Raw genomic sequence first — 72089 nt, forward strand, 5'->3', positions numbered from 1 at the left:
ATTTATCGAATACAAGGTGCTGTCGAATACGAAGCTATCTTAGCGTGTTGCTGCCTTAAGGCCTGGAACCAACATGCCAACTCGTTCGGGATTGGGCGGGCTGGCGGCAGTCACTCTGTCCGCCGTATATATATATATATATATATATATATATATATATATATATATATATATATATATATATATATATATATATATATATATATATTTGAGGCGGTTTTTTGTATTCCTAGAGCTGGTCAGATGATTTGCTTCCCATAGTGTTTGTTTTATATCAAGGAAAAATCTGCACAAACGGATTGTGCAGGCTGGGCCGCCCTATACCGCGACAACACAGCAGTGTTTCATAATATTTTGGAAATATTACTGTGTAGTTTAAAAAGTACACCCAAATTTAACGTGATCATCTCAGCATTCCATCAGCAAACATCCCAGTCTTAGCTTGGCGTTGTAGATACGATGAGTATGAACAACCTGCTATGACTCTAATACATTAAATTCTCACTTAATAAACAAAACATGTGACTGACAAAGCAAGGTACTTCGCAGAAGTCTTCAAGATAAGCCGAGTGCCAATTCCTTTACTGTTAGAGCCCTCTAATATAAAGTATTTCTTAAGAAGAAGACCATGTTCAGTTGCTTAATACTTAAGCAAACCACACTGAGCAGGCTGTGTATAGTTATCAGATTATAAATGACTACGAATTTATATACTAGGTGTCGTTCCTTGTCCTGCTTTTCCCAGCTTGGGTGAGGGGTGGACGGAAACGCGGTGAGTGGTCCTTTACTCCTGCCCTCCGGTTCCTCCAAGTAAATAACCAGCGTAACACTGTGTAAGCTCAAATTTTCCTTCAAAAAATGTGAGCGATTTTAACGTTAAACCGCATTGTTTCCTTCTGCATAGGTCACTGGCTGTTAATGATCGGTCGAAATTTTCTGGGTCATGCTCACAGTAGCTGCTCGTAAAACGACGCAGCAAATGACGCGTAAGTGATCCACCGCGTAATTACCGCGTACCCATTACTGTGTAAAAAATAATATTAATGAACTATTTTGAATGCGGCGTATTGTTTGTCATTCATTGATTCTTCGCTATTCGTCAAAAATTTTCAATGTGCCATAAGATCGCCTCCAATTATAACGCGACGTCACAAGTCTGTGAAAACTCGCGGCGTTAAAATGAAGTGTGCACAATAAGCAGCACATTACTGTGCTGAACAATAACTTATTTTTTCGGAATAGCCAGACAGTGTCTCTTTCTGAAGGTAATTTAAGAAGGCTGCCCGCCAATCACATTGGCAGCGGCTGCTTATAGCAGCGGGCGTGATGGATTCATATGTGTATGATAGATACTTTCAGTTGTCGTATAACGATGCTGAGCTGTTGTTGCGCGTGTACAACTCTTTGAACTCATCGTTGCTGACAAAGAAGTAGAGATAGAAATAAACATTATTAGGAACAGACACAATCATTTGCAGGCAGGCAGCCTTCTTAGTCCAGAAAACTGTGGACGCTGATCATCTCCCTGGTGAGGTAGGTCAAGTAACGGGGCAAACTTGAAAGCTGGGCTTCTCAATGTGCTCGAGTCCACTGCCTTGTTACAAGCCGCCACGATCGCTGCAGGCTACCACATGATAAGCCAAGTGAAGTAGTCTAATCGGAGGCTAAACTGGGAATTTATTTTAGCTGTCCTGGCTAGGCACAACGAAAATACAGGACACTTCTGCACACTCATCAACTCACAGCAGCTTGAATATGGAGCAGTGGTGATGCTATTCATTTTCAAAGAAACTGAATTTCCTGAAAAAGGAGAGTGTTTGATCGGGCTATAAAACGTTTACTGGTTCCCGCCCATATTTGCGTCGCGGATTACTTAAATTTCAGGCCAGGCGGGACAAAAGAAAATTATGACAGATTGCTGTAATGTTATAGAGCCCCTGCTGAGCGATAGCCTCCTCTGAAATGCTCCAGCGCAAGACGCACAAGCCTGGAATAGGCAGCCCGCACCGCAGGTAGCCTATTCCTCCGTGGTCATGACACACGGACAGTCCTCACAGCAGAATCGTAGGACAAATTTTATTACAAAATAACATATTGCTGCGTTCAAGTAAAACTTGCCTGACTTTTTAGTTTCCCAGTCTGCAGCCCACAATAACCACTGTCGAAAAGGGGGGGGGGGGGGCTCCGCCCTTCCCTATATTTTTCAGTGGGGGGCTAGGGCCCCCTTGCCCCCGGTATTTAGGCCTATGGCTTCTTGCCATCGTATCTACAGGAGGCAATCTTGTGGGTGCGAGAGCCCGCGCTCGAGCGCGGAAACATGAGAGCGAGGAAACATTCTGACACCAGCCACTGGACGTGCTTCCTGGGCAATCTTAATTAGAAGTACTCCGCTTTCTAGACTGTCCCGTTGTCATGTACAAGGAGTTGTGCTACATGTTCAAAGCTTCGATGATTTCAAGCGCGAGTGCAGGTTAATACTCAGGGTACTGAGTTCAAGCGAAGGACGCAGTAGGTAATGAAGGGAAAGAAATCCTTGAGGAGAACGTGAAGTTTACCAAAAAACATGAAATCCTGGAGCAATGAAAACATTTACAATTCATCGAATACATCGATTCCCCAAAACACTGCTGCAATTGATGAAAAACTCAGGCACCTCTAATACACACGACATACAGGGCAGGTCCTCGTCCCAATAAAACGACCATCTTGATTGTTAGTTACAAGTATTATCAAAATCAACGTAATAATTATTCAAGAAGAAAAAGAAGTTTTCATTCACATTTCCCACCGAATGCTCTCTTCACTCCATGGCAAATTCAAATGGGCCCATTGAACAAAGAGGAGCACATTTACAAGCTAGAAAAAGAATGTGGAAATGGACACCAGAATGCCCGGTGCAGTTTTTATCCTCGATTAATAGAAATGAGAATTTAACGAGACATAGAAAGCAGAAGTTTGGGGAAGAAGATTAAAGAACAATAAATTGTGTTGGAAATTTGTGTGACTCCCTGCAGGCGTGGCCTTTGCCAGCAAATACAAAAGTTTCCCAGGGCTCAGAAATTCCTTTTTGTGTGATGTATATTATGCCGAATTGCCAGGGTATTTAGCGTTTCACCTTCTCATTTTCTTTTCTTTTTCATTGGTGTTTATTTATTTGTTTTTTTTTCATCTGCACTCTGAGTAGTTCCTTGCAGCACTGTGGATGCTGCAGGGAATGGGGCGAAGTGTCTTTGGTAGGAAGACAATGAGCAACCCTGGTCACTCTTGCGCTAACGCCTTCATTAGAGCGCTGCGGTCAAGCGGTGTGCATAGTGCATGAAGTTTAAGGGAAAATCGACAGCGTAAGCTCTTTTGAGCTCACAACAGCCTATTTTGATGGCGTAGTTGTCCGCCGCCACCGCCGGCATCCGTCGCAGCTATCGCGCACATTGAGAGAACAATCAGGGTTCGTTGCGCATTCGAAACCAAGTTGTAGGAGCCAAGACAGCGTGGCAAGATAATGCTCTGCCATAGAGCCATTGTAGTGCTGTGTAGTGCAGTATAAAGCTTCCCATTCTTAAAATAGGACTCAGAAATATTTCTTCGTCATCCTCATCATCATCAACCACGTCAACAACAAAGTCATTCCATTTTGCTACTTGACAAAATGGAATGATTTATTGCGATTTGGCCCCCCGCAACTGTAGTCGCCGTAGGCGCCCTGAACGAGTTTACAGCGGGTTCTATGAAAGCAGCTCCGCCAGCTTATACCGCTGCTGTGCTACGCGTTCCGCGCAGGCCTGGCGTTTTTCTTGCACCTACAACAAGAACAACAACAAAAAAAACAAGGTTAACGTTAGCAAAAAAATAAATAAATTGTAGTGGGGAAGAGAGACAGCGAGACAGCATCGAGTAGGAGTGGAAGAAGACCAAGACGAAGAGCCGATTGAGAGCGCGCGTGACAGTTTTTCAGCCGCTGAACCCAGGCCTTTGGTTCTGTGAATAAACCCCCTTATAATTTGGTGGAGTCGCTGGGTAGTCTTCGAAGCTGGATCGACGAAGCCGCACCTTACCTCCAGTGTCAGCAATGCCGGAAGAATCCGCCAACCAAGGTACCTCCCAGATCCCAGCCACTGCATGTCCTGGCGTGTTGCCACTGCGTCACCCGCCGATCTTCAGCGGCACTGACGACCAAGACGTTGAGGAGTGGTTGGCTACATACCACAAGGTGAGCGCAGCGAACAAGTGGGACGATGCGGCTAAGCTGACTTATGTCAGCTTTTACTTGGCCGGCGTCGCTAGTCTCTGGTTGCGGAATCACGAAGCTGATATTACCAACTGGGCTTCGTTCAAGACAGCCTTTTGAGAAGTCTTCGACCGCCCCGCTGTACGAAAGCTCCGCGCAGAACAGCGACTTCGTGAGCGCGCTCAACAGCCAGGAGAGAACTTCACCAGCTACATCGAAGACGTTGTTGACTTGTGCAAGCGGGTGAACCCATCGATGCTCGAAGCAGACAAGATCAAGCAGATACTCAAGGGAATAGCCGATGACGCATTTCAGATGTTGTTAGCCAAGGACCCACAAACCGTAGCCGAACTGGTCAGTTTGTGCCAGAGTTTCGACCAGTTGCGCAAGCAACGCGCCCAGACACGACGCTCTCTGGAACAGCGTGACTCGATCGCAGTTTTGACTCTCGGAGACCAGAATTCCATGTTGGTTGAGATAAAACAGTTTGTGCGTGAGGAGGTCGCTCGGCAGCTCTCCATATTATCAAGTACTCCCGAACCAGCACAGACACATCATCTGACCCCAGCCATACGACAAGCTATCCAAGAGGAGGTAACTGACGCTTTGCCTTTCCCTCGTTCACCACCTCTGGAGGCTGCGCCCTTGACGTACGCACAGGTCGTCGCAGCCAGAGCGCATCGTCAGCCAACTCATTCACCCTCGCCGGTGCCTGTTCCGTCGTCACCAGTTCAGTTCGGCCGACCAGTCGCTACATTTCCTAACCCGTGGCGCACCGCAGACAACCGCCCTATCTGCTATTCTTGCGGCTATGCCGGACATGTGGCACGTTTCTGCCGCCGCCGCCCTCTCGTCCACACAGATAACATGCCACGATATTCGCACGACCCTCGACGGTTTAAAGGCACATCCAGGCCACAAGAATCTTCTTCACCCGACCGCCTCCCCTCAGTTAGCCGCCGATCTCCATCGCCCCGACGTCGCTCCTTGTCACCTATGCGCCGTCGACCCTACCCTTCAGACACGGAAAACTGCGTCGTCGTCGAAAGAATCAAGTCCTCGCATTTCTCCGGCAAACCTCATCGAAGTTTTTGTGGATGGCTTTCGTACCCTTGCGCTTGTGGACACTGGTGCTGCCGTTTCAGTGATAGGTTTAAAACTTTGCCGATTACTTCGGAAGGTCACCACGACGTCAGAGGGATTGTCGCTCCGTACCGCCAGTGCTCACCATATTCAGCCATCAGCCGCCTGCACCGCCCGCGTTCTAATCCAAGGTGTTTTGTATACTGTTGAATTTCTTGTGCTCCCTGCGTGTTCGCATGATGTGATCCTCGGCTGGGATTTTCTCTCTCGTAATCATGCGGTTATCGACTGTGCTCGCGCCGAAGTTGCCTTCTCTGCGTTGTGTTCCTCGTCGCCTGAAGCTGCGTTGAACAAGCTCTTTGTCGCCGACGATAACGACATACCACCGAATAGCGCAGCCTTTGTTCCCGTGTCCTGTGCCGATGTGTCTGAGTCTCCAGTTTTGTTTACTCCCTCCCAAACTTTCCAACGTCGCAGGAGCCTCGCGTTGCCATTCGCTATTCTCGACGTAGCCACCGGCGTTACGAACCTATTTGTCACGAATCCCTTGCCGTCTAATCAACCTTACTCCGCGGAGAATGCATTGGCACATATCAAGAGTTGGACGCTTCCTCCATCTTCGGCCTTGGCGGCGCAAGTGATTTGCTCCTTAATGCACTGACACCATCTACCTGTACGCCTGATCGCCCGACTATTAATGCGTTTGGACCCTCAGTTGATGGCGACCTTGAAGGGGAACACCGAGAGCAACTCCTCCAACTTCTGCACCAGTTTCGCGGCTCGTTTGACTGCCAGCAGACGTCGTTAGGTCTAACACACACCGTTGTCCATCACATTTACACCGGCTCACAAGCGCCTCTGCGACAGCGCCCCTACCGCGTGTCTCCTGCTGAGCGACGTGTGATCACCGACCAAGTAGACGACATGCTTCAACGCGGCGTTATTCGGCCGTCCAGCAGTCCCTGGTCGTCACCTGTTGTCCTCGTGAAGAAGAAAGACGGCTAGATTCGCTTCTGCGTCGATTACCGCCGTTTAAACAAAGTTACGCGCAAAGATGTGTACCCTTTGCCACGCATCGATGACGCCCTGGACTGCTTGCAAGGCGCCGAATTCTTCTCATCACTAGACTTACGGTCCGGCTATTGGCAGGTCCCCATGGCACCCTCAGATCGCCCGAAAACTGCTTTTGTGACACCTGATGGCCTATACGAATTCAATGTTATGCCCTTCGGCCTTTGTTGTGCGCCAGCAACATTCGAAAGGATGATGGATAGCGTCTTGCGTGGGTTAAAATGGAAGACATGCCTTTGTTACTTGGATGATGTCGTTGTCTTCTCCCCCGATTTCGACAGTCACCTGCGTCGTCTCAAAGAAGTCTTGAGCTGCCTCACGCGTGCAGGCCTTCAGCTCAACATCAAGAAGTGCGGCTTTGGAGCTCGCAAGCTTACAATACTGGGCCACGTTGTCTCAAAGGAGGGCGTCCTCCCTGACCCGGAGAAGCTTCGGGCAGTTGCTGAGTTCCCGAAGCCTACGAACGTGAAAGCGCTTCGCAGCTTCGTCGGTCTCTGCTCATACTTTCGCCGCTTTGTGAAGAACTTCGCTTCTGTCATCGCACCGCTCACAAAGCTGCTCACCTGTGATGGACACCTCTCTGATTGGTCGCCAGCATGCGATGAAGCTTTCGCAACATTACGCCATCTCCTGACTTCGCCACCCATTTTACGCCACTTCGACCCTACTGCTCCAACCGAAGTGCACACGGATGCCAGTGGCATAGGCCTTGGCGCTGTCCTTGCTCAACGCAAGCCAGGCTTCTCCGAGTATGTCGTTGCATATGCTAGTCGCGCCCTCACCAAGACAGAGTGCAAATACTCGGTTACCGAAAAGGAATGTTTGGCCATTGTTTGGGCATTACAAAAATTTCGCCCGTATGTGTACGGCCATCAGTTTGATGTCGTTACCGATCATCATTCCCTTTGTTGGCTTGCTTCATTGAAAGATCCTTCGGGCCGGCTTGGGCGTTGGGCGCTACGTTTACAGGAGTTTGATATTCGCGTCATTTACCGCTCAGGACGCAAGCATACCGACGCCGACGCACTTTCTCGTTCGCCCCTGCCTTCCGTTGCACCCGTTTCCATTGCCGACGCTACTATCGCCAGCACTGATCTCGCTGACATGCCTTCGGAACAGCGCAAAGACCCTTGGATAGCGTCGCTCATAGACGTTCTCTCCACGTCTTCGGCGACACCACGCCAACGGCTACCTCGTGCACTACGCCGACAAGCCCCTCATTATGCGATACGGGATGCCATGTTGTATCGCCGCAACTATCAGCCAGATGGTAGAAAGTGGCTTCTTGTTATACCTCGCCATTTGCGCTCCGACCTGTGCACGTACTTCCACGCAGACCCACAAAGCGCCCACGCTGGCGTTTTGAAAACTTACGACCGACTTCGCCAGCGATTCTTCTGGCGTGGAATGTACACATACGTTCGCAAGTACATACGTTCCTGCACTGAGTGTCAGCGGCGGAAGACAACTTGCCATGCGTCTGGCGAATTGCAACCTTTGCCGTGTCCAGCTCGCCCGTTTGATAGAATTGGCATAGACCTCTACGGCCCCCTTCCTTGCACACCTGCTGGCAATCGATGGATTATTGTGGCCGTTGACCACCTTACCCGTTATGCCGAAACCGCCGCTCTGCCAGCCGCTGCAGCTCGTGATGTTGCCTTGTTCATCTTGCGCAGCTTCGTCCTGCGCCATGGCGCGCCACGTGAGCTGCTTAGCGATCGAGGACGTGTCTGTCTTTCGCAAGTCGTCCAGGAGCTTCTCACTGAGTGCAATATTATTCATCGCTCCACTACGACCTATCACCCGCAGACGAACGGTTTGACGGAGCGCTTTAACCGCACTCTCGGTGATATGCTCTCCATGTACATATCATCCGACCATTCTAACTGGGACTTGGTGCTTCCGTTCGTGACGTACGCATATAACACGGCCACACAAGCCACTACTGGGTTTTCGCCCTTATTTCTACTATACGGACGTGAGCCCTCTTCGATGCTTGACACAATCCTCACATACCGGCCGGATGCTTCTGAATACCGCCCGGCCTCCGAACTCGTTCAATGTGCCGAAGAGTGCCGCCAATTAACACGGTCATTTACATCCGTCGCACAAGGTATTCAAAAAGAACGACTTGACCAGGACAAGCCTGCCCACACCTTCCCCGTCGGCTCGTTCGTGTGGCTTTCTATTCCGTTCCAGTCTCCTGGCCTCTCCCGAAAGTTCGCACCCAAGTACACTGGTCCGTACCGCATCGTTCAATGCACGTCGCCGGTCAACTACGTCGTCGAACCGGTGACACCTCCCACCGACAGACGATGTCGTGGTCGTGAAACAGTCCACGTCAGCCGCTTAAAGCCCTATTATGATCCGCTTGTGCTTGCTTCGCCTTGAGTCGCCAGGATGGCTCCTCTTCGACACCGGGGCAAGTGTAGTGGGGAAGAGAGACAGCGAGACAGCATCGAGTAGGAGTGGAAGAAGACCAAGACGAAGAGCCGATTGAGAGCGCGCGTGACAGTTTTTCAGCCACTGAACCCAGGCCTTTGGTTCTGTGAATAAACCCCCTTATAAAATAAATAAAAAGAGACGAAACGCCGGTAAAGTGAACATCACAAAAAAGCGGTGACTTGTCTGTGTTCCCACAATGAATCTCTCGATGTAATCACGCTTCAGGAATTTAAAATAGTCACACAACGCAATTCGAGGTAAAATAATATGCAACAAACAAGCGCCTTCACTGCGTCAGCAAGATGCTGCATAAGCCAGAAGAGTGGTCTCCCTGTTTTACTAAACACAAAGTACCGCTCTTACAAATGCTAACCCATTTTTTCAGATATTTCACTACACAACGGGGGTGCCAAAGTGCGGGAATGCAGCTAAAAAATCCCGCGATGTACATGTCTGATCTGACTAAGCCGCAGTTCTAATTATTTTTCGGGAACCAAAATGCATCCAAAAGCGAGCTTTCGAAAACACTGCGTCTACCATGGACACAGAAAGTTTTGTAGGGACGGCATGAAAAACCGCAGAGAGCCATTGGCGAGTTCCCCACGGACCCGCACGACTAGTGCAACAACTGCAACCGCATATCCCAGAGGCCTAGCGAAAATGACCCGCCGAAATCACCCACCGAAAATGACTCGAGGCTGCGGGAAAAGATCACGCTGTGTCATATCGGTGTGCTCTGGCGCCGCAGGCTATTATCGCAAAAAGTGCCACGTTTTCCGCTCCAGACGAAAGACTGCCCTATTCTGGAACACCATAGCTGCTTCGCAATTTGGAAGGGCGAAAATCTCTCAAGTTGAATTCATCCGCGCCGCGTCGTCTGCCCGGCATTTCCATGGCGTCTGTACGCAGGCGTTGGGCGATTAAAGGCACATGGTCAGTGTATTCTAGGCACTGTAGCAAAAGCGAGCAGACGGCAGAGCCGAAGAAAATAAGACATGGCGACACCGCTTGATGCGGGGATGAGGAAGCGGAGGGAATCACGCAGGCGACATTTCTCCTCTTCAAAACACGAGATTTTCGCCGTGAATCCATGACCTATGGACAAAAAAATTGGGGGACGCTTAAGCTTCGCCATTAAGAGTTGAACGCGATAGCGATATCCTGCTCCTAGTGCGCCCTTCGTACACTATGAGTGTTTAACAGAATGCGCGCACTGAGGTGTGTGCCTTATGTAATGGGTAGCATGCTTTAAACCAGGAGCAATTATGCGCGAGAAACTTTTTCGAAGTTGCGATGCGCCCACTACGTGGTCCCAAGGGAATACGCGCAGTAATGTGTGTGTGTTTTTTTTTTTTTGTAATGGGCGGCTGTCTTTAAGCCACCAAATCATTATGATATTGACATGATGTGACTCCTGATGGCAATGTACGCTTGCAGCACGCAATATTCCTGCGATAATACATCTCGTACTGTGACACCTGTATACAGGACGCGTATTACTGGAAAGCATGAAAGTTACTTTCAGTGCAGCTCCAAGCAGAGGCGTGGCTATGTGGTAGAACACCTACTTGGCACGCAGACGGCCTGGGTATACACATAGCGCGTTAAAATGCATGGCGCGCTATGTGTATACGTCTGGTTACGTCTCAGTGTAGAAAAAAATTAAAGTTTCGTGATTTTTGGAAGAAATATTTGAACAGAATTCTGCTGCAGGAGTAAGTGACAGCTGGCACTATAACAGCGGCGGGCACACACGGGTTCGATCCCGGCCACGGGGGTCGCATTTTGATAGAGGTGAAATTTACCTTGTACTGTGAGATGTCTGTGTACGTACAAAAAAATCCCAGGTGGTCGAACTAATCAGGAACCTTTCACTACGGCGCCTTTCATAGCCCTAGTCGCTTTGCGACAGCATAAACTAACCTAACAGCGGCAAGCAAGGTGGCTGCAGCGAAAACGCATTGGCGGGCTGTTTGGTAATACCCATGAAAAAGTTTGTAACCGCGACTTCACGAGGACGTAGAAAGAACCCAGATAGAGACACAAGGCCACTTTGGTAATTTCGGCTCATTTGGGCATCCATGGCCGAGATAGTTTTCTTACGTGCAAACTCTTCCATTGTGCATAAGGCACGTAGTAAAATGACCAGAGAAATGGTTCAGGGCTGCGAGATTGGCAGATTAAAAGAAATGGGCGGTAGCCAACCGTCACTGTCCCTATCCAAAAAAGAATGGCAATTTCTTCGCTTCTCGTCGTGGCCTTTTGCTCTATTTTTGCTCTATTATGAACTTGTCCAGGACACGTGATTGGTTCAGCGATATGCACCACTGAATGTTCATTTTTTGTCTCTGCTGTTTGCGCTCGATCAGTATATATTTATCGGATCGTGCAAAAACAAGGAAGGAAGGAAGAAACAAGTGGAAAGACAGGGGGGTTAGCCAGTTCTTAGACCGGCTGGCTACCCTGTGCTGGGTGAAGGGGTATTGCAAAAACAAAATTTCATTTGCTCGATTCCACGAAAGATCAAAAAAAGGTGTATACTTGATGTTTCCGATTTTCCGGATAATTTTGTGTGTTGTGCACATATGACTGCACAGCACGAAATCGCAGTTCGTTTTCAAATAAAATTTTTTTTCTACACAGGAAAATTCGACAAGTGTCGCCGGTTGACGTCGACCATTTTACTAAGAGTGCGTTTTCGTAAATTCGCAACCATGCTGGCAGCTACTGAAGCTATATATTACAAATACCTTTCTTTTTGGCGGAAGTAGAAGTTAAGAAGAAATAGCTCTTATTATTTCATGGAATTTTGAGCAAATTATGTATTTTTAAAAATTCACGGAAGACTCTGCGTTTTTGAAAATCAGTCAAATTTGGGACGCTATGGCTACTTCTGTGAACATCTTAGCTTGTTCATATTTGCAGTATGAATAGACCTCTATGTGAATAAGGAGCCTCTGCATTTGTATTTCTCTAATAATTTTCGAAGTAATAAGTTTTCATGCTCGAAACACCAAAAAGACAAAACTGTTCCTCGATTCAAAAATCTATAATAAAAAACCCAATCTCAATTTTGTTCAAAGTCCCCCAACATGTTCTCGAAGGATTGAAGAATATTATGAAAAAAACATGTTGCATCATTTTTATTTGAACAAAAGCAGAAAATGTCAGACATTGTGTATCCAGAGCGTGGTGGCTAGTGCGTAAAGGACACCTCTAGTAAGAAAAAAATACAAAAATTCTGCAGATCCCACGCACCGTGGGAATCGATGTAATGCGAAGCAGCCAGCAAAGAGCTGCATACATCGCCTTGTTTGTCTTTGAGCCAAATGAAATCATTCATGCCATGGCATCTAGTCCATCATATATCGCATGTTGGCCATGCACGCATGCATGGACAATCTAGTATACACCATGCCAATGAAACGCATATTCTGGTATATACAATGCATGACGTGTCGCTTATGTTCATCACGCACTCGAGGCGCGCCATACCAATTTCGGTATATATCTAGTTAACAAAACGGCCGGAAGCACACCAGGACAGTGGCATGTAAATCATACCGTACATGACATGCATAACATGATTCGCATGTTAAGATCTCTTATTTATGTTCGTCATACAGTCACATCGCGCAATATCAATTTTGGTGTATATCAAGCGAGCGAAATGGCCGCGAGTGCACCACGATATAGCATGTAAATCATGCCATACATGACTTGCATGTCATGATTTTCATGTTAACACCTTTCATTTACGTTCGTCATACAGTCGCTTCGCGCAATACCAATTTTGGTGTATATCAAGCAAGCGAAACGGCCGCGAATGAACCATGAGCGCGGTATGTAAATCATGACATACATGACATCATGTCACGGTTTTCATGTTACCACCTGTTATTCATGTTCGTCATACAGTCGCGTCGTGCAATACCAATTTTGGTACATATCAAGCTAGGAAAACGGCCGCGAATGTATCATGAGTGTGACTTGCAAATCATGTCGTACATGACCTGCATGTCATGCTTCCATTTTACCACCTCTCATTTACGTTCGTCATGCAGTCGCGTCGCGCAATACCAATTTTGGTGTATATCACGCAAGCGAAACGGCCACGAATGCGCCATGACCATGACATGTAAATCATGTCGTACATGTCATGCATGTCGTGATTTTCATGTTACCATGTCTCATTTACGTTCGTCGTACAGTCGCTGCGCGCAATACCAATTTTGGTGTACATCAAGCTAGCGAAGCGGCCGCGAATGCATCATGAGCGTGGCATATAAATCACGACATACATGACATGCATATCATGGTTTTCATCTTACCAACTGTTATTCATGTTCTTCATATAGTCACTTAGCGCAATACCAATTTTGGTGTATACCAATCTACTGAAACGGCCGCTAGCGCACCATGAGCGTGGCATGTAAATCAGCTTGTACATGACTTGCATGTCATGAGTTTCATATTACCACCTTTCATTTACGTCCGTCATACGGTCGTGTCACGCAATACCAATTTTGGTGCATATTATGCCAGCGAAACGGCCGCAAGTGCACCATGAGCGAGACATGTAAATCATGACGTACATGTCATATATGTCATGGTTTTCATGCCAGCACCTGTTATTCATGTTCTTCATACAGTCACACAGCACAACACCAATTTTGGTGGATATCAAGCAAGCGAAACGGCCACGAGTGCGCCATGAGCATGACATGTAAATCATGTCGTACATGTCATGCATGTCATGATTTTCGTGTTACCACGTCTCGTTTACGTTCGTCATACAGTCGCTGCGCGCAATACGAATTTTGGTGTACATCAAGCTAGCGAAGCGGCCACGAATGCATCATGAGCGTGGCATGTAAATCATGACATAAATGACATGCATGTCATGGCTTTCATCTTACCAACTGTTATTCATGTTCTTCAAACAGTCACTTCGCGCAATACCAATGTGGGATACGGAGTCGGTGAATGACGGATCCCAACATAAAACGAAACGATGTTTATTAACGTAGTAGCAGCAGCAGGGCCAGCATGCCGATGCTGCGCTTCGGATGGTTAGAGAAACAAACATGAAACCAAGCTTGGTAGCTTGGGTTATATAGCCAGCAGTGGTGACGTAAGCCTCCGACGAAACTGCGTGGCGCTGTCTTTTATCGGAAGCGTGTTGCAGCAAGTAGCTGTGTCACGCCGGGCTAATCAGTGACGAGACGGAGGCTGCGTAGGTCCGTGCGCAGTGGTCGCCGCACCAATTTTGGTGTATATCAATCTACTGAAACGGCCGCTAGCGCACCATGAGCGTGGCATGTAAATCAGATTGTACATGACTTGCACGTCATGATTTTCATGTTACCACCTCTCACTTACATTCCTCATACGGTCGTGTCGCGCAACACCAATTTTGGTGTATATCATGGAAGCGAAACGGCCGCAAATGCATCATGAGCGTGGCATGTAAATCATGACATACATGTCATGGATGCCATGGTTTTCATGCTACGACCTTTTATTCATGTTCTTCATACAGTCACATAGCACAATACCAATTTTGGTGTATATCAATCTAGCGAAACGATTCTCGAATAGGCAGCGCACAAAGGCAGCGAACACGTACACAAAAAAAGACGCAAACACAACGCTGTACTGCAACTGCTGATTTATTGTCGAAAGACCCGGCTTATGTATGTGAACACGCGCATGCGCTCTCACAGCAGTGGATACGATGATGACCGAAAAGCCCGAGGAAACCGCACAAATAAAGGCACAAAAAAAAAACAAAAAACAGAAAAAAACAACAACTAAAAACAAGAAACACGTGGTTCTGATAAAAAATTTTTTTTGTCACACAGTATATGGTTACATACCAAGGTACCGGCGCGCTTTTTCAGAGAACGCAACCGAGGGGCAAATGATACACTTATCTTTCCATTTGTCAATTTCTATGGCCTCGATTACCTCTCTGGTTTCCTTCTTACGTTCCTTGCGCAAAATCTCCGTAGCTGTTAAAGTGGGAGCACAGCCACAATCCCTACAAGGGAAGGCCAAATGCCCAGAATCTTTTGCTGCAAAGTGGCGGTTGTGTTCCGTTAGCCGTGTGTTTATGCACCTGCCCGTCTGACCAATGTACACCTTGTTACAGGTCAGAGGGATCTTGTAGATCACCTCTTCTGTGCATGCGACGTAGGGGTTGCGGTGCTTGATTTCACACGATTGCGTGTGCGTCTTAGCGCCATTCACCTTTTTGCACAGGCCCGACAATCGCACTGGTGCCGAGAACACAACGTCGACACCGGCTTTCCGGCCTATCTTTCGCAGATTGTGCGAAATGGTGTGCACATAAGGTATCACCACCGTACGCCGGTGGTTCCTGCTTGCGGCAGCACTTGTTTTCTTTTTTCGCAAGCCTTTTGCGACCGAAACCAAGAGGTGGCTCACCTGGTTGGTGTAGCTGGCGTCACCTTTGTGCGGACAGGATTTCTGGAGGGCGCCAAGGAAGCATGATCTGGCAATTGCTCTCTTTGCAAGCTTGGAGTGCGCGGATTGGTAAGGGAGGACGGGTTTGTTGCACCCTGGTTCATAAGCCCAACATATGTGATCAGGCGAAACGTATACACCAAGGTCTAAAAACCTAATATAGCCGCTAATGGGCAGCTCGTACGTTAGTAACAATGGTGCGAGGCACGAAGCAAATGTGGCCATAACGTTAGATACTGCGGAATCAAAATCCTTGTCATCACACTGTAAAACCACTAAAAAATCGTCGACGTATCTAAAAACTCTAGTCACCTGCTGACCTTGAAATGCGTGATCTAGTTTTCTGTCACGCGCCGCCAAATAAATGTCGGACAGCACCGGCGCTATGCAGGAGCCGATAGAAACTCCATTTTTTTGGATGTACACTTCTCCTTCCCATTCCGCAAATGTTGAATGCAAGTAAGTTGAGAGGAGTTCCATGAATTGGCTGCTGTGAATACTAGCGCTATTCTGAAATCTGGTGACACCGTGCTCGTCAATGCATTCGCCCACACTTGTCATTAGGTCGTTGTGCGGGATACTGTAATATAAATCTTTTATGTCAGCAGAAAAAAGCCGAAAGCCGTCACTTGACTGGGTCGTGTTCTTAAAAAAGTCTATTACCTGACCGGAGTTTCGAATCAGGTAAGGGTCATCGATAGTTAAATGTTTTAGCTTTTCTTGCAAAAAATTGGCAAGACGTGTGTACGTGTTCGTTGCCTTTGTGCTCTGCCTATTCGAGAATCATGGCTCACCAACTAGCCCATCAGTACATTTTAAGCGAAACGACCGCGAGGGCGCCATGAGCGTGGCATGTAAATCATGTCATACATGACATGCATATCATGATTTTCATGTTACCACGAGTCAGTTATGTTATTCATACAGAAATATCTCCTCATACCAGTTTTCGTATATATCCCTTCATTTAAACGGCCGCGAGCGCCCAGAGACCATGTCATGTAAATCATGCTGCACATGACATGCGCGTCATGATTTGCATGGTAGGACCATTCATTATGTTCGTCATGAATTCTTGTCACGTCGAACCAATTTTGGTGCATATGGAATTAAATGAACGGCCGCAAGAGCCTAAGGTCGTGGAATGTAAATTATGCTGTTCATGACATGCGTGTCATGAAGGTCATGATATGGCCTGTCATTTATGTTCGTAATAAGGCCATGTTATGAAACTTATGACACACCAATTTTGGTAAACATCCGATTAACGAAACAGCCAGGAGAGCACAAAGTCGTAGGCGGATAGATAGATAGATAGATAGATAGATAGATAGATAGATAGATAGATAGATAGATAGATAGATAGATAGATAGATAGATAGATAGATAGATAGATAGATAGATAGATAGATAGATAGATAGATAGATAGATAGATAGATAGATAGATAGATAGATACGCTCAAAGTCGCAGAAGTTCGCTAAGAAATGCTTCGCATTTAATAACGTCGAAGTCGGGGTCAGTTGGTACATGACGCTGAGGCGCTGATACATTAGAGAGTTTGAGAATTGGGGACCCAAGACGCTGGGCCCCCAAGCTGCGTTGGGCAGCCTGCTCTTGCGTTCGGATGATCAGCAGAGTTTGAGAATTGGGCCAACGCAGGCTGCGTTGGGTCAAGCGCACGCAGCACCACGCGTGACGAAACGACATCATGCGAGACGCGGGGCATACTGCGCAGTGGCCCGCGCTGCGTCTGTGTCATCTCGCTATTCACCCAAGGCGCCTTGGGGCCCCACGCTAGTTTTTTATTTTTGCGTCTTGAGTCAAAGCGAGCGCAAGAGCCCAAGAGTGGCTTGGGTACTGCGCATGCGCCCTGGTTGCTTGCAAGCTTCTTGTGTCCCCAAGCTCCTTGGGGCCCCAATTCGCAAACTCTCTAGTAACACGTCTTCGTTCTTCTCTGAGCTTCGCTAAACAACAGTAATGATCTATTGTCGGAAAGTGGGAGCTGTTTGGAAAAAAAGAAAAGATCGTTCCAATTAAATGCATTTGCGACACCTTTTATATTCCTCGTCGACGGGCAGCAGGGACATTTTCATTCCTCGGGATAATTTTTTTGAGTAAGTGCGCTTATATAAAAGCAACGAAGCTAAACGCGAAATTTGTGTAGCTGAGTCGATCATGCATTGTAAGAATGTGAGAAATCGCAAATCGCGACAGTGGCGAACGGCGAGTACCGCAGTGCAATCTTAACACAACAGTCACACATGGTTTGCCAGGCTTTGTCGCTCTCCACAAGAAAATGCTGGGGTGTCGAATGCGTTGGTTACACGATACATTTTTCACCGCTCGTCTCTCTCCCGCCCGGTCTCTGGATCCGCACGCCACACGCCTTCGTGTAAACGGAGTAGCATGCGCTATGCGGACAGGTGCAAAGGGCGGCGCGATAGACGACCGCCTGAGCAGACGACAGCAACGAGCACGGCTGTGCCAGTCAGGCAAACATCACCTGAGATAGAAGTTAAGCATCCAAATTGTGCTTCACTTTGGTGCGATCACTGTCCTGCGCTCTGAAGGTGTCTATGGGTAGGCGTTATAACCATGACCGAGTTTTTTGTACGGACTACCTCATGGTGCACAAAAAGAAAATTCCGCTGCAGTGGAATTTTCCCTGTGGATAAGATATTGGATCAAGCCTCTCTTTTGCGGAGGGCCATGGAGTAGGATGCGCGCTCAATTCAAGAGGGAGACCAGATCTGCCAGCACTGCTTCAAGAGATACAATGACATGCAAAGCAAAGCAGATGCAATGCAAACAAAACGTGTTTTGTCCGTGGTCAGAGCTGCTGCCACCAATCTTCACGTAATCGATTCTTTTTAAACTCTGCATTGACCACATAAGCTTTCACAATGTACACATTTGGGCCAACAAAAACCTAACCTCTTGGCGAACGCTCTCCAGAAATTCATTTCCATTCCTGAAGACACCTTGACTTTTATACCAATATCTCAATTCTGGCACAGCACAACATCATTAGAGACGCATGGAGGGAATGCGCTCTATAGCATGCAAGATATGAATTATACTCAACTGAAATAAATGAAAGAAAAGGAGGCCACAACTGAAAGTGCCTACTGTGGACTGAGGGATGTCTAACACTGGCGTTAAGTCGCAAACCACGCAAATGCATTTAATTGAACGATCTTTTAGATGTGAAGCATCTTATAGCGGAGTTCTATCCGGTGGTGGTGTGTGGCGTGACCACACACACCCTCTCCCCTCCCCCTCTCCACTTCGCCTCTCATCTCCCTCCCCTCTCGACATCCCCCCTCATCTCCCTCTCCCCTTCCCTCATTCTCCTCCCTCTCCCCTTCCCCCATTCTCCTCCCCTCCCCTCTCCACTTCCCCGCGCATGTGCCTCTCCCCTTTCACCCTCCCCCTTCCCATGCCCCTCCCTTCTCCCTCTCCCCTTTCGCCCTCTCCACTCCCCCTCTGAAACGCGGGCTCTACATGCCGAAACGCTGCTTTTTCTTTACAAAACAGTTCCACTTTCCGACAATAGATCATTACTGTTTAGAGAAGCTGAGAGAAGAAAAAAGACGTGTTACTGTATTTTCTTGTTACTGGAGGTGTCTTTTACGCTGTAGCCACCACGCTCTGGAAACATAATGTTTGACATTTTCTGCTTTTGTTCAAATAAAAATGATGCAACACGTTTTTTCATATCATTCTGCAGTCCTTTGAGAACATTTGGGGGACTTTGAACAAAATTGAGATTAGGTTTTTTTTATTATAGATCTTTGAATCGAGGAGCACATTTGGCTTTTTGGTGTTTCGAGCATGAAAATTTATTACTTTGAAAACTATTAGAGAAATGCAAATGCACAGGCTCATTATTCACATAAAGGCCTATTCATACTGCAAATATGAACAAGCTAAGGTGTTCACAGAAGTAGCCATAGCGTCCCAAATTTGACTGATATTAAAAACGCAGCGTTTTTCGTGAATTTTTAAAAATACATAATTTGCTCAAAATTCCATGAAATAATCAGAGATATTTCCTCTTAACTTCTAATACCGCCAAAAAGAAAGATATTTGTAATATATAGCTTCAGTAGCTGCCAGCATGATTTGCGAACTTACGAAGACGCACTCTTCGTAACATACTCTTCGTCAAGCGGCGACACTTGTCGAATTTTCCTGTGTTGAAAAAAATTTTTATTTGAAAACGAACTGCGATTTCGTGCTCTGCAGTCATATGTGCAAAACATACAAAATTATCAGAAAAATCGGAAACATCAAGTATACAACTTTTTTTGATCTTTCGTGGAATCGACCAGTTGAAGGTAGCACTGTGTCTGTGTCCGGTTTCTTTCTACGTCCTCGCCATGTCGCGCTGACTAACTCTCTCATGAGAAGACAGAGGCACAGAGGAGAAAAAAAAATGGAGGGCGCTTAATCTTTGCCTGTAAGAGGAATGAAATAAAGGAATGAAACAAAGTAAGCCCATGGAAACTATCAGCAGCAGACAAATCGGAGTCAGCCATGAAGGAAGGAGTCAGCTGTTCTTTCAACAACCGGGGTGCGACTGTTTCCAGATTTGAAGCGGGGGTTTCGCTCACCCTATCGGCTCAAGGCTTACGGAAGCTACGCTACAGATTTAAAGAGGTGTATTTTGCCGTACCGTTGATTGATAAGAAAGAGTAACTAAGAAAAACACATAATTATCGTGCAGAAACAGCCATTTCCTAATCACGTTTAGCAATATTGTTACGGAGGTGAAGTGAAGGAAGACGAAAGGAGAGCCTGACCGGCGCGCGAGTGTGGTGGTCAGCCATCTTGACTCTTTTACCAATTCTTTGTAAATCCCGTATAACTATTCCCCATATCAATATCCCCGTTATCAGACGCCTTTCTCGGGCCACGCGTTTCACTCGAGTCAAGAGAGCGCTGGCAAAGCGTCCCTTGGCGAATGAAAGGCGGAGGAGAGTTCAAGAAACTCAGCGGCGCCTTGAGTCAAGGAAGGCGCTTCGCCTTGACTTGGCTAAGTCGAGGAGAAGCGTTGAGTGATGAGCGAAGGTGCATTTAAGAATACGGGGGTTAAATAGCTTCGCTGCTAAAAATCCTTGCAAGAAAACAGAAAGCAGTGGACCACTCCACCCATCGGATGATAACTAACCGCGCGTCTGCGCGTTAGCTGCGGCCGCCGAAGAGCAGCGGCGTAGTTCTTGTGCTTCGTCACTAGTCAAAGAAACCAAGGCAAAAGTCACGTGGCATCTCGATGACCTCGAACGTGCGACCGTCTGCTGAACGTTATTGTGTCACAGTTGGTAAACAACGAATCACTAAAGAGCACACAACATATAATTCAAACATTTTTCGACAATGTAGGAAAGGGTGCATCTTTGTGAAAGTGATAGTTTTCTTTCTTTCTACAATTATTATGCTTGTTGCGGCGCCTCTAGCAAGAAATTCCGCGTTCATGATGGTAACACTTTGAATTGAAGGCATATGTTTCTTTTTTATTTTTCCTTCAGCAGCTGCGTGTTCGCTTTTTTCGCCCCTTTGGCGATGGCTGGAACTTGAGATTGTTTGTAGAAGGCCCCGGGATCTCATCTTTCAGCCACCGACGAAGGGCGCAAAAAAGCGACCATGCCACTGCAAAAAAAAAGACAAAAAAAAAGAAAGAAAACATAGTGTCTCAGAATTCCCCGCTATAGAGGCCGGAATATGTGAAATAATAATAATAATAATAATAATAATAATAATAATAATAATAATAATAATAATAATAATAATAATAATAATAATAATAATATCTGGTTTTCACGCGATGAGGCACACCGCAGTGGAGGGCTGTGTAAATTTCGTCTATTTCGGTTTCTTTAACGTGACAAGGGTGGTTGGGTTTGCTGGTCAGTCATAGTAGATATGTTATTCGGATAGCGCAAAAAAAAATTGTTGCGCTATCCAGATAACATTCTTTAACGTGCATTGATATTGCACAGTACACGGGCCACTAGCATTTCGCCTCCATATAATTACGACCGCCACGGCCGAACCCGCGACCTTCGTCTCAGCAGCCGGGCACCGTAACCACTACACCACCGTGCGGACAAAGCGCATTATTCGAAAAAAAAACTATCATTTTCACAAAAAGTTACTCTTCGGTGCATGATTGAAAGGTAATATTTCAAGTCCATGTTGTGTTCCATGTTGTGTGTAGTACCTATGAGCAATAAATTAGTTGTCTAGCAATAGGGGGCAACCAGGGCCGTACCCAGGAATTTTTTTCGGGGGGGGGGGGGTTTGCGTGTAGAACGGCTGCCATTTTTTAAGATTTATACTGGCTTATTTTCGTGAATAAAACAAGTACATCGCTTACTTGTAATAATTCGATGGTACTTTGCAATTATTTGTGCCCAAATAAAGAAATTGGTATGTCAACCTCAAATTCTGGTTAAAGCAAGAAATAAGTTTGGACAATAGCACCACCAAAGCCGGGGACACCGCGACCAACGGCTCCTGATGAAGTAACACAATGTAACCGCGGTACAAAAACGGTATGTATGTGTTACAAGCTGCCACTCTAGCGTCGCCAGCGCGAAGTCGGCGACGGGAATGGCAGCAGGTTAGGTCGTTCCGTACGTAAGCAGAGACAGTGAAGAGATCAGAGACGTGTGTGGGGAAAAACAAAACTCTGGTGATATTGCAGCACTGCAGAGGAATCTAGGAATATTGCAGAGGAATCTAGTACAACACTTAATACCAACTAACAAAATACATATAAAATCAATAAATCAGCTTACAAGAGAGAAGTATTACAAACTACACAAAACTAACCAACAATAAAACTACAGATGAGAAAGTCCGAAGGTATAAACAGGTGAAGGGATACCTGTGATGACCGGCAGCGTTGAGTCCACGACGATCGGATGCGAGAAGTCAGAGAGAGTTCTGGCACAACTGCGATGTCGGCGGTGTTGCAGCGCTGGTGTTTCCGGGAGGCTAGTGCTTGAAGCCGATCTCGGGCAGGTTGAGCTTACTCGAGATTCAAGTACCGATGCCTACGTTACAGACGTTAATTTCGCGTCACAACTAGACGAATGGCTAAGTTTAGGTGGCCAGCCGATACGGAGCCACAACCACTTAAGGGATACTTCTTGATCTCCTTCTACACCATGTTGGTCAGCAACTAGACTGCTTAGCAAGGCGAAATCCTGCGCTTAAATCGACCACCGTGTCCCCTGATTCTCGTCCTGGGGGAAAAGAGACCTCTACATGGGTCCAATCATGCACGTTTCATTGTTAGAAACTCCACCCTAAAAATATATTGACCACGTCCCTTTTTAATTAGGAGAGGGTCCTCAACTGAGCGAGAGTGACAACCTGTTGGGGTTCTCTCATACGGCTTGTCCACAAGCAGTTTTGCCCGTGGGAATGGTCAGTTTCCTTGGTTTCAGCCGGTGCGTCTTGCAGTCTACAGCTGGTTCGGGGTGCATCGCGGCCTTTGACGACCCTGCCGACGCCGCCGTAGGTACAAAGGATCAAACATCGGCGACTAACGTTTGAAGAAGAACACCCCATTCAGTACTTCCCTGCACTAAAGGCCAGTCTTTTCATTAGCAAACGGTTCCACCGGTCAGCGGGGGAGTGCGGCGCCCGTTAATTTGCCGTTACGCAGGGTCGCAAAAATGGCAGTCCGTGACAGCATGTATGCAAGCAAACAAACAAGTCGCCCGACATTCCGATCTTCTTGTTACCGTTCGCACATTCTGCTTGCTGGATAGTTTCCTCGTAATTGCGAAAGAATAGAAGGGTTGAAGCTTGGGCTAGCTGGGTTTAGCTTTTAATCGACTCTTGAAACATAGAGGGAAGTTTAAACGAGGAAGTTTTTCCTTCTCGGCAACTTGCAAAATACTGTGAGGACTTGTTCTGGGGTCACTTGAAGTTCTCGATGGATGCTGAGCAGTGCCAGGCAGTGCTAGTCCGGTCAATCTGTCGTTGTTCATATGACTTCGAAGGTAGCTCTTCAGCCTTCTCAGTGTGGAAAAAGTCCGTTCCGGAGTCGACGTCGACACGGGTAAAGTCGCCAGGATAGAAAGTAGGCTGTGGATGTTCGGAAAAAAGTCGCGGTTGCACATCTCTAAGGCCTGTAAAGCACAAGCTGGGCGATTCTTTTCTTCGATCTGGCAGCATTTGTTCACCCACAGTGTGAACTCTGCTTCGATGACACTAGCCGAAGGAATGTCGCCAAGGTAAAACTGCACTGCATCATCAATATCAGAAAGGCTAGCCGATGCGCAGAATTTCGGCAGCAGCATGTTAAGGCCAACCACGACCTTCTTATGGGCATCGAACCGGTCTCTTAATTGATTTTCGAAGTCAGCCAGCAAAGGCAAATACACATTCCTCTGGTAGTACTCTTCGGGAGTAGCAGAAGGTACGTTGCTTCTTTGCATCTGCCTTCCAGTGATGCGTGGTAGGGCCATCTCAACATTTGTGATCTTCAGCAAAGGGACGACTTCAGAAAAATCTTATTAAATTCCGTTTCCGCACTAGCCCTTTTTGTGGAAAGAACCTCTATAACATTCTTTACGTGATCGCACGCTTGAGCCAAGTCACAGTCAATTTTTTGAAGAAACTTGCAAAGTGGCAGTGTCAAAGAGAAGAGGTCGCTACAGATCTGAAGCGAAACGACAAACTCGGGCTTCGTAATGGCATTGAGTAGTTGAGAAGCTTTTGATGAAGTATCAGATGACGCGGCCTCTTCTTCCAAATATTCGAGGAATTGTACAATAGGCACGTACAGTTCAAGGAAACGCTGAAGTGCATCGTGACTCTCTACCCACCTTGTTTGGCAAAAGGAGAGAACTGATTTTCTTTTTTCTTGTGTTCATTCTTCTACTTTGTCTCGCAGTTGGTTCGTCCTCTGTGGCGAAGCTCTCACAAACGTACAGGTTGAGGATACAGTTCCCAAACAGTTGCGGATGCTGGGGAGTTTCCATGCGTGAAGCAGAGCAAGGTTCAACGAGTGGGCGCTACAATGCAGGTACAACGCTTTGGGCGCTGTTTGACGAATGAAGGCTTGAACACCGTTAAGGTGGCCGCTCATTGATGCCGCGCCGTCGTATCCTTGCCCGCAAAGTAGGCTCAGGTCAAAGCCATGACCTCTAAGGCTGTTCAGGATTGTGCTCACCAGCGCCTTGCCAGTGAGATCGTACACGGGAACGAAATCTACAAAATCTTCTTTAAGTATGGGCACTCCCGACGTGTCGTGTCCAACGTACCTTAAACATAGGGAAATGTGGGCGGTGCGAGATATATCAGTGGCCTCGTCAGCTAGAACTGAAAAACACGAACCTGAGTTGACGTTTTCAACTATCTTTCTTTGTATGATTTTACCACAGAGGGTGATCAACTCATTTTGAATTTTTGGGTTCGTGTACAGCGCATTCGCCGGAGATGTTTCCATGTGAGCTCTCAAGGCGGCATCTCCACATTTTGCTCTCATCCTAAGTAGTGCGCGGAAATTTCCATCATTTTTGAATGGCAGCACTTCAGACATATTTATCGGACCAGAGTCGTCTGTGCCGCGAAGCGGTACTTCTTGCCTGCCACAGAAAAGGATTGTTTCTATTATTGGCAGCAAGTTCTTGCGGTTTTCTTCCGCCTGCTTTTTAAGGCCGTGGTCAAGTTGTGTTAAGATGTCATCCTGTGAGCGGGACCGGACTGCTAAAAAGTTCTCCGATAGCGTTGTAGACATGGCGTGATAACTGCTGGATGCGTGGCTCTTAAAGGCGTCCATGGCTTTCTTGTAATTGGTGAACTCCTTAGTTACAAAACAGCCCAAGCGCTGGTGCTCCCCTTTTCCTGCACACTCGCTTGCGAAGACTACGCAATATTTGCATAATGCTCCTTGAAGCTTCTCTGAATAAACAAGCCATGGGTAACGATCTACGCAGTGAGGTTGGAACTTCAGATTCCTTTTCCCTGTGGCTGGATAATCATAGTTAGCCGGAGGGGTCCACGGATTGAGCAGCAGCTTCTCCGTCGTCTCTGGATCATTTACATTATTGCTTTTCGAGACAAACAGTCCCAAGTCGAAAATATTCGCACTCGTCGCACAGAGGGGAGGCGAACCAAAATGTGTAGGTGCCATGCCACTCACCTTCCTTGGGCATTGCCCAGTGGTAAAGGCGTCACTTTGCCCAGCGTTGACTGTAGAACAAAGGTCACTTGGAGTTGCACTGCGGCCACCATCATTTCCCGGCGGCGCATGGGTGTCCTGCTTGTGTTCGTTCTCAGGTGATTCATATAAACCGGTGCATTCTCCTGAGTCGCTACAGAAGTTCGGACGCGCTTGGCTTTCCACCAGTGCTGAGGAGGGCGAAGTTTTATCATTCGAAGGAGGCGGTTCTTCTCCGTCCGCTTCATCGGTTCGAACTTTCTTGAAGTAAGACGCAAGACTCCTTTGCTTCGTTGTTGCAGAGTGTCTTTTCATTTTGCTGCCGCAATCCTGTGCACGCACACAGAAGTGGCCAGTGGCTCCAAAAAGACGTTTGCGACTGCTTCGACTGCCTGGCGTGAACGGCGGGCGATGTTTTCTTCCTCTCTTATCCACTTTACAGTGGCTAGAATGTAGAAGTGTGATGAACGCGCCGGCTCCCGCGTGGCGCATGTGTTTTCTGAACGCCGCTACAGCTGGTGTGCATGCAGCTGTAGTGCATGCACCAATAATGGTGTCCATTGTTGTACTCCAGCTGCAGCAGACTGGATTAACGCTACTTGAAGACCTTTTCACAGAAGACTCCATGGGCACTGCATACTCCCCTTAATATACGTGAACCCCCAAGAATGCACTGCCGAGACATTTGCACTCCCGTGGTACAGTCCAGAAAGGAGGTGTTGCTCCGTTCCTGTGAAAAAGTCACTTTTCCACAGACGGCTCCCTGGGCGCCTGCATAATTCTCTCTGGGCTGCGCTAATTAAATAGCCGTGACCCCCCAAAAATGCACTTTGTAGGCTGTGACGTCAGCCTCTGTACTTCCGCGCGCAGCCCAGCTTGGCGGCGTTTTTTCTCTCCTGTGAAAGTTGACCGCTGGTGCCGGCTGTATCCTCGCTTTGTGCGCTTTGTAGGGAGGCGCATATGCCTTCTGTGTACAGAAGAGGTAGATTTCCTTGCGTGTGGTTAAGGTGGTTCGAAGTTGCTCGGATATGCCAGTCTTTCAGTAGATGTCATCTTCGATGATTCGTTTCGGTGGCGAGGACTACAGTTTGAGAAAAGTTTACCCTGCAGCCTGCGTCCTCGGAATGCGCCGCTGAGTTTTTCCGCTTAGGGGTTTCGTTCCCTGGCAAATTTGCGCACGTCGTGTTGGTGTTGCCGTTGCTGTCGAACTGTTTACCTTCACAGAAGGAGACGCGCTTTTCGTAGGAACCCAAAGCCGACACGTGCGGTCCGCACAGACGGATAACTTCTCCAGCGGCAATGCACAAGGAAAGCATCTGGAATCAATAAAGGAGCTGCTACGGGGTGAAAGACGAAAAAAAAAAAGACTCGAAGGAACGCGAGGGCGAAGTGCAAAGCTGTACAAATAGGGCAGGTGCGCGTGCGGGGGAGGGAGCGCTGAGGTGTTCTGGTAAAAGGGTAGGTTTGAAGAAAGGAAGAAGAGGGAAGCAATGCCAGGAAAGTTGCAGTGTAACTTTGGCAGCTGGTGGTCGCTGTGAAGGCGTGTAAATATTTTAGTATCACTCGAAAAGTTAAAGCATCAAAAAAATTTCGGGGGGGGTCAGAACCCCCTCAACCCCCCCCCTAGTTACGGGCCTGGGGGCAACACTGGGTGCGTCCGCCATGTTTTGTTAGGTGCCGTCGCGGAATCGTCTGCTAGCGTCTCCATAGTGCATTCAGACGACGGACCGAATCCGGATGTGGCGGGACGGACGGCGCGTCACGGGACCTCACATCAGCGATTCCCCTCGTCCGCGTAGCTCGCGGACAGATGACCCCAACCTGTTTTTTCACATCGGCATTCTGGCGGCGGAACACCGCAGATTTAGCTGACAAGCAGGCTGGCAACCCGCATACTTTTCTTCTGCTCGAGCCCTACGGCTGTCCTCGCAGTTTATTTCAGCTTTGCTGGCGCGTGTTCAGTTTATTTCTGCGGCCGTATGCTAAGGCGATCACCTTTGAGATATATATCTCTTTTAATGCGCGCTGATTGGCAGGTTGAAGAGCAGGGGTTAAGTTGTCGCTTTAATTGCACACGCACACGCATTTCACACGCAGGATTCTTCGGCAGGCAAAATGGCGCTGTTGCCGAAAGCGCTTGCGTCAGAACACGGCCATCAAGATGCGAACCGAGAGCAGGAAACATAATAGAGTTTTAGTACCGGGGCCCCCAAGCGGCCCGCGTACGCACGCTCTTGCGTTCCTTTGTACTCCCAGCCGCATCCACTGAGAATACAAAGCAACGCAAGGGCTTACGTACCCAAGCCGCTTTGGGGCCGCGGCACTAAAACTCCCTAATGTGCAGCAGTGCAATGTGCACTGTGGGTACCTGTTATCCGCAGAAGAAAAAAAAAGCTGCCGATATCGGCGCATCACTGTATCCTCCCTTCGTGTGCGGGGCCCCACGCGTGACAGCAGCGAGGTCAGTCTCCAGCAGCTCTCTGTAAAGCCGATTCTTCTTTTCTTTCAACCATTCCGCCAACAACACCGATTTCACCGAAACAAATGACAGACCTCGACAATACTCGGCGAGCTTCGCGTTCTGTCGGCTTCCATGTTGTTGAATACTCTCAAACCGGTCTGCTGCCAGCGGGCGCAGGTGAGTGCAGAGTCTGCAGTAGAGAGTAATCCAGCTGTTCTCTCCTAGGACACCGTCCGTTGCGTGGATGCGCCTGCAGGCGGATTATCCGCAGATTAGCCGTCCGCATCCAGGACGAATCAGGATTTGGCTCGTCGTCTGAATGCACAATAAGGGGAGGCGACGGAGAGGCTGAGCCGCAGTCGTTGGCGGAGCTTTCGGACCAACAAAACGCGGTTGCTTCTTCTGTCACCTAGCGCCGAACGGTCAGAGGACCTCATTGTGCTGCTACAAATAGACGGGAACTCAATATCGGAGCTCTGCGCGCTTAAAAACTCATCCGGACGGCAGCTGCAAGAGGCGCGCACAACTTCGCTTCGGAAAGCCGAAATGCTGTTCTCTAGCGGCGTTGGCTTCCGATCTGAGATAGCTGTTCAACAAAAGGGCTCGTTGCAGAGAAAGTGTGACTGTCAAACTACTAAGATAACCTTGCACTGCAACACATCTCCATTGTATTGGCCACTGTGATTTTATACACGCGTCACAAACACTCGTCAGATGTCGACACCACGTTGTTTCTATGCGACCTGTCCAACGCTGTGCTGCTTTCCTCGGCTCATTTCTTTAGCCACAAGTACCTCTACACCCACCGCAGTAGCGTGTGTTGTAGTTTTTTTCGAAATAAACAAGGCATGGACATGTGCATGAGCGGCGCGCCGCAAACCAAACCAAAATACTGATCGCACGTTTCCGGACCGAGTAATGCTTTTTTACTGCCACTGCTTGTTTTGTTTATAGTGTTTTGTGGTAGTAATCTATCAAAAGCATTTAGTATTGCTGTTCTGCTTTCATTGAACGTTATACGTGTGCGTTCATTCACATATCTCTTCATAATATTGCGCTCTTTGCTTTCGCATGCCACGGAGGCGTGCAAACCCGCGCCTCCATGGTTATGCACGGGGGCGCGCGAAAGCCTGCAATCAGCGAAAAGAGGAATGCGATGATCTACCTACCTAAAATCACTGCAACATGAAAAGTGCCGCGACCGTACGGTCCGCCGCCATATTTGCTCCAGCGCTGCTGAAGCTGCGGCGGCGCGGTTCACGCGGAGTAACGCGTGTTTTACGCATTTCGTGCGCATTTGCAGCCCCGAATGTAGCATACCGTTCTATAATAGCGGCGGTTTTCACTTGCCTACACGCGCACGTGCGCATACTAACGCGATAAAGCAATGCGAACTGCGCGGGATTTAAGCGCTCGGCTGTCGGCACGCATTAAATGCGAAGCATTTCTTAGCAAACTTCAGCGACTTTGAACGTATCTATCTATCTATCTATCTATCTATCTATCTATCTATCTATCTATCTATCTATCTATCTATCTATCTATCTATCTATCTATCTATCTATCTATCTATCTATCTATCTATCTATCTATCTATCTATCTATCTATCTATCTATCTATCTATCTATCTATCTATCTATCTATCTATCTATCTATCTATCTATCTATCTATCTATCCGCTTACGACTTTGTGCTCTCCTGCCAGCTTCGTTAATGAAATGTAAACCAAAATTGATATGGCATAACATGACCGTATGACGAATGTAAACGACAGGTCGTAACATGAAAATCGTAACATGTATGTCATGAACTGTATGATTTACACGTCACTGTCTTGGTGTTCTTGCGGCCGCTTCTTTGACTTTATATATACTACAATTGGTATTGCGTGACAAGAGTGTATGAAGGATATAAGTGACTGGTCCTAACGTGCAAATCATGACACGCATGTGATGTGCAACATGATTCACATGACATTGTCTCGGGACGCTCGCGGGCGTTTGTTTAAATGGATATATACCAAAAGTGCTATGACGAGACATTTCTCTATGACGAACATAAATGAACGTAAATCATGACGCGCATGTCATGTGTACGGCATGACTTACTTACCACGTTCATGGTGTACTCGCGGCCGGCGGTTCGCTAGCTTGATACACAAAGTTGCTTTTGTGCGACGTGAATGTCTGACGAACATAAATGAGTGAAGTGAGTGAATGTATTGATAGGTATGGGAACACAATATTTCAAAATGTCTGCGCAATCAATGTCGACAAGTTCCTTGAACTTCTTACCTTTCACTTTCATTCGACCTTCATCATCTTTAATGACTGCATTTTCATTCAGCGGGATGGCGTGTGCATGTTCTAGTATCGCCCCCGTCCTCAGCAACCTGCTGCAAGATTTGACAGAAGCCTCATGGCCCACCTCGCGCTGACCAGTGTGGCCAAGGTTTTCCGGTTCGTAGACGAATTCCTTGTGCTTCACACAAGTGGGTCGTCAACACAGGATATTTTCTACATATTTCAGAGTGAAATGAAGCCACTAATTTTGACGGTTGAGCACCCCTCCGACAAAAAAAAAAAGATTTTTAGACCTTGAGCTGTTGTTTAACACTGACCACGTGTGCTGGCAATATAAACCCCCCTCGAAGAAAGCAATCCTGCCCTTCATGTCAGCGCACTCTAAACTTGTTAAGAGAGGTATTGCCGTCTCTGACTCGTTCGTGCCACCACCAGGTGGCGGGTAGCTCTGAGAATCAGGTGCAACGTCTGAGCCATGCTGGTTATCCCCAGGCGCTGCTGGTGTCTGCTGCCGAGAGGCTTTTGGTAAGCTTGAGAAGAGGAGAGGCAGCACGCGACAAAGAGGATCAAAGGGCTCGTGCAGTACGGCGGTTATACCCTACGTTCACGAGGTATCGCACAGATTGAAAAAGTTTGCTCTCCTCTTAAACACAAATGACATGTGGTAACATGGAAATCATGACATGCATGTCACGATTTTCATGTTACCCTCTCTGTCACTTATGTTTGTCAGGCAAAAATGCAAGAACATTCCATGCAAGAAAACTGTCAGAAACTATTACTAATGATATTTTTAGAGGTACGGGCTGTTTAAATTCGTCTTCAAAAGTTTAATGTCTGCACTAAGTATCCTTGAGAAAAATCAGCACCTAGGCCTCTGGATCAGCTCCGGCCGAGCGCCTTATAACACCGCGGCGGAGCTAATCGCCGAGGCCACATGTGTAATCACCATGGTCGGCCTGTACATTCCAGCACATTCAAACGAACTTGACACTAACGGGGTGGGGGGAGCAGTAATCAAAAGTTCCTTAATTTACAGAGCACCAAATCAGTAGGAGAAGTTCAAACCAACAATTAACAGCCTACTCCCACAGAAAACAAGACAAGCAAGAGTCTCAAAGAAGCCAAGACTGAAGAGCTCAAGCACTTCATAATTGCAAGCAGCAGCCTCCATTTCTAAGACACCACTTTCAAGGATTGCGCAGCGGAAGATTAAACTCTGTGAAACATGTTAGCAGCAAGAATGCTATTGTAAACAATGAACAGTAGTTTTTTTTTTTGTCCGGCTTACTGGAGTTGGGGTCCCCTTCTCCTTCCCCGTCAATATTTAACTTGGCTCTGCCCTGTTCATTTTTTCTTTTCTAATTGGCGTTGCCTGCTATATTCTTAAGGTGCGGGCTGAGGCCTTATTCTTTTCATACCTCACAATAAAGAATGTACATTCTAGCGCGTTGCTGGGCCGGCGCGCGCCCTTCTCGTCCTCTTATAATATAGGAGCGAAGCTCCTTAGGCCCGCACCTCGCCATCGCCGTCGAAGCTCCCTTCTCTTAAGCATCGCTTTAGGTTGCAGTAGCCGGTGAGTTAAGCGGAAATGTTTAGGTCTTGAGCGGTTTGGTTCTAGCGCACTAGAAATTCGAGGTTAAAACAAATAAGCTCTGTGCACAACTGGTTATAATGGTCGTCTTCACTTTCACCACCTTTATCGTGGATTGCGAAATGACAACAATCATTCTTCAATCTTGCGTACTACGGGCACTTTGTCGAAGGTAGCAGACGCTCTCCTCACCCGGCGGCAACGCAAAAAGACAATGAGACGCTGCGCGCAGCGTCCCGTTGCTGCCGTCGAAGCTCCCCGCCGAATCACCACTAGCACCCCTCTCCCACGTGTTTGCCTCTCCCTGCGCTGCGCCCGCCGCATTCACTCGCTCAGTCCATACCGCCACCAAGCGCAGCAGACGCTCTCCCCCCCCACCGTCCCCCCTATCGCCTTCATGAAAGCCAGCAGCGACATCAGGCGCATAGTCGTTTCTACGTAGCTTCTCTCATCGGTCGTATTCGTACACGGAACAACTTATAGTTTTTAGGAGCGAAGCTCCTTAAGCCCGCACCCCGCCGTCGCCGCTGAAGCTCCCTTCCCTAAGCATCGCTTTGGGTTGCAGTGGCCGGTGATTTAACAGGAAATGTTTAGGCCTTGAGCGGTTTGATTCTAGCGTACCAGAAATTCTAGGTTAAAAGAAACACGCTCTGTGCACAACTGGTTAAAACGGTCGCCTTCACCTTCACCACCTTTATCGTGGATTGTGAAATGACAACCATCGTTCTAGCGCGCTACGGGCGCTTTGTCGAAGGTAGTAGCAGACGCTTTCCTCACCCGGCGCCGGCGCAAAAAGACAAACGTATACATAGTTGTTTGCGACCCATTTCTAAGGAGCTTCGCTCATCGATTTTATTCATGTACGGAACAACTGCTGATTTTCATCGTCTGCTCGCTCTCCGAGCACGTGCGCCCGGCTGATTAGCTAAATGGCTGGGCGGTGTACATAGCTAATTAAGTGAGGACATGCTATGACCAAGCTAATTAAGCCAGGTCATGCTAAGACCGCAATAATTAAGCCAAATCTTACTAATAGCATGCTAATGAAGCAGTGTAGAGCTAAGACCAAGCTGATTAAAGCATTAATAATTAACACGGCATCAATTAGGGGCGCTAAGTTAAACAAAGTTAACTAGGACCTTACTAACTAAGGTCAACCTAACTAGAATCGTGCTGAGTAGGGTCGAGCTAACTAGGTCCATAATAATTGAAACCTTGCTGATTAAACCTTAGTATTTATTGCCATATTCATGAAAACATTACCAGCTAGGACATGACTATTCAGTCCCATGCTAATTAAGACCTACGTAATTACTAGCATCGAAAATTAGACCGAACTGACGTGGTCTTCACTCCGAAGCAGAGTGAGCAGGCTGAGAGACGAGCTATGTAAAAAAGCTGAAAGAAGCTATAGGTGATCACTAGCTCCTCCAATGGCTTCAGCCTTGTAAAACTAGTGCAAGCTGATCAAATTATATATGCAAAGAAGCTGCTGCTTAGCGTCCACGGCAGGAAACGCTTGACAGGTACACCGGCGCTATGAAAGTCACGAGTTGAACTGGCCTTTTCAGAATCAACAAGCTTATGCCCGAGTTCGCGTGTCACTCAGTTTCATTGAGAGATGTCCGCGGCGAAGATCGGGTCCGCCCGCCGCGTTTGCTGTAATCGAGGAGCAGTGCGCACGCCGCAACGACAGCGAGGGACCCGATTCATCTATGAGCCTAATCGCAGATACTATGCACACACGAACCAAGAACTAAAGATTGTATCATCACGTGGCTACGATGTCTCGCATTCAATTTCACCGCGCTCACGACATACCACTCACAGCCATGAAATAAGCACCCCTGGTGGCATTTGCGGCGAGAAATCTTACTGTTTACTTGTTTGTGGAGAGATTGTTTCTAGCGATTCGTGACTGCAGAAAAATTTCAGACGTGTAATGTAAGAGTAACCTGCCCATTTATTTATCTGTAATATTCGAGACAAGCGAAAGGAGCTGCACGAGAGTGCTGCGTGTGCGCCCTTCTTGTCTTCGAGAGCAGAAATGTCCATGCTGCAAGTGGAACGGAAGAACTTGCCCGAAAGAGGACAAGCGCCCACGAACAAGCCTGTGGGAGGCGCGATGTTCAGTTGGCAAAAAGATAGCGCGACGATCACGCTGACGTCGCTGCACTGTTGAAATGTTGACTGAGTGGCAGCGCTGACGCTTTCGCACGCGGTGATCTCTTGAAATACTGCTGCAAATGCCGCAAATTCGTTTGTGACGCCATGCTCGTTCTTGTAACCGTTTTTATCAACGCTGCTATCGCGTGTTCCGCGCTGTCTTCCTGTCGTGAGCCCCGTAGTGCGAGCTGAGAGCAAACGCGTATTGCCGATAAGCTCGGGCGATCCTGCATAGCACCCCAGGTCGGTACTGTAAAGTGGATGGTCCATATCTTCGAAATCGCTTTCTCGAATAGCAGCCTGGAAAACACAATATCTGTGAACAGGGGCGTTGTCGTGCAGCAGGATGACACCTTTTGTCACTAATCCTTGGCGTTCGAAGTGCGGAGCACTTTAGAGGACCAGACTGTCGTGCATCCATCTCATGTGGCGTGATCACGCTCACAGTAAAGCGCTCAATACAGGCCATAACAATTGGCTAGCAATGCTCAAACCGGGGTTAAAATAAACGATGAAGGTCTAAATTAATGTAATTAACAAGTCAAGCCAAATAATTAGCCATCAAGTAATTGCATTAGTTAGCTTGAGATCGCTAAAATGCTTCGGAAACATGGGGCTAGCTCCAGCGGGGCGCAATAGAGGGCGCCACCACCTCGCCAAGCGAGTGAACGCCCTTCCCCGTGCGCCGCCTTTGTGTCGGCGCGGAGGGAAACCACCTGACGGGACTTGCTGCAGACAACGCGTATCTCAACTGCCTAACAAGCAGGAATACGATGAAGCGCAGCAGAATGTGGCGCACATGTCACACTCCGAATTTGCGAATCTGACTGACAAGATTCTACTAGCGCTAAGGAAGCCTTACATGCTTACCTCAAACGTCGGCGTCATTGACGCTTTGGTAAACGGAATGCTATGGTGGGAATGCTATGAATGGGAATCGCTGGGCGCTCGTGCGACGCTCGCCCTCAGGTTTCGCAGTAGTGGAGCTGGCACACGTTTATTCACGATGGTTTTACGCAGTTTTCGAAAAACGTTGGCGTGGTATTCGCCTGTAAGTGTAATACTGTTTAATGATAATGAGCAGGATCCCCTTTGCAGCCTAAAAAATGTGTAGCCATCACTTTCCTCCCCGAGCATTGGGTCTTGAATTTTTTCAAGGGAGGGGACCTCAAATGCTTCCACTGCGTAGACTGTTGCTTTGTTTTTGTATCCCACTGATAGAGCCTCGTCTCATCCCCAGTCATAAGGCGGGAGAGAAAATCTTCTGGGTCGCTTGAATAGAGGTGCAAAAGTTCCCTCGATGAATGCACGCGCTGGTGTCGATCTTGCGCTGAGAGGTTCCGTGGCACCCATCGTGCCGAGGCCTTCGATAAAACCGAAACACTGTGGACGATAGTGAAATCACTGCGATAAGAAATGTTCTATTCTCCGGCACTTCGGACACCTTTATTCGGCGATTATTCATAAGGCTCTCTGCTGAGGCTGAATGGTCTAAATATGCTGAAATGGTCGGCCGCCCTGACCTTGGGTCCTCTTCTAGGTGCACAGGCCATGTTTAAACACATTTAACCTCCGAGTCACTGTAGTATACGGAGGACATTCACTGCCATGCACATTCACCATCATATTGTGGACTTCTTTGACGGAACTTCCTTCTTTGCACAAAAAGTTGATAACGCTCCAATATTCAAGCTTGAAATCGTGGGAGGACAGGGGCGTAGCCAGAAATTTTTTTCGGGGGGGTTCAACCATACTTAATGTATGTTCGTGTGTGCGTTTGTATGTGTGCGTGTATATATGCGCAAGCAAAATTGAAAAATTTCGAGGGGGGGTTTGAACCCCCCCATCCCCCCCTTCGCTACGCCCCTGTGGGAGGACGCCATGTTTGACTGAGTGATGAACTTGCTAGGCTGCATAGATGAACTAAAGAAAAGCTAGGGAGAGATCACTCTCCTATATTCGGTTACAGCCAAGTTGCAAAACTCCTACGCATTTCGGAGGGCACCGTTTACAAAAAATAAGTAGAAGTGCTTCCGCGGCTTCTTGCACTCTCGTGAAATTATTTACCAAGAGTATTCAATTATTTACCATTTGCAGTATGGCAAATGTGGACACATTTGCCAGCAGAGCAGGCTCTGTTGGCAAAGAATCTTCATTGAAAGAAATTTTTGCCTACATCAAGAAATCAACACTGTGGGCATAAAGCAATAAAATGTGTGCCGATCACTGTTTGGTAAAGTACAGTCTGAGTACTACTCTACCTTCCGGTCTTACATCACACAGTAAATATTCCCTCAAGTTTTAAAGGGCCGCAGCACAAGAGCTTCGAGGCTTATAAAGAACGCCAAGAGCAAATCAAACTTTGTTGACCTGTGTTTTACAAACGATCTCTTCAATGCCGTCTGCATAGGGAATTCTAAATAGTTGCAGCGTTGATGTTAAAACAAACTGGCCACTCCTCTAACTGTTCTATGACGGACGCCACGAAAGGTCTTATGGCACTTAGGACCGAATTCACTGTGATATTTCGCTGCTTCATAAGATTTAAGCCCGGTAACGTCCGTGTCGTGAAAAAACAGCATTCCTTCAACTTCTACAGCTTATTGACAGCGCTACCACTGTTTATGTTTAGGATTTTCAAGGGCAGACCTGTCACGTTCTGCTGTAATTCTTGGTTCAACGGGACTTTATGTCGTTTGCTTTTGGACCATCCCATCCCAGCATATCTCAGCATTAATGCTTACCAAAAACCAGCTACAATGCTGATTTAATAAACTAGTGGAGAAAGAGACAGAAGGTTTATTAGAAGGAGGCATAGAGACAGGCCTTGCCTAGTTCGTTCTTACCTGCTACTCCGAAGAGGGAATAAAGGTAAGGCAAAAAGAGTGGTGAAATATGGCAATGGAGTTGTAAATTAGGAGGGTTCCCATATTCGTCCACAGGACAGTGAAGACATATTCCTCAAATGAGCACAAAACATGCCCTTAATTCCACCCACATACCAGGCCTGCACGCTTCACATATTTCAACGAGCTTGTCAACTTCACGCCCATTGCTCGTTAGGATGATGCCGAATGGGCAAGGATGATAGCAAAACTCGCGAAAAGAACATAATGCCATCGGCGTACTCACTTTCAGTAAGCAAAAAAGAAAGCACATTGGAAAGACACATTACAACACAGGAATTCGTTAAAAGGAGCTGAAACTTCCTATTTGTATCGGTATTGTCGAGACTGTTGCAGCTACTGCTAGTGCGGAGAAAACAAGGTTCCCTTTAAACACGACGATGAACTAGTACGCGGGACTGAGAATTCGTTTACTGAGGGAAGCAAGAACACATGTCCGAGCCAAACTTCCGTGACGGAGCGTATTTCAGGGACGCATTTTGTAGGTCATACTTTTTGTAAGGGTAGGCAATTTGAGTTCGTTATTTTACGTTCCTCCATTCAGTGAACAAGCAAGTCATTTGTATGCCATGAGGGCGTTCTGCGTTTTCTCTTTCTTGTACTTGTTGCACACAACAATGTTGCACATTTATGATATGCACCGATCTGGGCAGCACTATATATATATATATATATATATATATATATATATATATATATATATATATATATATATATATATATATATATATATATATATATATATATATATATATATATAGAGTGCCTTCTATGGCTAGTGCAGGCTCTGCTGGCAAGGAATCCCTGCTCAAACAAATCCCCGGCTATATTTCATTGTAGTGTTATATATCAGGCTCCTACGGGGTACAAGCTCGACTTTTTTCCCTTTCAGTGCGCGTGATTCTTTTTACGAAAAGCTGAATTCGTATGTTGGTACAGTGTTCCTTCAAATATCTTACAAGGTTCGGACCAGCTGGCAACAATCCATGGTAATGTTATTTGGTAACTAATTAAACAGCGAGGGCAAGAAATGAACAGGCACAAGTGCAAAATGTAAACTGGACTTACGGTGACGAATACCTGTTTCATACGTACGCATGTGTGACGTAGATTGCAACATATCTTAACATGCAGACGTGTCATCACTGGAGCAACGCACCTCATACTCGAGACGTCCCTATACTATATATTGAAATCTTTTCATATACCACTGATATGAAAAATTGACCGACGATTACGATACTGCCTAATGCGAATTCTGCGCCCCACTTCGTGTTCGGGCAACGCCAAATGTATTTGTAGTTTTGGCTTTCCGCAAGGTCGCGACTACGCCAAAAAATTTTTTTGTGAAGTAGGACAGCACCCACTACGTCATTATGTGTCTTTCTGCGGATAAGCGAGGTATTCGCTACCCACCTGTAAGGTATTATGTGCACTTTGTTGATGCTGCATGTGGCTGATGACGATGAAGAATTCTGGCAGAGCACTTTGCAGTGGGTGGGAAGCATTAAACCACACACTCGTTGTGCCATTAGCATTGCGTGATGGCTGGTTGTTATTTTACTCTCATGCCACGCAATATTACATTGGTTAACGAGATTCCTTGACCGACATGACGCCTGTATAGGGTCTTTTTGCAAACGAATTTGAAGCCCCAGCGTGGCTCTGTGGAAGAATACTCGACTGCCTCCCAGAGGGCTCGGGTTCAAATCCCATTTGATCCTAGGTATTTTTTTCCTAATTTTATTCTTTCATGTCCATCGCTTACATTTTCATGTCTATCGATTACGCCACCGACGGCGACAATCAATTCGTTGACCTTGTTCTTTAAGTGGTGCGCAAATGGTCCGGTGTACGTGTACTCTGTTCGTTCGTCCTCGCCTTTCTTTTCACTGTGTTTCCCCAGCTAAGCATGCACCAACTCGCCCAAATCAGTCTTGCGCGCAAATAAGCTTACCATAGTTCTGGTATTTATTTATTTATTTATTTATTTATTTATTTATAGAAATGCAGCAAATAAGAAGCGGCATGCTCTACTGTTGGCCATTGTCGCATTGTTACGGCTGCAACACAATGTCTCCCATCTCGCAGGCGGTATCGTCTGCTATATCACATTCCTGTTTCTACTGGACATGTGGCATCTACTTTGCTCGTCGCATTTTCGTTCCGTTAGGCTTCTTCAACAAGCGACGACACGCTTGATTAACTCCTTCTGCAATGCTTCTGCCAAGAGCGATATTGATCCTGGAGCTCTCTCGTTCGTGATCAAAACTACGTCGCGAACTTCAGCTTCGCTTCGGGTTGCGCCACTAACGTTATGAGAAGATGGCAACTGTAGAACGAACTCTTGGCGGAATCTTTTCCAAGAGCATTGAATGGCTGCTTTACGTCCCTTCCAACATCCTTTTAGTCCTTGACCCTTTGTTGCGTAACTCTGCGAAGCCGTGCTGTCTTCGGCAAGATTCGTGTCCAATTAGGAAATGAGTCAAAAGGATTCCGTTCTAGACAATGAGATGTTGTAGTGAAAAGCAGAAAGTAAAGGAATTTATTCTATTTCAGTGCACACTCCTTGATGTTCTTTGTTAGACATTCAAGAAGCAACCACTTTCAGTACCCTCTTCATCATGACTCTCTCTCTCTCTCTCAGCCGTAAACTTTCAATGTATCTCGTTATCGCATAAATGTTACACCACGCTGATGCCTCGTATGAATTTCCAGAGCGCATATCTTTCTAGTTCTCCTGGAGTTGAGCCAACTGCAGGAATGAATAATTCTGTGGATATCCCGACGGGCCATGAACCTTTCAGATGCACCGGAATTTTGATTCTTTTCAAGTGAAAATGAAAATCCAAACACATACCAATGACATTTAAAGGCTCACTTTGGTATTGCTTCATTTCGGATTTTCTACGCCTGCTACGTCGCCAACCAACATAACTTTTTTCACACCTTTCCGAACTCTGAGAGTTCAGTAACAGCTTTCACGTACTTGTTTATATGTGTCGTGCGCTTAGGCATATGGCTTGTGGCCATCTGTTTCAATGAAATGTCTCCTAAAGTAGTGGATTGGAGTAAGAACAGCGCGGCATTCATCGCTCGTTTTTTACCTTTAATCACGTAATGATACATGTACTTTCATTACAAGTTCCTTAAGAGTATAGCAGGCATCATTGCTATCATCAAGCAGGGACAACAAAACCGCTAACGCGAAGACACGCACGGGTGTCATCGGGTGGCTTTTCTTTAGTTGTTTTTCTTAACACGTCTTTATATCTTTAGTTCTTGCTTTGTGCCCATCTTTTTAGCGGAGAGGATGCGTCATTACAAGCAACAAGTAGGCCAAGAACGCGCTCATCTGTAGAAATTCTTTGCTCTTGTAGGAATGTATACGGCTGCTTACCCGAAAGAAACTGGTTCGATCCTGGCCGTCGCGGTCGCATTTAGATATAGGCGAAATGATAGAAGCCCGTGCACTATGCGATGTCAACGCACGTCGAAAAACCCCGGGAGGTCAAAATTATCACGATCACTATGATTTGGCGCCTTCATAGTGCCGCGAGTCTTATATTTCATGAGTTGAAGCTTCACCCACAAAGACTGTGGGCAACGCGCTGCGCAGGCCTCGCCGTGATGTGTAGGAAGCTTCACGATTGTTTTGGAACAATCCGTAGGATTGCGCGCCACACGAGAATGTTCCAGCTTTGTCGAGAGATAACGCCGCCAACAGCGATATCGCTGGAAAGTTCGATAGCGCCTGTATAAAAGCCGACGCGCTTGACTGCTTGTCAGTTGATCGACGGTCGACGCTCTGTCCGCCGCTATCAGTGTGTTGCTGTAGATTGACTTACAGTTTCCCGGCCACAAGTTCGGCCAAATAAACAGTTTCATCTCGAACGTGCTGACTGCTGTCTTCGTCGTCACGACCACGTGACATCTGGTGGAGGTGCTGCTTCATGATCCGGACGCCGCCGCGGGGCGCTGACCCAAGCCCAAGCCGAGAAGAAGACGACGCTACGGACAACCGTGATCCTCGAACCAGCCGCCGGCAGAAGGGACTACAACCAGAGTACGGGCTCCTTCCCGAAAACACCAGGCAGCCGAAGACCGTCACATCGACCGCCGAGACGATGACAGACCCACTGCCACCTACAACGGTAGTGATGCAACAGCCAAGGGAGCCACCGACTTTCCGTGGATCGTCGTTTGAAGACCCGGAGAGCTGGCTGGAGACGTACGAGCGAGTCGCCGCCTTCAACCACTGGGACACTGAAGAGAAGCTGCGCCACATCTACTTCTACTTAGAAGACGCCGCGAAGACGTGGTTCGAAAACCATGAATCGAGCCTTCAATCCTGGGACCTCTTTCGGACGACGTTCCTTAATACCTTCGCGAGCATCGTCCGCAAGGAAAAGGCCGCTGCTTTGCTGGAGACAAGAGCACAGCTACCGAATGAGACGGTCACCATCTACACGGAAGAGATGACGCGACTCTTCCGCCTGGCTGATGCTGCCATGCCTGAGGAAAAAAAGGTCCGCTTCCTTATGCGGGGAGTGAAACAAGACCTCTTTGCAGGATTGGTGCGGAACCCACCGAAAACTGTCATCGAATTCCTAAAGGAGGCTACAATTGAAAAATCCCTCGAGATTAGGACGAAGCAATACAACCGCTCAACCCTGTCGACAGGCTACACCGAAGCGCACTCGCTAGGCACCGATGACCTACGGGAAACCATCAGAGCGATAGTGCGGGAGGAGCTGCGCAAGCTGTTGCCTTCAGCACAGCCTCAAGTGGATTCGATCACCGATATGGTCCGCGAGGAAATCCAACAGTCGCTAGGCACCCCCGATGCAGCGCAGCCGCAGCTGCAAGCAATGAACTATGCTGCAGCAGCCCGACGCAACGCCCCCGCTCCTCGTCCACGTCAAGACGCCGCGCCGCCGCAGCAGTTCGGCCGCCAGACGCCGCCGCCGCCACCACCACCAACGCCCTACCGTCCTCCTGTCGCCCAGCGCTATGCCCCGCGCTACGCCCCAAGGAAGACCGACGTTTGGCGCGCCCCTGACAACCGCCCGCTCTGCTACCACTGCGGGGAGGCCAGCCATACCTACCGCCGCTGCCAGTACCGTCAGATGGGGCTACGCGGATTCGCCGTCAACGCACCGCGCCCGCAGCCAGGCGAACGGCCTCGCGACATCGACGACTACCTCACCGGAACACAGTGGCAAGAACGACGACCTTCCCGCTCGTCGTCGCCCGGCCGCTACATGTCACCGCACCGCCGGCAGTACACTGGCCCAAACCGGGGCCGGTCGCCTAGCCCGTATCCGGAAAACTAAGGGCAGCAACCGATGGAGGTGCGGTTGCTGCACGACGAAATGCCGAAGATCCTCCGCGGCCGCCGACGACGACAACGCGAGGAGACCTGCAGAACACGACGCGAAGCAGACGAAGTCCTGCCGATGAAACCTCGCGGACCGAAGTAGACCTGACGACGCAACAGGGAAGCAGCGGAACAAACCGACGTAGCCGTGACCCCACGCCACGACCTAACTGCAACGCGAGACGACGAACTAGCGACCTCGACGTTCTTATCGACGGCCACAGCGTCACAGCTCTCGTCGACACCGGAGCCGACTATTCTGTCTTCAGTGGACCGTTCGCCACCAAGCTGAAGAAAGTAAAGACCGCTTGGAGTGGACCCGAAATCCGGACAGCTGGAGGCCACCTGATAACGCCGATTGGTGTCTGCACGGCGAGAGTCACCATCAATAACCGGACTTATCCTGCGAGCTTTGTAATCCTACAAAATTGCTCTAGGGATGTGATACTTGGAATGGACTTCCTAAGTGACCACGGCGCCGTCATCGACCTGAGATCTGAGTCGATAACGCTAACCTCAGACAGAGCGCTCCCGCCCCACGCGACGCCAGGGAACCATGCATTGAATGTGATAGAAGAGCAGGTGACCGTTCCGCCCCGCTCCAGCGTCATTATTTCCGTCGGCACCGAAAAACCTGCGAACCTTGAAGGCGTCATTGAGGGCGATCAGCAACTACTCCTGAACCGTCAAATTTGCGTCGCAAGAGGTATAGCCGAACTGCGTGACGGTAAAGCAAAGGTAGTGCTGACAAACTTCAGCCACGAATATAGGCACCTCAACATTGGTACGACGGTTGCCTACATCGACGAATGTGTAGCCGCCAGCAATGCTTTCGCCCTCTTCGATGCTGCCGAACCTGCTTCGACGAATAGAGGTCCCGAACCGGATTTTGACGTCAACCCGAGCCTTCCGAAGGTCAAGCAAGACCAGCTCAAAACCCTGCTCCTGCAATACAAGGACTGTTTCTCGTCGTCATCGCGGGTACGACAAACGCACCTTGTTAAGCACCGCATTATAACAGAAGAAAATTCTCGACCACTCCGTCAGAGCCCCTACAGAGTTTCGACTCGAGAGCGCGACGCGATAAAGAAAAAAGTCGACGAGATGCTACGCGACAACGACAACATCATCCAGCCGTCCAAGAGTCCGTGGGCGTCACCCGTGGTGTTAGTGAGGAAGAAGGACGGGACACTGCGCTTCTGCGTTGGTTATCGGCGCCTGAACAAAATCACGAAGAAGGACGTGTACCCCCTCCCACGGATAGACGACACCCTGGATCGACTTCACAACGCAACGTACTTTTCATCGATGGACCTCAAGACCGGCTATTGGCAGATCGAAGTAGACGAGAGAGACCGAGAAAAGACCGCTTTTATAACACCCGACGGCCTCTTTGAGTTCAAGGTCATGCCTTTCGGTCTTTGCTCGGCACCTGCGACGTTCCAGCGCGTCATGGACACTGTACTGGCCGGATCGAAGTGGCAGACGTGCCTTGTGTATTTGGACGACGTCGTCGTGTTTTCCTCGACCTTCGACGAGCATCTCCGGCGGCTCGAGGCAGTACTTCAAGCAATCAAGGCCTCTGGACTGACCCTGAAGCCAGAAAAGTGCCGATTCGCGTACAACGAGCTCTTGTTTCTGGGCCATGTGATCAGCAAGTCTGGAGTGCGCCCAGACCCGCGGAAAACAGCGGCCATCGCCGACTTCGCGCCTCCCACCGACAAGAAGGCCGTGCGCCGATTTCTCGGCTTATGCGCCTATTACAGACGCTTCGTCAAAAACTTTTCACGCATCGCCGAACCACTGACGCTTCTCACGAAGACTGACGTGGAATTCAGGTGGGAAACGGAGCAAGTGCAAGCGTTTGAGGAACTTAAACGACGCCTGCAGACGCCACCCATACTTGCGCATTTCGACGATTGCGCCGACACTGAAATACACACCGACGCTAGCAGCGTAGGACTCGGTGCCGTCCTTGTGCAAAAGACTGACGGGCTTGAAAGGGTTATCAGTTATGCTAGCCGGTCACTATCCAAGGCAGAAGCCAACTATTCCCCAACAGAAAGGGAATGCCTTGCCATCATCTGGGCTACGTCAAAGTTTCGCCCCTACCTCTATGGCAGGCTCTTCAAAGTTGTCAGTGACCATCACGCCTTATGCTGGCTAGCTAACTTGAAGGACCCTTCAGGTCGTCTCGCACGATGGAGTTTGAGGCTTCAAGAATTCGACATTACCGTCGTGTACAAGTCCGGACGAAAACACTCTGACGCCGACTGCCTCTCTCGTGCCCCCGTCGACGCACCGCCGCAAGACGACGACGATGACTGCTTCCTAGGAACTATAAGTGCCGACGACTTCGCCGAAAGGCAACGAGCCGACGCGGAACTGGGGGGCCTTATGGAGTACCTCGAGTGCAAGACCGCCGTTGTTCCGAAGGTATTCAAGCGAGGACTGTCGTCGTTTTTCTTACGGAACGGCGTTCTCCTGAAAAAGAACTTCTCGCCACTTCGAACGGACTACCTTCTTGTCGTGCCCTCATCATTGCGACCAGAAGTCCTCCAGGCCCTACACGACGACCCGACGGCTGGACACCTCGGTGTTTCCCGCACCCTCGCCAGAATACAGGAAAAGTACTACTGGCCACGCCTTGCTGCCGACGTCGCCCACTACGTCAAGACTTGCCGAGATTGCCAGCGACGGAAGACACCGCCGACTAGGCCAGCGGGACTTATGCAGCCAATCGAACCACCTCACCGGCCGTTCCAGCAAATCGGGATGGACCTACTGGGGCCGTTCCCGACGTCGACTTCCGGCAACAAGTGGATCGTCGTAGCGACTGACTACCTCACCCGCTACGCGGAGACGAAGGCCTTGCCCAAAGGCAGTGCCGCCGAGGTAGCCAAGTTCTTCGTGGAGAACATCGTCTTGCGTCATGGCGCCCCAGAGGTCCTTATCACAGACAGAGGTACCGCCTTTACTGCGGACCTGACTCAGGCGATCTTCAAGTACAGCGAGACGAGCCACCGCCGCACCACCGCCTACCACCCGCAGACCAATGGCCTCACCGAGCGTCTAAATAAGACCATCGCCGACATGCTCGCCATGTACGTCGACGTTGAGCACAAGACGTGGGACGCCGTCCTTCCGTACGTGACCTTCGCTTACAACACGGCCGTCCAAGAAACGACGCAGATGACGCCGTACAAGTTGGTCTACGGAAGGAGCCCGGCAACTACGCTCGACGCCATGCTACCCAACGTCACCGACGAAGAAAATGTCGACGCCGCCGCTTACTTACAACGTGCCGAAGAAGCTCGACAGCTGGCCCGCTTGCGCATCAAGACCCAGCAGCACACCGACAGCCGTCGCTACAATCTTCGACGACGCTTCGTCGAGTACCAGCCCGGCGACCGTGTCTGGGTCTGGACGCCAATACGACGACGCGGACTGAGCGAGAAGCTTCTTCGACGATACTTCGGACCGTACAGGGTACTTCGACGTCTCGGCGCACTCGACTACGAGGTTGTCCCCGACGGCATCACGAACTCTCAGAGGCGCCGAGCTCGACCCGAGGTCGTGCATGTGGTGCGCCTTAAACCGTACTATGCTCGTTAACGCACCTGAGGACTCTAATGCTTTCTTTCTTTATTAGTTTTCTTTAGTATTGCATGTATTCATGTTCTGTTTTTAAGCATCGGGACGATGCTTTTTCAGAGGGGGGCATTGCCGCGAGTCTTATATTTCATGAGTTGAAGCTTCACCCACAAAGACTGTGGGCAACGCGCTGCGCAGGCCTCGCCGTGATGTGTAGGAAGCTTCACGATTGTTTTGGAACGATCCGTAGGATTGCGCGCCACACGAGAATGTTCCAGCTTTGTCGAGAGATAACGCCGCCAACAGCGATATCGCTGGAAAGTTCCATAGCGCCTGTATAAAAGCCGACGCGCTTGACTGCTTGTCAGTTGATCGACGGTCGACGCTCTGTCCGCCGCTATCAGTGTGTTGCTGTAGATTGACTTACAGTTTCCCGGCCACAAGTTCGGCCAAATAAACAGTTTCATCTCGAACGTGCTGACTGCTGTCTTCGTCGTCACGACCACGTGACAATAGTGTCACGTGGTTGGGGCGGTGAAGAACACGGCAGTCAGATGATTAAAGACGAAACTCTTCATTGGGCGAATATGCGACCTATAGAAAACAACTCACTGTGAAAGCGAGTAGAAGTCACAATACCACGAGCGAGGTCGGCGGCCGTCGATAAGCCGATCATCGGCTGAACACGTCGGCTTTTACGCACGTGCGATGGAACATTCCAGCATCATTGCCATAAGGGGGGGGTGGGAGGTTCATCGCTGCACCCCTCCCAATAAGTTAAAGTATGAGGCAGAGTTTGCGCCCCCCCCCCCCTCTTAGGTGATTCGGGGGGTCAATGCATGGGGCAGATTTCGCGCCTCCCTCTTAGGTGACTAAGGGGGGCAGCCGTTAGGCTAGACCTGCCGGTCTCCACGTAGGAGTAGCCGGGTAGCGCGGGGCAACCTCCGCGTCTGCACTGGGCTATATTAAAGTTGTACTCTCTCTCTCACGCGACCTCTAAAGCACCGATAGTGATGATGATGGCCTTGATGATCAAGATTAAATAGCCACACAGCATGTTTTACGCACTTGAGTCGTCTTAAGCTAATGCATATGGGACTCTGCGAGTTTTTGAAGACCTCCTGGATGATATAGACGTTTCCATCAGGCTTTTTCCAGATGACTAAATTTTATACCATAAAGCAGAAACTGCTGCGGGCCAAAAAATATTACAGGATGTACTCCTTACAGAATATTCGGAAATAGTGTCATGCCTAGCAAATGAGACTCAGCCCACTAAAACATTTGCCACGATAGTGTTTAAAAGACTGAACTGCTTAAATTTATTTTACGACACGGGCAATTATGAAGTTAACAGAGATAAGCAGCGTAATTAGTACATGGCTTGATTTTCGCAAATGATCATCGCCTGAAGGGCCATATAGGCGGTATGTACTCCAGGGATTTCAAGTCGCCCTGCTGTCTAAGACGAAATTCGCGCATATTCTCGTCTATTTTTCTTTCGTTCTTCTTTTTGTGTCTTAAGTACAGCGTAGCCAGCATAACAACGTCATATCAGCCAGCTCAATCTGATGCCCGTTTGATAGTAATTTTCCGTTTGCGACACTTGAAACAAATTTTCACAATATAAAACAGTAAATACGCCTCTAATGTAACATTCGAAGGTTGGTCGGGATCCCGCCTCTGCTACATACGCACAAAAATCGAAAAAAAAAGATCCAGCGTGTGCCAGTCTGTAAACTGTGTTCGCTTGGAGACCTACCCACATTGCAGGATACGACTAAATATGGAACGCTGAGATGTTGTTGTCTTAACATTAATCATCACGTTCATCTATATTACTTCGATTGTATTGAAATTATTCCCAATACAACATCTAGTCACCGCCATCCAATGTTTACTGGCACTTTTGTCTGCTTTACCGACTGTTTTGTGTATAGCTTTTTTTTTTCCAAAACGTATCAGCGAATGGAATTCTCTTTTTGAAAGCGCAGCCTCGCCTTCAATAACATATTCACTGATAAAGTGCATCGGTGACATCATGGTTCTTAACCGCTAGGAGAATTTTCTGCCTATATAGAACTCGGTGCTCTCATTTCCAAATATTTTGCTTATATGTGATTTGGTGTTGTTAATTTGTTCCTCAACTAGTAGGTCTGAATGCAAAGAAATATATTCATGTTGTTTTCGAGAATTCTGACTGTTTTGCCATTTTATTTGTGTCGCTCCTGTAATAGCCCTGTGCTTGAGCTGTTTCTGCATGAGTTGTGAGATTGCATGCGCGCAATAACCAGTGTCTACAAAGCGGTGGTGCATTGGCTCATGGCATCTTTGCGCGCGTGGTGACGAGAAGTGTTGCTTTGGAGAGGGAATTTTGCCGCTTTCTTTGCCGTTCGCATCCTGCTGCCTTCCTGAAGCCGAGACGCCCCGCTCCCTCCTTCCCCTTTTCTGGGGAGACTTCTCCCGCGACCTCGAGAACGCCCGTCGCTTCCCCGGGGGCGTCTTTGTCTTTTCGACTCGAGAGCCGTGACTGACACATCTCAAATGGGCCGGGAGCCTTCCGTCGCCGTCGCCCCTGAGCGCCTCGGCTTTTGTGTGTGACTCGCCACCCCAGCTCGCAATGCAGAGCCACGCGAGGTGAGTTTGAGCCAACATCGCTCTCGTCATGCGCTTACCATTTATTCCTTTCTTCCTGTGACCCATGCGAAATTCACCACCGCTTTGGATTTCTAATGTTTCATTGTCGCTTGCGATCGCGCACTGATGTGTATAAACCCTGTCAATTCAAGCACTTCTCTAGGTTTAGTTATGTATTTATTTGAAATACCCTCAAGTTACATGCAGTACATCATAAAGGGGAGGGGCAAGAACACTAGTACTGGAATGACACCGATTTAAACGTTGGTAATACAGAACGTAAAACTCAATAGAGTGAATCCAGTAGGAATGTGTAACAATAACAAGAATTAAAAGGGCGCAGGTACGGAATAGGAGACAAAAAAAATAGAAGAACCTTAAAACACTAGACCATGTTCACTAGAGCATTTTTAAAAAAGATGGGATCACGTATGCTTACTATTGATGACGGTAGGTTATTCCATACGACTGAGGTTTTGGGAAATAATTACTATGAGCCCGTGACGGTGTTACAGAAGGATGCACTGAATTTATGACAATGATCACTACGAGCAGAAGTGAATGGTGGTGGGTGAATTACGAGCGAACGGAGAGTGGCATTGTGATAGTATATTTTATGAAAAAGTGAAATGCGAGCTTGCTTCCGACGTACGGCAAGTAATGGGATGTTAAGAGATTATTTCATTTGTGCTACGTACGCTTGCTTTACGATGATAGTTTGCTAGTATAAAACTGACAGAGGCGTAAATTAATATGGATTGACGTGGATCCCAAACCGTTGATGCGTACTCTAGTTGAGGACGAACGTATGTGGTGAGCAGAAGTTTCTTTAGTGTAGATGGAGCGAGAAAATGATTTCTTTTTAGGTATCCCAGAGTACGGTTTCATTTGCACATTATGTGTTCGACGTGATGTTTCCATGACAAATCATTAGTTATATGAACGCCAAGGTAACGGTATGCTGTGACAAGTTCGAGGATGGAGTTATTTATTGCATATATTGGGCATGCTCCGTTAGAACGTGAAACTCGCATGTATTTGCATTTGTTAGCATTAAGTTCCATGCGCCACGTGATGCACCAGTTGTGGACATAGTTCAGATCCTACTGGTCTCAAACCTGCCGTGGTCACGACTTAACAATGGTTTAGGGATTGGGTTTGAAAATATTTTACTCAAAAGGTAATTTTTAATTTTTGATATCCCTCTGATTGAAGCCAAGGACGTCATCTACCATTCAGCATAAAAAAATGTTGCATTATTTTGGTTGCTAACAAGTTATAATGCGTCAAATGTGTCGGAGCCAGCCTAGCGGCCGCGCCGTTCGTTATGTGCTGAAAATCAGATATAAGTTGTGCAAAATAATTGCACACGACATAATAACAAAGCAGCAGCTTCACACTAACAAATGCGCAGCGAGGTGTCATGGTTGAGCAGGATTTGTCTTGCAATAAGCCGCTTGACAAACCCGCAGCAGCGGCTGCTGGATGCTGCGGGCGCTCACATTACGAAAGTGCCGCTTCGACTGCAGATGAGCTCCGCTTGCGCGCCAAACTACGCTCAGAGGACAAACGAGAGAAGGAATGCATCACTGTGAAAGTTACAGGCCGTTAAGTGCCAACAAAAGCCACATTGTCGACGCTCCAAGGCGGAACATACCGCTCCCTCATTTTAGCACTATTGCCGTTTTTGATGTTCTGCACAGCAGTATAGGCCTCCAACGCTCAAGTTTGCGCAGCGCCGTCCGCCGCCCCAGCGGAGAGAGGGGAAACCTCCGGTAGCTCGGACGGGTCGCTCTTGCTTGGTTTTCCCATTGCGCGCGCGGAGAACGTGCTCCGCGGGGCTTTTATCTCGCATTTTTCACGCTATGGGTGCCGTTCCTTCGTCGCACTCGAAAGCAGGCATGCACTCCTGCTGCATTGTGAACTGTCAAGAAAGTTTAAAAATGACGAAGAGCCGAAAACTTCCTGTCATGTTCTACCGTTTCCAATGCAAGCAGTGCGAGGAACAGATGCGTCAAGAGTGGATTATGGCAGTTCGCCGCGATGCTTTTGCGGTCTTGTCACCTTGAAGCAATTTTTGTCGTACACAGTATTACGAACTATTAACGGGGAGAAACGCGATGATCGTGCTCATTTGAAAAGGAAGTGCGTTTGTGAACCGAAACTACAACAAATAGACAGCCGCTGTACGTTTCGAGATTGCGCGCTGGCTTTCCGAGTCAACCATTTGTAATGTGACAGCAGCGGAGCATGTGGGCTTATTACACCACAGTTTAAATAACATAGCGTGAGTACTAAGTGTTTAATTCAGCTGATTGCAGTACATTTCCCGTCGCGGCTCCCTGTAAACAGAATTAAGCTGCATGTTTGCACTGAGCGCTTATAATGGCCTTGCATGCGACACACCGTGATTGCTTAGCAGGCTGAAGTGTTGCGGTGCTGAGATCGTGGTCATGGGTTCGATTCACGCATACGGCAACTGCATTTCGATGGGAGCGAAATCCAGTAACACCGGCGTACTTAGATTTACGTACACCAAGTGGCCGAAAGTGGCCGAAATTCAACCGCAAGTGACCGAAGAACCCCAAGTTGCCGAAATTCAACCGAATTAATCCACCACGGCGTGCCTCGTAATAATGTCATGCGTTCGGCACGTAATAAAAACCCTTGCATGTGCGTGATCCGCGGGCAATGTACAGTTGCCGCTTTGGAAACGAGCTGAAAAAAAGAACCAAGGTGGCAATTAAATTTTCGATGGCTTCGCGAATTCAGATGCGCTTATCATCGGGCACAAATCTCGGCATAATCATAAACATGCGCGATCCCAGTGCGTATTGTATATAGTACCAGGGGCGTAGCCAGAAATTTTTTTCGGGGGGGGGGGGGGGGTCCAACCATACATTATGTATGTTCGTGCGTGCAGTTTGTATGTGTGCGTGTACATATACGCAAGCAAAATTGAAAATTTTCGGGGAGGGTTTGAACACCCCCACCCCTTGGCTACGCCTCTGTACAGTATGAAGTTGACCAAGCGAGCTGTCGAAACAACCAAAGCGACATTCGAATAAGCGAGCACGGTACGTGATCAGGCGTCGATATTATTCGAAATGAAACACGCCTCTGCAAGAAACATGCATGGTCGAAGTGGGCATGAAATATTTATTTATTTTTTGTTTGCGCGTATCATTATGCTGTCAAAGGGAGCTCTAAAAAATCCAAGGTGACATTCAACTTGCGATCCGACGTTGTTACCATTCGATGCAAACCTCGGCAAAAGTGAAACTCCCACGAAACTGAACACTGCGCATTGCGATGCAGCCAGTGACTCAACAGGGCAGATGTAAATTTATGCTCTTCATACTGAGCTCATAATAAATTTAAAGCCGCACGACAAACTTGGCATCAAAGCAATCGAAAATGTATCAATAGAAAACGCACGCGAAAGCGTGCTGGGTGTTTGCTGACAGCTCCGAGTAGACACGACTGCCGCAACGAATGTGCGTTTTACCGGTAACATAATTACAGAACTAGCGCAGTCACCTCCCTATTCATGTCAAAGAAATGTGTCCGTTCAGCATCGGCACGCACGTAGCGCTCGCACAGACAGCATCGCCCTTGACGACCTGCTCGGTCCCGAAAAGGTGGTCGATCAACCGTCCTCCTCTGTTGAGAATCCCTCCGTGAAAACTCTTTTTTCCATCTCTGGGATCTTTCTAAACCTTCAGAGCAAGCGACACGTGAAGCTGCACGTGCACGGCGAGCAGAGAACAGCGCGTGCAGGGCGCCTGAACGCGCTCAGACAGCGCAGTCAAAAGCCAGGCGCGGGGAGAGAAGCGACCGGTTTTTGCAAGAAAGGCGGCGAAACGCGTGCGACGCAGCGCCCCCTGACCGAGCTTGGGAGGCCTATTACTTAAATGAGCGATAAGCAGTCGTGTGGCTTGCATTAGTTGCTGCGGAACGGCACGCGCTGGAATACTGGGCTGAGGTGCTATGCGGTGAAGGTGAGGCAAAGCAAACTACGCTCAACGTTGTGGTCGTACTGTTCGAAAATTATTTTCTCGCTTAAAACAAAAATTACTCCCTTCAAACTTTCTGTATATTATACCAAAAAGGCAGCTTACACAACATGTTTAAGCCATATTTTTACTTGGACCACTAAACTGCGAAACTGAAGCCGCAATATGAGGCAAAATCTTATTTTTCCCAACTTTGTCACAATATAGTGACAATTTTCCTGCTTCATTCGCTCCCGCAGTATTTTTATCACTTAGCATATGAGCATATAAAGCCCACAGTGTGAATATATTGCTCCTCAAACAATTCGCACTTTTTCTGAAGAACTCTAAACATGCACCATTCTGCGATATTTCTTCAAGGCCAAATAATGAAAGCTAATAGAAAAATAAATAAGCTATCGTATTTATGAAAGATCGGGGTCTTCAGATTAAGAAAAGGTTGTTTCGTGTTGATGGCTCAAATCAGTAATTTTATACAAATTATTTAGCGCGACACAGTTTCACTTCCAAGCCGAAGGTTCGAAGCTCCCCCTAGGCGACAAAAGTTTTTCCTCGAAATAAAACGCCTGAATAACGACGTCTCCCATTGACATATACTAGCACAATTTTTTAAAACATATTAGGATATGGTCGAAAATCCATGGGGTACACTTGATATGGAATGACCCATATATATATATATATATATATATATATATATATATATATATATATATATATATATATATATATATATATATATATATATATATATATATACGCATGTACCAGCTAACCTGGAACTCCACGGAAGGAAATTTGCTTAAGACGACTTAACGACATAGGCGTGCGCAAGGTTCCCCATCAGGGGGGCGGAGGTTCATCGTAGCGCCCTTCCCCTACTAAGTCAATGAGCGAGGCAGACTTTGCGCCCCCCCTCCCTGTAGGTGACTAAGGGGGTCAATGTATGGGGCAGATTTTCAGGTAGCCTGCAAGGGGACATGCACTGTTCTTGTAAAGATCGGCACAAATTTTTTTTCTTACTGACTAGCTTGGCATATGTACCGCTTCTGCATTATAACTAACAATGCAGTACCCACACCTTGTTGTACTCATTGCGTAGTTTGTTTCATCATTTCCCTGTATTTCTAGGTCTAATACGGAAGCCATAATAACTACTGTGAGCCTGTATGGACGCTATATAGTGTGCAGACGCGTCGAGAACTTGTGCAGACGACGCGGCGCGGATGAATACACCTTGAGAGATGTTCACTTTTCTATATACGAAATTTATGTTAATAAACAACGGTTGGCACCGTCGATCTAATTAGGCACTTGTAGCGACGTCCCAGCCCGTAGGCTGAGACGTTGCCAGCGCTCGCCACAGTTCTCCGTGTCACGCGACAACTATGGGCGCAGCAGCCACGAAAGCTGCCTCCGAGCACCGCGCGTGCGGGCGTTTCCAGCGTGTTTAGATGGGTCGGCTTTGATAGCAGAAATTGCAGTGGCTTTAAAGATGACTTTTCACAAAGGTAATCAATTTTGTTAGAGAAAACAGGCTGTGTGAACCGTTCAGCTTTTGCCGCCTACCCGATAACACGGTGCCGGAGACGAGTTCTACTGCTGTCACCGATTTCTTGCGAAGACCTTTGTAAGCAGTGAACCGACAAGAGCTTATCAGCTCTCTTGTGCCTTTCTGCGCAATTAACCACGACGCGTCTCGCCGGTACACCGTTATTCGACTCTGCACGACGGCGGACAGCGCGCGTACCAGCGAAAACACAACGGTAACGGCGGTTGGCACGGAGGTCGATGCCTACCACGCGAAATTAAGAGGCACCGAGACAGTGCCGCCGTATTTTCGTGACGTAAGGGTGGTGGAATAGATATAAGCTAAGCAGCGATGCAGTGTCCGCAGTGCGGCAAATAGCATCTTTGATGAAGTACAGGCGTAAAGGTTGGTGCATCCACTTGAAACAATAATAACAATAATAATATCTGAGGTTTAACGTACCAAAACCACGACACGATTATGAGAGACGCCTTAGTGGAGGGCTCCGGAAATTTCAACCACCTGCACTCTAAGAAAAAAAACATGGCTCATCTTTCGATCATAGCAATCGGTATAACACGAAAGTGAAACGTGTCTTTACAGAAGTAGTGCTTATTGTGTAGTGATATGAGAGCTTGTACAATGTCTGTTTGCGTTTGGCATCTACAGCACTGTTTGACGTGGGTGCACCCACGTTAAACCTTGGGGGTACATCTTTATCCCGACGGCTAATATCCGTATTCAGTTATTAAACCGTTGTGGTAGCTGAAGATGTGAAGTCATCTCTCGACCTCCCATCTGGCTACTGGCAACTTGCTGTAATGACATTGATCGTGCGAAGACCGCCTTCGTTACGCCTGACAGCCTTCACCAATTCAAGGTCATGCCCTTCGGACTTTGGAACGCTCCAGCAACTTTCGAGAGAATGATGGACACGCTGCTTCAAGGATTTAAATTGGCGACGTGCTTGTGTTACTTGGATGACGTGATAATCTTCTCACCCACCTTCGCAACACACCTTGAACGCCTTTCGACTATTCTATCAACATACCGCCAAGCAGGCCTCCAGCTCAATTCCTCGAACTGCCACTTCGGTCTTCGTCAATTTACTGTGTTTGGCCACCTCGATGACGCTTCCAGTGTACGACGAGACCCGGCAAAAATTTGCGCTGTAAGGAACATCCCCGTTCCGCGCTCTATCCATGATGTTCGCAGGTTCGTGGGCCTGTGCTCCTACTTTCGCGGGTTAGTGAAAATCTTTGCGGCACTCGCACGCCCAGTCACTGACCTTCTCAAACACGACATCCCGTTTTGTTGGGGACCTCTCCAAGCTGATGCCTTCTCTTAGCTAATCACCGCTATAACGACACTACCTATTCTTGCACATTTTGACCCAGATGCTCCTACAGAAGTGCGCACAGACGCTAGTGGTCACGGCACCGGCGCAGTTTTGGCCCAAACTCAGCGGCGCACTGATCGTGTTATTGCGTACACAAGTCGGCTCCTTTCGAAGTCTGAACGCAACTACTCTATAACGAGAATGCCTTGCCCTTGTCTGGGCGGTTTCAAAATTCCGTCCTTACTTGTATGACCGCCCTTTCCGTGTCGTAACAGATCATCACGCGTTCTGTTCGCTTTCTTCACTAAAGGATCCTACTGGACGACTTCGTCCGTGGACGCTGCGTCTTCAGGAGCACTCCTACTCGGTTGCCTACAAGTCTGGAAGCCTCCATCTGGACGCCGATTGCTTGTCCCGTTACCCTGTTGAAAAGCCAGACGCATCGAGCCTATAGCCCCACCGTCATGTCTATGTCTCAGTTTCTTCAGATTGGTGACGAACAACGTCGCGATGCTTCCTTGCGATCACTCATTGACCGTCTCGAATCTGCCCCTAACGACGCGTCACTCCGCATGTTCGTGCACGCTGTACCGTTGTAGCATCCTGCCAGATGGCGCTGAGCTACTCCTCGGCGTGCCTAAACATCTGCGTTCAGCGGTCCTGCATGAGCTTCACGACCGACCCACTGCCGGCCACCTGCGCGTACCTCGCACGTACGACCGTGTCTGGCGCCACTTCTTTTGGCGCGGTCTCGCCCGATCCGTTCGACGTTACGTGGCCTCCTGCGATAAAGACCAACGTCGGAAGCGACCTGCCGCACCCCCTTCTGGACTCCTTCACACGATCTGCGTCCCTACCGCACCTTTCTTCCGTGTTGGTGTAGACCTTCTCGGCCCTTTTCCTGAGGCAAACTCTGGCAACAAGTGGGTCGCCTTTCCTATAGACTATACAACCAGGTATGCCATCACTCGAGCGTTCCCCACCAGCGCAGCTACTGACGTTGCCGACTTTTTTGCTCCACGACGTCCTTCTACACTATGGCACTCCTCGCCAATTGGTCACCGATCGTGGCCGCGCATTTTTGTCAAGACTAATGACAATCTATTACGCTCTTCCTCAACGCAGCACAAGTTGACCACTTCCTACTATGCCCAAACAAATGGCCTCCCTGAGCGCCTTAACCGCACTCTTACGGACATGCTCTCCATGTATGTCTCATCTGACCACCATGACTGGGCCCTGGCGCCACCTCACGTGACCTTCGCTTACAATTCATCGCGTCGTGACACCGCTGGTTACTCACCTTTTTATATGCTCTATGGCTGCGATCAGATGTTACCACTGGACACCCTACTTCCGGCTACTATATCTCCGCTGAGCGAATACGCACGTGTTACTATCGCTCGCGCCCACCACGCGCGTCAGATCGCCCGCTCTAGGCTGTCGGTTTCACAAGCAACCCAGAAGACCCTCAACGACAGCAGGCATGTCGAGGTTCGTTTGACACGTGGTTACGTATTTCTCCTGTGGTGCCGTTCGTCATGTCGGCCTGTCAGAGAAGTTGTTATCTCGGTACATGGGTCTATAACGTATCGTCCGCCAGGTAACGGACGTCACCTACGAGATCGTTCCCGTTTCCGAGACGAATCCGCCTGCAAACACGCCCAGTGACGTAGTGCACGTCAATTGGCTAAAATCATACCGCCCTCCTTCTGAAGAATATGTTCAAAGTGCACCGAGCGGGCGCTTTCACCGCCGGGGGTAATCCTACGTAGCTACCACATCAATAGCCACACACTCTGCGTACAGAAGACGACAAAGAGGACTGGCCTGTCTGTCTACTGTGGGTGCTGTCCTCCATCTTGATCGATGCTGTGCACATCACTATAAATACACTTGTAAGTATGAACGCTTTGTGCAATTTTACGTAACAATATATTTGCACACAACGAATCGTGAATCCCGCGTAAAGATGACATCAACAAGCTTATAATCAACACAGGTACCCGATATGCACTTCATCAAAACGTCGTCAAATAAGGAGCGAAAGGCACGGTGTGGGCTTTCTAGTAATGGGTAACCGACGCCTGTGTCCATGCATACACTACCACACTGCGCTTCAGCAACACGGGAGGTACAGGTTCTTAGCGTGAGCAGCGAACGCGTGCGTCCCGCTAGCCTCTGTCTCGCTCCACCAAGACACGGCATGCGCCCATCGGAATCGTGTCCGTTCTGCAAAGCGTATTGCAGCAGTTTTGTTAATAGGTGCTCTCGCAATCAAAGCAGTCGGCGGCGGAGAAATATCGCTGGTGCATGTGGAAGCTGCACCACTCCGATGAGCCGGCGCACGCTAACACGAAGCGAAAGGCAGAGAACGTTCATCATTTAAGAAGCGCAAAATGACACGGGGACGAAGCATAGACACACACAGGGCAAGAGAACGTAACCAACGTAATTGCATCTAGAGTGCCTTGCGACGCCAGTGCGGCCAGTGTCCCTCGCTGGTATCGAGACGCTTTAACCATGCCCTCCGATATCGCGCGCAATCTCGGAGTAAGCGCTAGTAAGGGTCGATCGTGACGCATTACTTCTTTTCCCTCTCACAGACGGCGCTACCGCCCGCTCCGCTCCGCCCCGCCTACCTACACCGCCAAAAGAGGGAAAAGGCAGTACCATGCGAGAGAGAATATGTGAAAGATATAAGGCGCGTTCGTAAAGTGTCGAGCAGGTGTCAAGGTAGCTTAGACGGTTGGGCGTTGGACGCTTACCGTCGCGGCCGCAAGGTCGTGGGTTCGATTCGCAGTGGTGGATCTCTTCCTGGGCCTTTGCTTTCTCATCCGTTGGCGTCCATTTTATCAATGTCGTAACCGTAACAGAAGTACTTGGCCGATGCCGGCATAAAATACTTTCGTGTTAAAAAAAGAGAGTCATAAAAGGGTCACGGTACCGTGACTCTCTGCGGGTATCCATTTGACCCCTTTTGGAAGGTAGCAGCACAGAAAGAGAGTTATTATTTTTGCGGGCGGTCACTAGACTCTCGGGAAGCGCGTTTTCATTGGCTTCCGTGATGAAGGTGCTGCCATATACGCCGTACATATCGCGCGTTTGCCGTTCGACGCTGTTTTGGCGACGTGGATCGCCGACGAAGACGGGCTGGCGCGGCGCCTGGGCCTGCTCCCTGTCTCCTCGGTCTATTGGAATGCGTTGCGTTGGCTGCGCGGGTTTCGTGTTTGGTAGGTTTCTGTTCAAGCGAAAATCCGCATCTTCGATGGCGGTGACGCCGGTGATGCCAGGCTCCATGCTCGAAGTGACGCTGGGAGGGCGGAATATTCATGGAGCTGCGGATACGGACAACGTGCGCCTGTTAACGGCAGCAGCTCTGGGACAGTAGGCTGCCAGCCATTTCCAAGAGCATCCTGCGTCCGCGAGGCTCTTGCGGATGCCCAACTAAAACTGTCACTTAACAATTTGACACCGCTATGCGCGTTAATTTACAAGCTCCCATAAAATGAGCGATGCAAACAGTTATCAATGGTCATTGTTCGCTGATCGCACATTGTGTCTGCACTGCTTAAGGTGCAAGGTGTCGTTTTTAGATGCGTTTTAGTCTACCTCATAATAGAATTTCCATCGACATTGAGTGTGCATCGTGCTTCCGCGCGTGGGAACGTTAAAAAAAAATAGTCTGTGTACACAACACTTAGTCGCATATATATAATGGTTTTTGTTGGTTTAAAGACGGTAGTTTGAGGTGTAGATATATTACGATATTCCCAGCACGTACGCGTTAGTCACTTAAGTTGGACACGCCTCGCCGGTAAGGCGAAAAAGCTAGAGACTTTCGACGGCGCGCGTTGTGACGGCCGCCGCCGTGCACCCTTTTCCCTCGTTTCTGTTTGCTGTTTGCCAAGTTTGGCGGCATCTGCGATGACCTTTGATGTTATAACAGAGTCGTGTGAGTGTACGTGACTGTGGGAGCTATGTGCGGTAATTCCATCATATGACATGTCTGATCTCGACGTAGACGGCGTCCGCGCTCGCTGGGTGTCGTTCGGGCGCTCGTACTCGCATGTGTTTATCTGAGTATTTAAGGATGGCTTACGTTTGTAAAACATGCGGTCAGTAACCGCTCACGACGTGCCTCTGACTGCCGGAGGATTCGCTGGGTGTTGGAATATGCCGGCGCAAACGGGCTGATTCTGAAAGCAAATTTTGAAGCCATTTCTCAGAAAAGAAGTGCTTTCATTCGTGCATAGTCAGTGCCTATTGCGAAACGGAGTTGCCGCATCTTTCACGTGAAAATCTGTTTTCGTTGCGAAATTATTTAAAACAAAACACACGTGTCACATGTGTGTACAGTAACGGTGTGTTGAACAAAGGGTGGTTTCAAATACAAATAATCAGTGTTTGTGTATTGGTTATTCCCAGAATCCCGGATCGCTTCTGCCGCCTTTTCACTCCAGTTGACAGCCACACGGGGAAACGAATGTGTCGCTATGGTCTGGCGCCTCACCACTCGTGATGGGAAAATCAATAGCGGCGTTCGCCCTGTCAACGAGGCAGTCGGTCCTACATTTCCTTTGGTTGGACAAGACGATGTAGCAAAAGAGGCGAGTGGCACCGACGCAAAGGAGCCTAAACCAATTTCGTTTGTTGTTTAAAAGAGGCTCAAATCATCATGTGCTGCAAGTTTGCCGCCAAGTGACGCGCTACAAAAGCTACTATTTGCAAGTTGTGTTTTATACGATAACGGCAAAAAACTTGGTTCCTTACGATACCTCTTTACATTTGTTGTTTTGTTCTGAGCCTTCATTATGTCTGTGTAAGTCACCTATTGTGTAAGTTTTTTAAACTCTTGCGGCAGTTTCATTTTCTCATCATAATATCACGTTATGCTTTTGAGATACAATTTTTCGTGGCTGCTCACGCTGAACAGAAGCGACAACAAAGGAAGTCACAAGTCTGATGCCTCCAGCTGTCACCACTTTTTGATTTATTCATAATCATACGGAATAAATACGGAAACATAATGCCGATATCTGCCATTTCTTTTGCACCATATGACACACCATGCACATCACTGTCACAGATTTTAGTCGGTTATACTCACACAAGCATGAAAAGAAGGAATCACAGACCATCTTCTCGCGCTTTCTGGATTACTCTGCTGGAAAAGGTGTGTTGTTTTGAAGAGTTTCATTACAATAATGCTAAAATTGAACTATTCTTTTTTTCTGTTTTGTTGCTGTCGCTGGGCACAACGGCAAGTATTATTGGGCTTACTTAAAATGAATACTTCACTATTTCCAACAGTAGTCACGCAAAAGTAGACAAGGGGTCAACTGAGTAACTCAAAAAAGCTGTGCAGTCGCTTGACGCTTCGGCGTGTGTCATTTGACCCCCGTAGAAGTGTTACCGGCAAGAGTCGTCTGACTCCCTCATAAGTGGTAATGTGATCCTTCGTTTAGAGTCCTTCCACTCTTCCTAGATGGTCAGGGTACTTCTTAGAGCGCGCCGACTCTGACCCACCAAGACAGCCACCGTGACTCTTTGAAGAACTCTCTGAAACAGTCACCTATACTCTTCTTTTTTCTTAAAGTATGGGCTTCTTTAAGTGCACCTAAATCTAAGTGCACGGGACTCAGACATTTTCGCCTCCGTCGAAAATGCAGCCGCCGCGGCCGTCATTCCATCCCGCAACCTTCAGGTCAGCAGTCGAGCGCCAAAACAACTAGCCCACTGTGGCGGGGCCATCCACGTGAAAGGCTGCAAAGTGACCTCAATAGCAATACACACTGTGCCGATTGTATTTCTTAATGTGCAACAGAGCTGAAACTATAACTTCAGTTCAGACAGATTTTACTTTCATATGATGAATGACTGACAACTAATTTAAATACAGGGTGCCAGATAGGGAATATTAAAAATGGAACGGCACTTCTGCTTATATATCACTTTGTTGATAGGCTCAAATAACATCACTTATGGGGAAAGAATGCGCAGTCGCTGTACCACTGCAAGGCATTCGGCGGGCCTTTCGTGGACTGTGCAGAAAGTATCGTTCAGGCCAAATATTTGTTTCTGTGTGGCTCAGCAAACCTTGTTTATTGTGCCTTATTTAGCTATTATCACTAAATTTCACTGATATTTGTGTGAAAGAGAGACCGCTGTTTCCAATCTGCCAAAGGGCTCCTCACAAAATACCCCTCCCATGTCCCTCCTGTCGTATGGCTCATTCTCTTGCGGCACAAGACTTGCGGATTGCTCATTCTCTCGGCACATAATATGATTAGAAAGGAAAAAAAAATTGCTGGTTGGAAAATTATCAACAAGTCCTGATGAACTTACGAGTGCATTTATTCGAGCGCCGCTGCCTGGAGTACTTAAGATAAGTACATATACGTCAACAGCACTATAAAATGTGCCAAAGCTTTACTGTAGGCTTGGCGATGCGGTTACGGTACATTCTTATTCAGGGCTGGGCAGAGATACTCAGAAAAGTATTCCGGAATACAGATATCGAAATACATGAATTGGAAGCCTAAAATACAGATGCTGAGATACATTAACCTTTAACGTAACGGGATATTTCGGAGATACTTTTGCAAAAAGACGAAAAAAGTATTCCGGAATACAGTTACAGCGATACAGATACTGGAATACTTTTTATTTCAAGGATGCTCATACTACGCAAAGACACCTATTAGTGCAGCATAATGTTGTAATTAAAGTAACAACGCATGAAAACGTTCAGTTGATTTATTTATTTATTACAGTACCCTCAGCGTTATTAAGACATTGCAGGGGAGGGGGGCGGACAAAGTACATAATTAGTAATAATGACATAATTACAAGTATCAATTGCAATAAAAATACACTATTTCATAGCAACAGTAACAAGGAATGGGCACCGAAATCGACATACTTGGCGAACAAACTAAGCTATGCTAGACATAGCACACTAAAGCAAATCACTCGAATCACTAATGAACACCAGTGAATTTAGAAAAAGCACACATTTATTTTGAAGATCTGCTTTGATGAGAAGGTTGCTGTGTAGGCTTCTCAAATAGGCTGTCTTCTAACAGCGTCGGTTCAGCCTCAGCACAAGACTCACGAAAGAAAAGCCTCTCTACTGCTGAAGACGAGCACAAATTCGTGTTATAGTGAATAAATACCACGGTCGTAGCCGGATTGCCCTGCAGCGTGGCGATATCTCTTCTCGGGTCATCTAGATACCGAAACATTTCCACCCTCACTTGGGTTGTTCTGACTGTTCAGAATCCGAAGTATGTCCCCATCTTCGGAATCCTAAGCCGTCTGACCCTGTTGGCTTCAATGAAGCTGTCACCACCACCGACGGTACCAGCACCCATTTCAGAAAGCCGCAACAGGCGAAGTCGGCTCCGGCGGTGGGGGAGCCTGCTACCACAAAAGACGGTTTCACGCATGTAATCAATTAGGAACGCACCCTGACATTAGAGAGGTGGCTGAAAGCGCGTCAAAGATAGTCGTCTTCTAGTCCCTTCCGCCGCGACTACGGGAACTGCTTTTCGAAGTGCCGCCGCTTTGAAAACTGAACGCACGCGAAGCATTGCGAAGCCAGTTCCAAGGCGGTATCCGCGCGGGGGGTGGCGAAGTAATGGCTTGCCACCCGAAAAAAAATAGGCATGCTACACTGACCTTGAGAGACAGCGACTTTCGTCGGCAGAGGCCGACAACACTGCCCCCGCGATTCTGCCGTCTGCGGCGTCGCGTGCTTTACCACATGGACCATTCTGTGCTTGAGGGGAAACCATCGCCGCCCTATCTGTCGGCGACCGGCGGCGAGCCTTTGCTTGTCTTGGCACAAAAAAGGAAAAAAAAAACGTCATTCCCCCATTGGAAAAACGCCTCAACTCATTTTCGACACAAAAAAACAATGTAACGAGATACCCGTGTCCAGCACAGTATCGCGATACAGGCGATACATCATAAATGTATTTCACTACTGAGATACAAATACATTTTTTAAATGTATCTCGATACAGAAATACAGATACTCAAAAGTATCACTGAAATACTATCGCGATACTCTTGTATCGCGATACTGCCCAGCCCTGCTCTTATTCAAGTCCCGTATAACGTCCGGCACATAAGCGGCCCATTTTTATTCCACCGCAAGGTACTCCATATAAGCGGCCCTTCAATCGCCATTAAGCGTGACAAATTCTGCGGTGACGGGCTGGGCCCGCTATATGCGGCCGCGAGCGGACGCAACGCTTATATGGAGCCCGGGGTTTATTGACGCGAAAATTTCTCGAGCGGACGCAACGCTTATACAGGGCCCGCTGTTTTATGCGGGTAATTGAGATCGGCGCCGCGGCGAGAAGCGAGAGAGCGCCGAGCGAGCGTGCTCAAGGCTCGAAGGCCACGTTGACGTCGTGTAGCGTTTCCTGTGTTGGCGCCGGATCAACACCTCCTAGACAGCTTTTTACAGCCAGCGCTTCCCTGACCTTGGCAATCGTGTCTGATTTCGTGCGAAGCACGCGCGTTGGAAACGCAGCGGCCGTGCCGAGTTACGTCAGTCGCCTCTGCTGCCTCATTCGCCTCGCACCGTTTTTGTTTAAAGTATGCAAGTTCGTATTGTAGACGTGCCTTTGTTGCTGTTTACTCCTGAATACGCAAAATTATCACGGAAACAACGCCCGCGACGTCTACAAACTCAACGTTCGAAGGAAGTTTTCACCTTTGATCGCGTTCTCCTCATGCTCACGCTGCTGACTTATCCCCCTACAGTTCTCTCTCCCATGCGCGTCGAGCGGTGTCCGTCTCTTTTGCGCCCGCTCCTTGCGTGATCTCTCTGTTTTCGGTGAGAATTCAGTCCCGCGATCGTCTTGGCGTGCTTCAACGTTTCGGCAGTGCCGATCAGGCCCTGCTGCGTGGGATGTACACCTCGACCGACGTCAAAGGCATTCAGAGAGGAGCGTGCAGTTATGATGGCACGTGTGAGTGCAAAGTGTGTCAGTGCGACGTGAGTGTGAGTGAGTGCATCAGATTGCTCGCGTACAGCCGCCAGCCAGGGGAACCAGGCGTGCCACACCAAGTTGCCTGGTGCTCCTCCTGCGGGCACTGCCTCGTGAACCATGCACGACTGGGTGAGTTTATTTCGATGCTCCCAATCTTGTGTTGTGTTGTTAGAAACAAAGCACCGCTCCTAACGAGTCTCTATAGATCTGTGAAAGGCGCATCGGAAAAGCCTCTTGCTCGGACCTTTTCTTCGTAATGCATGAAGGTCGCAAACTGTCAGAAAGCGAAACACTGTTGCTCACTATTATGTGGTTCGCGAATCAATAACGATATCAAGCAGTATCTGCAATTGTGCACCTGAAGCGGATCTATCTCTCATATATTGCTCAAAAACGGAATCAGTATTGTACTTGCATGACTATCGTAAAACGTTCGTACATAATGTAACTATTTATCTGCGTTTAGGTACTGCAACAGATGTAACTTAGATATTTGTTTCTGGTGGAGAGTTGATAAATTACAATTAAGTGTATAGCTAGCTCATTCCACTGAAGAATTTTCTTTCGCACGACAATTTTGTCACAATTATGCAGCAATTTTCGGCGCAGCATATGAAATAAAAGAAAAGCTATTCTATGTCTGACCAGACGACAAATACATATGTTTGTCAAGACCACGTTGAAAGGAGATATTCAGGGTAATTTTACGCCCAATTATGCTGTATGCAAACACAAAATACTTTTGAATACAAGAATGTTTTTCTGCAAAAGAGCTTTAATTTCAATGAAAGAAAGACAATATTCAATAAGCAGGTGGTGGCACTACTCTCAGACGTGTGCATTGACATCCGAAAGGACCTGCAAAGTTGTGATATTAGTCTATATACAACAGCACCATTCACTGCATGCATCTGTGTACACAAAGTGGGCCCTTTGAGTCTGCTAAATACAATGACTTTGAATGTAATTTGAATCATTCACTCAACGAAAGATTATATGTCAAATTTCAGTATTAGAACATCCATGTAGATTGAAGTTTGTTTCCTTGGTGCTGCAAAGAATATTGATATTAGCCTATGTGTAGTCACATTACATGCGTAGCCACCTTACATGCGTAGCCACCTTACATGATGACTGGGAACTGCTGTGTATCCTAGTGTGGACATGGCCTTTAGTTTTTTCAATGTGGACTCTGTCACTACGTCCACCTTGTTTGTAGCAGAGTTCCTTTTCTGCCATTGAAAAGGGTCCAGTCAATTCCTTTGTTTAAAATAGTTTAAGATAGTTCAAGTACATCTGTATGCACAAAGGCGTACACACATAAGCAATCATGTAAATCAATGTAGGCAATCCATTCGGGCCTTTTTGATTGTCCTGTGCTTCTTCCATTTTCCAACAGAAACAGAAACCAGGTATTTCCAGGTTTGCCCTGTGAGCGTGACACCACAGCACTCAAGTTTAGTGCAAAAGGACATGCCCAACATACATGCCATCTGTCACCACCTATGATATATCATAGGTGGTGACAGATGATATTATATGATATGATATGACATAGGTGGCTTCAGCCTACTATTGAAGCAAGCCAAGTCTCTGCTTTCCATAACTTATGGTCTCAGTACACTCATTTGGCTGCTGTTTTTACCCATTTTCATAAAACAGATATATGATATGAACATTGCGTGCGAAACACATAGAAATGCTTGCTTATACACTTGTGAGATCTGACATTGTACCTGTGGCTGCTTTGAATGCGTTAGCAAAATTTGAAGCAGTGGCACCTATAGCTGTCTATCGGGGTTGCTGAAACTGCTTTATTTACAGTGGCATAAACCACGCCCATAAAAATCTCAATTTATGCACGGTTTTGCATCTAAAGCTTTCAATATTTTAGTGCTGGCATTCATCCATCCACTACCTCTGAATTGTTAGCTTTTAGATGCGAAGTATCTTAAGGCGGAGCTCAATCCGGTGGTGGTGGTGGTGGTGGTGTGGGGCGTGACCACCCTTCCTGCGCATGCGCATACCCTCTCCACACACCTCCTCTCCACTCGCCCTCTCCCCTTCCCATCTCCACTTTCCCTCTCCCCTCCCCCTCTCCCATACCCCTCTCCACTCTCCCTCTCCTCTTCCCCTCTGCACATTCCCTCTCCCATACCCTTTCCCCTCCCCCTTTCCACTCTTCCTCTGAAACGCGGGCTAGACATGCCGAAATTCTCTCCTGCGCAACGCCGCGATGAGCTCGAGCGCATGCGCGTCCCCTCCCCTTCTCCCTCCTCTCCTACGCTGCCCCCCTCTCGCCCGCCTGTCGACCGCGTTCCCCGCTGCCCTGTGAGAATTAACGGCCAGGCTAGATGGAAGATACGACGCGCGTAGCGTCCCTCTTCGCGTTCCACGACGCGAGGTCGGTAGCATGCCCAACGAACGCCAACGGAACGCGATCGTGCAAGTGCTGCGGCTTCGCATCGCCTCATGGTCCCCTTTAGCGGGAGATGGTGTAATTTTTTGTATAAAGATGTGCTGTGCAGAACATAAAACATATATTAGCTTTTCTTATTTTTTTCCAGTATCTTGCAGATGTCCATAGGTTGCCAGGGCCCATGATTGTTTGGAGCTCGGCAACAAAGCTTATTTTTTGTGCTGAGGACGAGCGTGTTCCCCTGAAAGATGACTGCACGCTTGAGAAGGCACTTTTCTTGTGTTTGACCGTACATTACATAAAGGATGTTACCTACCCGTCTGCTTTCGCCCAAACATTGGGACTAATTCAAAGTTTGCTCCACAAGGAAGAGAGTTTTCCACGTTGCTGGGCAAGCAGTAAACTGCTGAAGATTCTCAACAAGCTCAAGGACATGCAACGCCTAACTTATGTTCTTTTTTGTGCAGTTTTATTTTGTTTGTGTGTTTTTTGTTACATTGTTAGGCTGGCTAAATAAGGCTGCTGCCTAGCTGAATTTTCCCAAACTTTAGAGATATTTAAGTTCGTTTTATGTCCATGCACTTTTCAATGCTCTTTCTTTTGAGGCTACCTGAGTAGCAGGTACTCTAGCATTGGAATCTGTGGCAGACATCATGTGCAATAATAACTGTATGTGTGTGTATGTATGTGCGTGTGTGTTCATATATACATATTCATTGTTCATTTTGTAGTTTTCCTCGAAGTATAACATACACAGTCATCATATTATTTCTGATGCATGTACTATGAAAAGTCTTATTTATTAGGGCGTTATATTAGCATATCACTTGTCGTTCATGCACAGCTGATACCCATGCTTTGAAATTTTATTAGCCACTACCTACAGAAAAGCTGCGTCCTCAAACTTCAGGCCTACTAATATAGAGGTTATCTAGTTTAGTCATACATTTGTGATAAATCATAGTACCTACGTGCACTACACAGCTCATGATATAGAACAGAATTTATTTCACTGTGTATTCTACTCATATATTGCAAATTAAGTGCCAGAAACAGGCAAGAAGCACACCTCAAGTCCTTCGTCTGTTTCCAAGGCTACATATATGACGTCGATCAAGGCCCACTTACTTTCAATACTTCTTTGTTACTCTAGTCAATTCTGTGTTATCTTATTGTGTTTAAGTAAAGTAATTATAATTGAAGGCATTTAAGTAGCTCCTGCCATTTATGTGGTGCAATTTTCCATGTATGTATTGACCTGCACTCTGCAATAAAGTAGAGTTTTTCTACGTATAGGCGTGCTGAAACTCAAGCTAGGTTATTATCAATTAATTCTAGTCAGATGAGAAGGCCTGAAACCCCTGAAGCGTAGAAAAACAATAATCGTTCTGTTCAATTATATGATCACCTCTTTCGCAGTTCTTTTTTTCCCTTGTTTCTGTAAAAGTGTAAGATTCACTAATTAGTTTACAAACGCTGTATTGGTGTATACATTGTTGCTCAGTTTTGTTTGTAATTGAAAATAAAATATGTCAAACTACAAAAGTGTGCACTGTGTGTTCAGGCTTACTGACTGTGCAAATAGAGGTAAGTCATGCTGTTTGGAAAAAAAGCTATGCAAAATTAAGTTATGCAAAATATTTATAGCTGTTACTGTTTAGAGAAGGACACAGGTGACTTGTGAGATCACAGGGCCAGTGATAAGATGCATGATTAAAGCATTGCAGAATGCATCAATCCATGCATGCAGATGATGGCACCGAGAGTCGCATAGCAATTGTGGTCGTTACTGATGGAGAAACTGGTTAGGAATTTCAACTGAAGAGTTTTGAATGCATAAACTATATGTCAGAATGATACATCCATTACAATGCTGCATTACTGAACTTGTAAGACTGTTCATAAAGAAAATTTTGACTGATAACCGATAGGCCACTGACTGCTTTCGGGACACAACTGCAAGGAAAGTACACACATTGAAGGCCAAATTGCTAAGTAGCCTGCTAGAAAATAACAAGTGGACTGCCCCCTTATTTATTTTGAAAGGATAAGTTCATGAGATTCAGTTAGCTTAATCTGGTCCAATAACAGCTTTGAAAACCACTAAAGAGAAACTACTGCCGAGATCCTTTAGGGGGCCATTATGTTCACAGGTGCTGAAGTGGAATACGTGGACGTTGAAAATTGAGCAATAAGGAATATGCCATATATTTTAGGGCGATTTTAATATTACATTGATTATTTAGTTGACACAATGCCCTATTACTCCAACAATAGAGCATAAAGGTGAAGAACCCTTACGATGCATCCTATTGTATATGTATTGACGCGTGTGCTCTGCAGGCGAGAAAGACAATGGGGACATCAGTGAACATCAACGTCTAGTGGGTCTTCGGGATTTTGCCGAAGACATCATGTTAGTCATTCATGGTGAATCGGCACTGCAGCCACACACAGACATAGGAAAGAAGGTATACAACACAGTGCTGTGTTTCGTGTACCTTTCCTCTGTCCGTGTATGGTTGTGCTGCCGATTCATCATGAAGGACAACCAACTAGCCCAAGTTTCAGTCTTAGTAGACATGTTCGTGCCTGCTATTTTTTTTTGTGTCAATAAGCTGTCCTCCTACTCTTGTAGAACTTCTCACTGTCTTGTGTTTGCGTTGTACCGTGACAATATTCTCTATTTTTTCGCTCATGGCTCTGCATCTCATTGTTCCGCTCAGTGTGCAGCTGCGCAGCAGCATAACATGTTCCTTCATTCAATTAATGCACTAAATACTGGCATGGGTACTCGAAGAAATGGCACAAAATGTAAGAACAATTAGCGGTGCGAGGTGAAACACCTAAATGCTGCAGTTCTACAGTAATGGGTAAAGGGAAGGGCTTGAAGCAGAGAACAGAAGATCATGGAAATAAGGGACCCATGCATAAATAATTAAGTACCAGTCTGGCACAGTGATGGAGTTGGACTCAATGCCTGACTAACTTATTGTAAAGAAATGTCTCAACACTGCAAGGGAAAGGCCATGTTTTCAAATGGTGCCAGAAAAAGAACAAATACAATTCAGGTCTCAACATTTAGTGAAGGACAAATCTAGTACAATATGCGAATACCCTTTATGTCTGACAGATGTTGTGCTGTGGTAAGTGCCACGGAAGGGGGCTGCATGTAAAGGATAATATAGAATTGATCGCTGGGCAAGTTGGTAATCCATGGCTACAAAGAACTGCGCGAAATAAACTGGCGCAAGGAAGACGCTTGTACATGCGTCTCCTTGTGTCACTTTATTTCGTGCAGTTCTTCGTATCAAAGAATAACAGCTGCACATTAGACATGTGTATGTCTGCATGCTTTTGTGAGCCACCGCTATATGAGCTGCTAAATCTGAAAAAAGCAGAAACACTTGCGCTTGAACTACTACAGAATGTTTTTGTGTAGACCTAGTGTTGGTACTGGCAATAAATCTTGCATTCTCAAGCACAGTTTGTATTAGCTGCTGTACTAGCCAAAGCTAAGGATGTTGCATGACAGTTGATATTTAAATAAAAGTGCATGCAAAGCTACATGGTATGGAACAGGGGCGTAGCTAAGGGGGTTGGGGGGGGGGGTCAACCCCCCCCCCAGAAAAATTTTCAATTTAGCTTGCGTATATATACACGCACGCATACAAACACATGCACGAACATACATAAAGCATGGTTGAACCCTCCTCCCCCCGAAAAAAATTTCTGGCTACGCCTCTGTTATGGAACATAAGGGAGGTTGACTGGGACACGTAAAGCTCAACATTTATGGGTGTGCTATTTGTGTGAAAGCGTGCTTTTTATTTGCAGCTGTTACTTGCAATTATGACACGTATTGAGTATAAGAATTGTTCCTCTATATGTACTATTTAGTATTATACGTTTACATGTCGCGTCCCATGATCCGAATCGAGCAGGATGCTACTGACTGCACATTTTTAAGACAGGTGATTATTTATTCCTAGAAGTCAAGATTACTGCCCGAGTTTAGCCACTTTTAGCATTGTGCTAGTTTATACATTAAAGCGTCGTTAAGCTCAAAGCATACTCGACTGGATCACATGGAGTGAAGTAATACTGGCCCTTGTCGCCCAGATCACATCTCGTAGCCAAGGAAACAATCACTTTCACTCGTCGACAACGGGTGGAATGCGAAAACAACCTTCAACCTGCCATGTTCCCCAACACAGGGCCTCCACCAGATCACTCTTTGGCGCTGATATGCGGTCATCTGAGATATGTTGTAGAGCTTAACGTTCATGAACCTTCAAGGTGCAAAACAAGTGCATATTTAATTTGGGGTTGTTATTTAGATTTAACAGCACCCATTAAATATTAGAATGTTTCAAGTTAATCTTTGCAATATTCAGTATAATTGTTCACATGATCCTTCTGAATCCTGCAGGCCACTTCTGACTTTTGAAGAAATAGCATGGTTTTATCCTTGAAAGCTGGATCATATTGTGACTTCATTCGATTTCAAGCATTGCTAGCTTTTTTTGATGCGACGCTTGGCAGGAAACAAATGTTCTAACGGGTTATGCAAGCGATTTCATGCGTGGTCTTTCCGCGCCAGTCATGCACTACGTTTCATCGTTTGTGGAAGCCAAGTGGAGCATCACTTCCAACTGTCAACAACGAACGAACCACGAGAACGAACAACCTCAGACCCGCCGTCCTCCCCAGCATGACAATTCCACGGCATCGCTCGTCGGCGCCGTCAGCCTCGAGCTCGGGTGACTGCATTCTTTTTCTGCGGAGGCTCGTTGTTCTTTCGACTCAATAACAACGTTTCCTTATCGTATATACTATACTCGGGGAGAAATGAGCGCGCGCGTTCTGAAAGCTGGTCCGTCGCCCCGTACGCGCTGCACTACACCAAACCCATCTGTTGCGCGAATAAGCGATTATGTGTTTTAATCCGATTCCCTGAGATGAACCTCTGCACAATACTGTCCGTATAAACGCACCGACATCAACGCGATGCCCGCGAAGGACGTGGGAGACTACTTCGCCGAGTGGAGATGAGATCAGCTGACTTCCACCGCCTGTACTGCATCAAACATCACAGAATACTTTTCTTTGGCGGCTGGTTGCACGTCAGGGCACGTTTGGCTGCTGTATGACGCCGGCAAATGGAAATGCACTCGGAAACGCATCGTTCATTGTTCACCTCTGTCTCCGTGCGGAGTGCGCAAGCCGTCGGACG

The sequence above is a fragment of the Rhipicephalus sanguineus genome, chromosome 5 (genome assembly GCF_013339695.2).
Source record: "Rhipicephalus sanguineus isolate Rsan-2018 chromosome 5, BIME_Rsan_1.4, whole genome shotgun sequence".
Taxonomy (NCBI): Eukaryota; Metazoa; Arthropoda; class Arachnida; order Ixodida; family Ixodidae; genus Rhipicephalus; species Rhipicephalus sanguineus.